The sequence below is a fragment of the Protopterus annectens genome, chromosome 12.part0 (assembly GCF_019279795.1).
Source record: "Protopterus annectens isolate FY-2018-M chromosome 12.part0, PAN1.0, whole genome shotgun sequence".
In the NCBI taxonomy this organism is placed as follows: Eukaryota; Metazoa; Chordata; order Ceratodontiformes; family Protopteridae; genus Protopterus; species Protopterus annectens.
Window position 1 is genome coordinate 278563895 of NC_056746.1, and position 72089 is coordinate 278635983.

The 72089-nt window shown below is 40.0% G+C and overlaps 1 protein-coding gene across 1 annotated transcript; it reads right to left on the bottom strand.

The window, feature by feature from the left end:
• Window positions 1–13166: 13166 nt before the first annotated feature.
• PAM16 (presequence translocase associated motor 16) lies at window positions 13167–45684 on the bottom strand. Its single transcript, XM_044089340.1, has 4 exons — window positions 45552–45684; window positions 42120–42256; window positions 14861–14926; window positions 13167–13811 (listed from the first exon to the last, which is right to left on the bottom strand). The coding sequence occupies exons 1-4, from the start codon at window positions 45658–45660 to the stop codon at window positions 13719–13721; spliced, it is 405 nt and encodes a 134-aa protein (XP_043945275.1). The 5' UTR covers window positions 45661–45684; the 3' UTR covers window positions 13167–13718.
• Window positions 45685–72089: the final 26405 nt, after the last annotated feature.

Sequence of the window (72089 nt, forward strand, 5' to 3'; positions counted from 1 at the left end):
ATAAGTCTCCCCTAAGAAGCCTACACAATACGGAGTATAGTGGCAGGGATTTTAGTTGGTCTATGTAGGACATATGCTGGAAGCCCTTGATCTCCTTTGTCAGATACCTCCGAGGTGTCTCCAATTGCTGCAGGTGCATCAAAAGGTACATGCCGAATGGGGCGTTACACTCAATTATGGGCTGGATAAGTGCCAAGTATAGGAGGGTTATAACCTCATTTACTCAAGGCGATACCTTTACTAATCAAGTGTACTATGTGAAAAGCTTTCCTTACTACAGTAGACACGTGGTGGTTGAAATTAAGGTCGTAATCAACCTATGATCCCAAATCCCTTACCACTTCATGGGTACTTAGGGTATTGTTTTTGATTTGATAGTGTGAAGGGACATTGTGCTGAAGGGAATGATAATGCATTTCTTTGCATTCAGTTTGAGACTGTGACTAGTACACCAATCACTGGTCTGTGTGAGACCCTCCTGGAGTATACTGACATCATTTGGGGATACAATGATTACATCTAGTTTGTAGTCATCTGCAAACTTGGTTAGCTCAACCCCTTAGTTTTGACCCGAACTTCTGAGAAGTATATACCAAAATGTAGGGGGGCCAGCACTGATCCCTGTGTCACCCTGCTGGTAACAGGTCTTCTGGTTGATGTGGAGTCACCCACTTTGATAATGTGTGTCCAGTATGTGAACCAGTTGGCAACTTATCTTACAACAAAGGGGTTTACATTCAGTTTACTAAGTTTATCGATAATGCCTGAATGTGGGATTGTGTTGAAAGCCTTTGCCAGGTTGAGTTATACTGTGTGCAAAGATTTGCCCTCATCAATGACCATAGCCACACTTTCAAAGAAATCCTTCAGATTTAACAGGCAGGATCTGCCCTTCACGAAGCCAAATTAGGTAGGGTCCAGGGTTTGGAGGTCACCTATGTCTTTATTTATGAGGTCCATAATGACAGGTTCCATGGCCTTATAGATGAGGCTGGTCAGGCTTATGAGTCTATAATTCCCCAGGTCTGTTACTAGGCCACTTTTGTGGAGGGGAATAACTGTAGCTATTCTCCATTCTGCAGGAACAAAGCCTGTGGTTAGGCTCTGACTCAAAAGGGTACTTAGTGGTGATGCTAGTTCATGTTTTAGCCTGTTTAGTAGACAGCCTGGGATATCATCTGATTCCACAGAGGCTGTTTTTTTTGCCTTGGACAGGGCTTTGAGGACCTGCTCTTCTGATAAGTAAGGTGGTGGGGAAGTTTGGGGGAGGGCTTGTTGGAAGTAAGGAGGGGATAAGGGAGTGAAATTTTCTCCAAACCTATCCACTAGCAGGATTGCTATGTGGGGTCAGTGTGTGTGATACCATTGGCCACTAGTTCTGCACATGCTTGGGTCACATCCTTTAGGTTACTTACATAGCCGTAAAAGGCCTTATGGTTATCCTTGGCAGTGCTTGCTGGGGTTCTCTCAAAAGAGCTCTTGGAGGATTTGACAAGTTGTCTTACTTACCTGTTGAGGCTGAGGATGGTACTTTTCCACTGTTAGGGCCTTGCATTTGTTTTCTTGAACAGCAACTTTTTGCATTTACTATAGAATTTGTTGATGCTGGATGTCCACCATGGCAGCTTGGTTTTGCTTGGGACTACAGCTTTGAATCTTTCTGGTACAGCTGAGTTTATACACTTATGCAAGTGGTTGTACAAGGCTTTAGCGTAAGCTTTGGCATAGTTACCTCTTTTAGCTTGAGGTGGGGCATGGAATGCATTTATACCTTCACCTAAGAGGGTACAGTTTGCCTTGGTGAAGTTTTTTATTCTGATTTCACCTTTTGTGTGTTCTGGTGTTAGTGTCATTTCGAAGGTGACTGATTTGTGGTCAGTTTCAATTTATGAGGGTCCAACAATTGCAGCAGTGCACCTGTTTGACATGTTGGTGAGGACCAGATCTAGAATGTTTGCTTTTTTTGTCAGGGTATGGACAATTTGCTCCAGGGCATTTGAAATCACAAAGTCCAGGAACATTTGCGCTACTGAGTTTGGCCTACAGTAGGTTTCCCAGTTGATGGTGGGATAATTGAAATCCCCAATAACCAGTGTTCGGTAAAACTTGGATTGTCTTCAGTTTGGTGTAAGTAGGCTTCATGGGTGTTATGACCCATGGAGGGGGATCTATAACTGGCTAAGACTTGAATGGGGGTCTTACACCACCTTAAGCTGGACCTGGAGTAACTCCATGGAGTTGTCCAGTCTAACGAGACAGGAGGTGAATTTTATGAAGTAGCATCATTTGAAGAAGAGGGTTTGTGGGGGGGTTCATGTTTTTGGAAGCCTGTATTACAGTTTTACAGTATTACAGACTTTATTCTAGATGTACGAGTGGAAACAGTTTTCCTATTGCTATTCCTGTTGCTGATGAGAAGACAGAGATTCTTCCAGCCCAGAAAAGTAGGGGATTCATTTTTTACAAATTTTAGGAAGGTAATATTGGGAATTGTGTAATTAGTCTAAACAAATGCCAAGGTATTTGAAAGAGGCAGTTGTTTCAAAGAACTTGGCGGTGAGAAGAACATTTGCCATGTGGTTGGGACTTGTTTCTCAAGTTCCAAAAAGCATGCCCTTAGTTTTTGAGGCATTTAGTAACATTGTTATTGTTGATCCATTTGGTAAACTGTAATAGATCTTCCTGAAGCTGGCTCTGGATGTAGGTGGAAAAGGTTTGGATCTGAATAGGACAATATCAGACACATACAATGACTGGTAGGTGGTGGTCAATATAGAGTTTATTTATAAAGACTCATAAGAGCAGAGAGTCAAGAATAGATCCTTGAGAAGTGTGTTTGAGTGGGGGAGGGCAACTGGGAACAGGGAGGAACCTAATTTAATTCAGATGCAGTGGTCATAGACAAGGTTCTGAAAGCAATGAGAGCTGTATTCACCAACTTGGATGACTAGTTTATGATTTAACAGTGGTGAGTGCCCAGCATGTCAAAGGCTTAGCAAGGGCAATGAATAAAGCACCCTCAAATGTTATGTTTCGCCTTGTTAGTTGATATTTCATCAGTGGCTATCCAGAGTGCTGTTATAATACTCTGGGTGGTTCAAAAGTTATGCTGTTTAAAGGTTAGAAAATTATACTGTTGGATCTAACTGCAAAGCTATACTCAGAATAGCTTCACAAAAACTCAAAACTCTGAATTCTAATTTCTCTACCCCTACTTTGGGCCTCCCTATAACATGCTGCTGAATTTGTCATCTTCTGAACTTACTCCTTTCAACCATTGATAGTTGTGCCATCCAAAACTGGATATAATACTTAAATTACCAATGAGCTACATAGACGCATCAGAGTTCTTTTTGTTACAGGCCACACCTCTCCTCTACTCTCAGATTACAACTCCTAAATTACTTGCTACACTATATGACCAGATTTAGGTCATAATGTAAGCTTACCAGAGTTTCTAATCTGTCTGATCACCGTTAATAGTACTGAAAGTATTTCATAGGCTTCCTTATAGTTTGTCTGACTGACTACCAAAGGAGGATTTATTTTTGCCAGCATACTTCATGTTCTCTAGAATCTGCACTGGCTTTCTCTAAAGTAACCTGTTCAACCTGCAACCTTCAAAACAAAACCTGTTTTGGATCCTTGCTGCTATAAGAATGAAATGGCAGCACAAGGAGTCGCCAACACTTTCCAATCCATCAGAAAACAAGAGCAAAACATGTCAAGGTTTCTTTTGAAAGTCAGACATTTTTATTTGTGCTACTAAACCCAAGGAATTCTCTCGGTCACTGACAATGGACTGCTGAGGAGTTGAACAAGCTTTAAATAATGCTCCATAATGCCTGCTCCGGAGTTAAAAACAAGTGTAAATTATACTTCATTAGGCAAACATCAAATTATTATTTCTTAAACATACTGTGAATTTTATAATAAACAAAATGGGAACACTTACTCTTAAAGCATGCTAGAAAAATGGGTAAAAGGGAAAGCAAAGTGAGCAAAACATGGCTGCAGTGACTCATTACAAAATGTATTACTTGAGCATCACTGTTTCTTTCTAAAATGTACTCAGCAAATCATCTGCCTTCACATACTTTATTTTGCTAGTCCATCAGATTGCCAGATTTATCCATACTTTATAATAGCAACATATGGGAAAGGGACAAACAGATATAACTAAACCTCTGTCACCCTACTAATAACATACACACCATCAAAAAGGGAGTAGAATTATAACATCCTGTACCTTTTCTGACACTGTCAACTATCTAACTATACAAGGATGTTAACTCCAACTAGGCAATAAAGAATAATACTTTAATAAGATAACTAAATCCCTGTTTAGTTGGTAGGATGTGAGCAATACAGACTTTAATTTATACCATTATAAAATTAGATTAATATCAGATTTGAACCAATCCTCATTAACCAAAACAGAAAAAATAAAATTATTTAATGAACTATAAATGCACAGACTACAAGAAGAATAGTTTACCAGCACCCACATTTTTTCTCAATGAGTCAAAAAAAAATCATTAACATGCAATCTGTTCAGTTTAAATATTTGTTTTACTACTATATATTATTTTGCATCAAATGGAATGCAATTTAGTGTCTACTGACCTTAACTTTATTACTTTTCACATGGTTTACCTATATAAACATTTTGGTAACTGGAACAGACAAAAAAAAAACATTGATCGACACTGCTTAAAACTCCTTCATATCTTTAAAACAATAATCAGTTGGTGTGTCAATAAGCACCTCTCATTTCTTAAGTTTTGCTTTTCCCTTGTCCACCCTAAGCAGTTTTGTTGGGAGGGTGGCCTAATGGTTAAGGTGTTTGCCTTACAAACACAAGGTGCACGGTTTGAGTCTCACAAGGGATAATTATCTAGGCTTAAAATGGCTCCCAAGGGCAGTTAGCCTAGTACTAATCTATGAACCTATTTACAACCTCTCATTTAACTCCTGTAATAACAAAAGCAATGAGTGATATCATTTATAATAATTTAACACGTCTTCTCTAAGATGTCCTAAATTCACATTCAAATGGCTCTGAATAAATGTCATTTGCCTTCAGTTTCAAATTTAGCAACGTTTTTTATCCAGAGATCACAGACATGTATACTAAGAGAAAGACTGATGAAGAAATCGGATCTGAGGTGCTTAGGTACTGGATTTTAATATATCCCACATGACCTTGCCTCACCTGTGTCCTAAGTGCTAGAGGAACTGGCTGGAAAAGGATAGGAGTGAAGCACCAAGTACAGCTTACCCTTCCCAGGAAGAAGGGGTCAACTAAATTCACACTGCAAAAGGCCCAGTACTGAGCTCTGATGCACAGAGACTCAATGCTGTAAGCTCTGCACTTCATTTAAGAATAATAAAAGTATGCAAAAGCAAGTAGTTGTAGATGAGCATTGCACCTCATCCTGCTAACATGTGGAGCTAGCAGGGCAGGGGGTGGTGGCTTTTAGGAGTACAAAAAAACCTTCTAACCTTCTTTGCGAAATCTACCTCTCCCATAGGACATCATCGCATAAGGGATAACTGCAGTGTTAAGAAGCACAACTTGAGGGTCATGGGGAGACATGGAACAAAATGACTGCTAAACTCATAAAAAGCATTTCCTACTGAATGGGTGCCTGTGTGCTAGTAGTTCTAACTTTTTAGTGCTAGGATTTTCCAACACCATCTTCATGCTGTCTTAAATTCCATTACTCCACCTGCCCTCCCTGCCTCATATGGCCATTTACCTTCTGTATCCAGCAGCCTGTGAAGAAACTTTTCTTTTGATTTAACCCATTTAAATTGCAGCATGCTGCCCTATGCAGTACTATAGGCTTCTAACAAATCTGAATAGTGCTAGTGACATAAGAGTTAAGGTGTTTACATTACAAACACAAGGTACAGGGTTCGATTCCAACGTGAGATAATTGGCTAGGCTTAAAATGGCCCACAGGGGAAGTCAGCCTAGTACTAATCTATGATCCTATGAACAGCCAATGTCAAGCCACCACGTAAACTCTCCTTACATTTACCTCAACTCACAGTCCCAGCAGTACAAACCAGTCTCCAAAACTTTAATGAAATATTGGCAAGTCATTTGTAGCATTAAACTAGGTTTAAAATTGAGGTATGTGAAAAAATATTGATTTTATTTTATTTTACATCTGTTGACCGGGCTAGTCTAACTGGATACATGTCCATTTTCAGTAGAGGCCTGGGAAGAAAAGCTCCAAGACACATACACAAATATGATATAGTAAGTTGCAACAGTCCAAGTGTGTAACAGCTGTTGTTAATAAAAATACAATACTCATAGTGAGCATAACACAGTAAAAGGTAATGTGCAGTAATACATGGCAGTAAATTAATTTCTGCACTTCTGAAGTAAATTACCACGTTGCTTTATGTTTTTCACATTGCACTTAAGATAAATATAATTATTTTCCATTCTCAATTACTCCAGTTATTTTTCCACCACCTGTCAGACTATCCTCTTTGCCTCCATCTTTGTGACAGTGTGTGTAGCTACATTTCCTGGTAACTGCAAACTGGTGCTTCTGGAACACAGAGGGACAGACATGGATCCAGTTTATAAACATACAGGGTTGATGCCCCTTACCACTTACTTTGATTCACGTGCTCCTCTCCTCCTTCCACAGCTTCTGTTATTTCCCTGTGATGGCTCAGATTTAGTAGAACATATTACCAAGACATCAGTCCTTCCATTGTCTCATTCTGCTCGCATCCAATTTGTTAACATCCGATATTCAGCCTTGATTATCTCCATATTTACATACACAGTAATGCAAAGCATCACATAAGGCCACTACCAAAAGTCTTTCCTGCCTTCACAAATTGAACTACAAGTCCTTCTACCTTTGTACTTTATACGACTTGTATCAAAGTCCGATATTTCACCTTGTGTTTAGCAACTCTTTGTGACAGTTATCAACAGGCTTCCTGTACAAGTACCTGGCACAGGCTGAGCTTGAGAAACAAAGCAAAAGTAATATTAGCCCCTTTGAGGCAAATAACTGTCAATACTCGAAAAGAATACCAGTACCAATATCAGTCTTCTCTCCAAGTCTTACTGTAGTGAAGACAATCACTAGTAGACTTCCAGTAGTTTTATATCCTTTATTACTCCCTTTTCAACATGTCAGATGAGCGCTGTGTTATTATTAATTACATGAGTGGTTTCTCTCCCTCTATTAGTAAACAAAAAGTGGGTGAGTTTTGTGGGATAGTCTTCTCTGTGGCCGTGACAATGGAGATATGTCAGCCCCTTGGGCAATTACCATTTTTACAATGTTTCCTGCCCTCAGCAGTACATTAACACTTTTTAACATTTCAATATGATCATTTTTGGAAATTTTATGTTAAATACCAATATCATGTGTCCTTTTCGTGTTTGAACTTGGTTACAAAAAAAAAAAAAAAAATTAATGTTTTAAAACATTTTAAATATTTTATTTAATCATATGTTTTCATGAAAGTCAGCACTTTCGCCTTTGTGAGCTTCATTAGATCAGCATACTATGGTTCATATATAAAGTTATAGGCAGCAAAGTCCATCATTTAAAAATTGTTATAAACAAAAAAAAAAAAAAATAAAAGGAAATGAAATATAAAATTAAAAGCTTGTGCAGAAGAGCTTTCATTATCATGATTACAGTTTAAGGTGGGTTTTGGGGCTGGGTTCTGTAGGTGCCACTTTTTTTTTTTTTTGGCCTGTAGGAATAGAACAAGCACATTTAGTTTAACCATTGGTTATATCTATGCCTGGGTTTGGTCTGATTCCGTAACCCTCTTTCAAATTGCTTTGCTTCATTTATGGTTTATTTGGAAACACAAGGAAGACAGTGTTTTTTTTTTTTTTTTTTTTTTTAATTTTTTTTTCATTATTTAAAAAAAGATTTAATAATGGTGGGTTTTGGGGTCAGGATTGGCATGCCATGTAGTCTTGCTGCAAAGTGACTGACAATCACGTCTTGTAAGGCTGCAGTGGTGTACAAGTATGAATGTGGATTCAAAACTACAATCCTGTAGTGCTGGATTCCATGTTTTTTCTTTTTTCGCTATGTTGCAATCTCTCGGGGACCACTAAAGGAAAAGTAATTAAATAAAGGGGGGAGCAAAGATGGGGAGAATTCACTTCTCTGGGGGTGGCCATAAGTGTCCTTTCATACTGCGCTGCTTAACATTAATATTGTTTCGGTCTGTGGTCACTTTTTTCCATTTGTGTTATAGAATAGGGTTGAAGCAGGACAGCTGGTGGTTTTGTGCCCTGTGGCACCGCTTCTACAGCTATGTGCAAGCCTCCAAACCTAATCTTTGGTCAATGGGCCTGATTGGAAGCTGTGGATAAGGCAAGAGGTGGGAAATTGCTATCTGGCGAGTCTCACCACAAAATGTTGCATCTCATCCACCCTTATATTTCCCCATTCCCTTCTAGTTACTAGAGTGAAGTTGGAAATATTAAACTATACCAAAAAAAAATGTGGATCCCTGTTTACTTTTCATAAATATCTCTCCAAGTCCCCAGGATGTAAGGTTCTCACCTAGTCAGTGTGAGGGTGCCTTGTCCTATGCTGCTGTGGTCCCAGGGTGGATAAACAAACCACCTTATCAGGCTAGTGGCTCAGGGTGTCTTTTTAGTAAAGCATTTCACTAGGTTTTTAAAGTTTGGCATTATCGGTGAGTGGAATCTAATTTGACCATGTTCTGTGCTTAAATTTATAATATATGGATTAATTAATCCCCTGCTTTCACCCAATCCGGATATGTTCCTGTTGTTCTTATCAAGCATTAATGCTATCATTTTAGCTTAACCATTACCCATTATTGAATAATCATTATGGAACAGAGGGCCAGAATTAGAATTTGGGTCAGTGCTGGCTTGCTGTAAAGCTTACGGTCTTGCAGCTGTGTGCCCGCTCTCTGTTTTGACTTGGTTTTCTAGCCACCTCTTTCAAAAAGCGTCCTATTCTTTTTTCCTCTTTTGTTCAATCACTCAAAGCACAAGTTTACTACTTGTGATACACCATTTCCCACTGCAATGCTTTATTTCTGGAAGCTTACCAACAGCTTTAGCTGGAAGCATACCTTAGTGTATCCCACAAAATGTTGTAGGAAGTGCACAACTGACAACTTTGAGGAAAGTAACATTATTCTTTTTTCTGTTGACACAAACTGCCTTTATCTTTCCTTTAGTTCTTTTAAACACTTGTATGACTTCTCTCATACAAAATATCATCCTATCCATTTATTCTGAGGACAAAACAACTTGAAATACTCACATCCATGCCTTGATTTTCACTACAGCAACACAGTCTTTGTATTGAAGGACAACTGGCAGAGAATCCGATTTATGCAATACAAGACCACAGGTAATGAAAATTCACAGTAACAAAGTCCCATTTTTTACAATTCTCATACAGTCAAAAGTTAAAAGCTTCAGGATTTTTTCTCCATAAGATGTTAATGAATACAGCTAATTATTCAATTAAGTGATTTGAGACTACTTGACTTACAAATAGTACTTAAATGCAAGTCGCTTAATGGTGGAATTTCAAGCATCCTAGAAGGCAGATTATGTGAAACCGGATTTTTTTTTTTTTTTTTTTTTTTAACAATAAAGTTGTTTAGAATTTCTGTAACTTGCCATGTGGTTGTTGCTGCACTCAGAAAAATTCATTTCCGTAATTTGCAACTTTCAGGCCCATGCATTTCCAGATTTTTTTTTTTTGCTTGCATTTACCCATTTTTCTCCCAGCAGCCTCCCTCCACCATTCACATTTCTTTTTGCCCCAGAGTACATCTACTAAGTCACCATTTAATGCTGTTTAGGGTCTGCCTACTTCTCACAGGCTATGTAATGCTAATACAACTTCTAATTTGATTGGTCCCTGCCCATACAATAGCTAAATGAGAAGATGTAGCCAGTAGGGACCTTCTTGACTTGAGCTCACAAAGTATGCAACAGGTACAGCTGTGTGGGACTCTCACTATACAGAGGAACATCTGCTGTTAAACTTTATGTATGTAACATCATGCACACAAATGTTGATGCAGTCAAATAACATCACAAAAAAACACGATTATCTAGATGGTGACAAACTGCACTATCATGTTAACAAAAGCAGTTAAATGCAACTGTAGAATGAGGCATGTTGATCCCCACCTAGATATTTCACAGTGTTTCCTATTGTTCCTGATGACTTATGACAATATTAGGCAGTCCACAATGATGGTGCCATAAACATATACTATTTTTTTTATCCCTTCTACCAGTTTGTTTGATTTAATAATTTGGGTGAGACAGGCATTCACTCTCTCACCAGCTCCAACGCACAAAATTTAACCAGTACAATGGAATTTTCTTGTTCATATATTAAGTACATACATGGCACCATATACACAAATGCTACTGTATCTAAACTCCTCATATTGTAGCTTCCTGCATTAACTCAGGAGTTCTAAAAAGTGATGCACAGATTTACCTCCTTTGTTCTTGTAGTAGAAAAATCCAGTATGTAAGCTAACAAAGGCCCTATCAAGCTCTCCACTTCACCTCTACAGGATCTCGTTCAATTTATCAAATAATTTTCTCCAAGCATTGTTTGATAAAATACACTCAACCCAAATGGCTCATATCTGAAAAACGAATTAAAAAATAAATAAATAACAGATTTTCTGCTGGAGATGTGGTAGAGCTCATTCAAAACCCCCTGCACTTCCCACTTCAACATAACAAACCTTAAGCCACTGTAGTGGCATAGATGGATAAAGCCCTGACTACAACCCAGGCAACCTGTGTTTGATTAGCGGCTCAGGCTACAGAAAGAGTGGCAGGGAGGGATGGGCATTGCCATCCTGGGGTAGGTGGGCAAACCTATCGGTGCCTACTCTGCCAATCCTTGGTGAGCTGGAGAAGACTGATAGGCGTGTCTAAGAGGGTAAAAAGGGTGGAGACTTGGCTGAGCTGCTACAGACGTGTGGCGATACCACACGTCTCCACTGCATGATCACCCCCAGTATTAACCATTAGGTCTGCGGGGGGGGGAGGGGGTCAGGTAGATCATAAGTCAAAACTCCCCCTAACCCGGACAGATGCACAGATGTGCAGAGCCCTCAGATGCGTAGTTCTGTGACTGGCCCCAACAACACTAGATTAAGAAAGGGGAGGGATAAAGCAGCTGGCAGAAGCACAACGAAGGGCAATTGTGTGTGGGGGGGTGTAGGGGAGGTGCAAAAAAAACCCATAACGAAATGCTTGCTGCATCTTGTGGAAAAGGATGCTGCGACCTTGAAAAAAAATGCACATTCTACAAGTCAAGCTTCAGGGATTGTTTAATAAGCCTGTTTTTACAGAATCAAGTCATTCCTTCCCTAACATTATTCCAGCCCTATTCTAGTCAGGTCATTTTGCTCCAGGTAACCATAGATAGGAAACTTTCAGTCCTATTATGTTGCTAAAGGAATATTCAGAACTAATTTTACACTGTCCAGATCTCTGTCAGGATTAACTTGTTACACCAGCAAATATACGTCTAGCTTTAAGAAAGAAAATTCCCATCAGCCATGAAGTAAGGGTGTGTTATTACTGGTCCTGTAGCACAGAAATATCTCATCAATTATGTCTCTGCTTTTATGGGGTACACTTGGACTTGTGTTCAAGACTCGAGTCTACATATGATTCCATTAGTGTGTAAACAGAAGACTACTATTCTTATTCATGAGGTACAGCAACATGGAAATAATAGCAATATAGTAATAATATATTATTATGAGTAATAATAATAATATATAACAAAAATGGAAGTGAAGGATAGATGGTCTTTCTCTATGATGGCTGTAAATGGTGCCTCCCCCACAAAAACTTACTTCGAACTCTGGTAGCATTACTGGTCTTAGAATTGCATATTATTTAATTTTATTATATTTTATTTCTCTTTTGTTGACCAGTTTAGCCTCACTATGCCAATGGCTCTTTTTCAAAGGAGACCCAGGATGGTACTCATACCGACTGGTGGTAATTTGACTAGGACAGACAAATTTACCTACACTACTCTTGTAGTGGGATCTTTTACATCCACTGGGGCCACTTACAATTCAGGCGGACAGGGTCTTCAGTTTAGCATATCATCCAACAAATGGCACACACAAAAATGCAGAATCATCCTTATGCTACAATACAGCATCAGTAACGCAAAATAAATCCATGCACCAGTGATGGGAACAGAACCTGCAACCTTCTGATCTTCTGGCATCAAAGATTAGTATGCTACCTGTTGAGACACACATGATTTGAAAGATAATTCAAGCAAAGGCGGGTGTGATATTATTGAAGAATCCTTGCCCAGAAGCCCTACTAGGGCTGCACTGAAGTAAGAAGTGTAGAAAAGTAACATTTATTTTATGTACAGATTTTTGGCACCATCTATTTTCATTACTAACTTTAGCATTACTCACAGCACATACACACTGCAACACAAGTAATGAAAAAAGAAAGTAAAAAAATGCAAGCAGTTGTCACAGCAATATTAAAAGAAGATTCTATCACTGGCATCCCATAAAAAATGTAATGCCAAAGTAAAAGAAAAAATATATATGCTATATGTATCAAAATACTTTACTGTGAATGACTGAAGATATTACTGAGTAATTTGCCTGCACAGAAGGACTACCACCCTTCTAAAAAGGACATTACAGCAAGGACAGCATGGTTCTGTGGTAGCAAGTCTACAGCAAATAATGTATTTTCTCAAACCAGCTAAATGTGAGCAACTGGGGGAAAACTCCATTCATGTTGCCCTGAAAGTAGGACTTGAAAACCACTGTACTTTATCATTCATATTACTGCAACATCATCTTTCTTACATTTCAACTAAAAACACATTTCTTATTGTTATCACAGATGGACAGGTTCCACTGGGCCCCTCCCACTACTTGCTTCTAATCAGCACAGTTACCACAGTACAATTCTGACCAGGGGTAAAAGCATGTCTACTGTACAACAGCAGCAGCTCCTGGACCCCAACTCCGTAAGTGTCATACATCACTGCTTCCATTACGAAGTTCATCTACAAATCACAAACCATGAAAGCAATCAGTTTCTCCCATCCCCAGGAGAAAACAAGAAAAAGAAATTCTGAACACAAATATATTTTATTGTACATCAATCCTGTCAGAGAATAGGCAGATAACAGGGAATCGGCAGCACTGCAGCAATGTCACAGAGTTCTACTTGAAGCAGAAATGACAATAGCATATAGTCTCTGTGCTGTCATCCATCTCCTCTGCATAGTTACTTTTCAGCCCAAGTCAGTCAAAGATGAAAGCTTAATCCTTTTGCTGATGGGTGAATCTTCCCGAGTTTCTGCATATTGCAGCAATACCATGGAAATGTCTGCACAGTCAAAAACTGCAATATTTTAACTTTTAAATCCCCAACAGCAGCAGCAGCATCAGGTTCAGTACATCAGTGTCAGAGTTCATTTAAAAGGTGTGTGTGCTCAGCTTGCTGAAATATTAATCTTCCCAGTCTTTCAGCAGTCTGAAGCATTGTCCTTCTGGTTCTCAGTTACACTACTTTTCATATGGAAAATGCATTTGTTAAAGTCTGTGGTGCAAATCGGACAAGAAACAGCCCCTGTGTTTTCTCCAAACACGAGTAGAATGGTACAGTGTTTACAAATGCCTCATGTCTCTTGCTGTCCATGCTCCTTGTGTTTTTTCTCTTCCTCTGATTGGATTTTCAATTCTTCATCTAGCCTTTCTTTTGCTCTTACAACCTGCCAAAAGAACAAAAAGAAAATTACGCAGCACAGTATTAAACAATATAACTTGCCCACTAGTGTAACAGAATAGTCTCTTGACATTAGCAGACCATGTCAAGACAAAACAATTACCTGGAAGGACACCCTGAGATGACTGAAAGGGAAACGCATACCCTTCTTTCTGTTCTAGGTAGAAGACATATGCATGTGTGTACATACGTACATATGCTTTATTCAACTAATCACCACAAGAAAATTAAAATGCAGGAGCAGTTCATTTGTTTTGTTCACTGCTAAGCACTCAAGAACTTTGCCTTTCAATAGCTCATCTTTTTTCCGCTGTCTACTGTTCATTAATCTTCTCCAAGGACTGGTCCACCTTCACCCTGATGGTGAGAGTTGACTGCATAAGCGATCATGCATGCAACCACTGAGATTTTCTCTTGAATGACCTTAATCCTGCCCCAGTGGCTGGCAATGCACCTGCAGTTCTGCAAGTCCGGCGTGCTCCCACACACACCTCCTGAAACTGCAAAAGGACCATTTTAAATGGCCTTATCCTTAATGTTTTCATCCAAAATGACCCAGGACTTCTTAAAAAGAAAACCAGCTTCTATAAAAGCTGCACATTAAATACCTTAAATAAAAACCATGTGACTAAAAATGCATGAGACAGTAAACAGTATACAAATTACACTGTATGACATAACCACAATTTACAATGTACTTCCTGGGAACAATCAGATGACCAAGAAACTGTTAATCTCAGCTCACTGAGGTCACAGTCAGGGCTTCATCCCTCTGCTCACCATTCTGGCTCTGTGGCACAATGTGTTTAACATTTGCAAATCTGAAAATACTCATAAAGGATTCCAAGGAAACTAATGGAATACAAGCAGCAATTAAAATGCATGACCATTTTCACTTTTGCAGAAAGTGAGTGTCTTGTACAGCCTCCTTCCTATACAATAAGGCATACCAAGGTTGCAGTCCGAACAGATAGGACAATAGCCTAATGTTTTAAATGAAGGGTCGAAAAGGCACAAAAGGAGAAAGGGACTTACCTTTGATTGTAAGTAGAAGGAGCCGCCGACTTCTTTGTCATTCACCTTGAACAAATGTTCATAATTCTGAGAAAGAAAAAAAAAAAAACAGGTTATCAAACAGCAGCACTTCTTACAAGTATGTTAGTATAATAAGAACAATACATGGACAGAGGCAAAGAAACTCTGTCCACATACAACCATTAACATATATGAGGTGGTAGATGGATTAATATCATCACGGGAAACTAAAAATGAAGGCATCTGCATATTCAGTACTTCTGTTATGGGACAAGACCAGCTTATTAAAATGTATATTAATTTCAGTTTATTAATGATGCTATAATATGATCGTTAAAAAGCAAATATAACTTGTATGCAGGGCTGGGAAAAACACAGCTTTATAAGCCACAGTACTACTGTTAATTTTAAATTGCATTATTTTAGTATGTAATAAGAGAGAATAGTACGTGTTGCATGAAGTTATTACAAAAAGGAATTTGTGCGTTGTTGCTAGGGCAGGTTTGAAACATCCAAGGTCAGAAACAAGACCCCTTGGAAGCAGGTGAATCATGTATAGAAAGGTGTTCATGTGAAGTCTGAGGCAGAAATCACGAGGGATGAGGACATCTGCAAAGTTTTCTATAGGACACAGTCATTGTAACATAATGAAAGTGCATGGCTAGGTTTGATAAGAAAAATGTATAAAAATGCGGTTTGTCTCTGTTCAGAGAGACTATTTTGACATCCGCTATGAAGACAGTCTCCCAGCACTGTAAAAATAAAATCTGTTTGCACATCCTGAAGTGTTGTTCCTGACTAAAGGCATATAAGGTAAATTCTTAATCTTATTTATTTATGACTATAACAATTTGGTGCCATGACTCGGATCTGAACTTTGGTATTGCTGCAGGGCAGTTCTGGAATAAGGCCCATTACAGATTTCCTGTGAATTCCACATTGCTTTGTATGGAGTAGTCAGAGACTCAGATGTGCAGCTATTCAGGGTGTGCAAACATACTAGCCTTGGCAGGGAAATTGTTTTGTAAGGGAAAAGGGTTGATTTGCGTTTTTTTTTTCTCTCTCTTTTAGACAATTTTAGCAAAATGTAGTATAAGTGCATGACTGTGTTTGTAGTACAAGTGCATGACTGTGTTTTTGTTTGAGTGAGTGGTTGTAGGATATATAAGTAATAGTGGGAGGACCCCACAGCAAATGAGTATAGTAAATGTATGTGCACATGTAACCGACAAATTAACACAAGGAGGCTCCCCTTGTGTCGAAGGTGGTATCCTCAGGCTTGAAAGGTAAGAATTGAGAGATGTTTTTTATTCTGTCAATGTATGAATGTATGAGAGAAAGAAAAGAAAAAGTTAAAAGCTAAAAATAAAGTTAAAACAAGTTCATGAGCCCACCGCATGACTGGGACATAGACTGTAAAGTTAAAACAAGTTAATGATTCCACCGAATGATTGGACGTAGACTGTAAAGTTAAAATAAGTTCATGAGCCCACTGCATGATTGGCACGTAGACTATACAACAAGTTCATGAGCCCATAGCATGATTGGGACATAGACTATATATTATTAAAACAAATTCATGAACCTACCGCATGACAGGATGTAGAGGTATGCATTGCTAAAATAAATTCACGAGCCCAAAAGCACGTTGGGACTTAACAGTGTGATTGTGTGAAAGTACCCTCAGAGGGTCCAAAAGAGTGGTCAGTTCTAGACACAGTACCTATCCACCCTGTTATCCCGACCGCAATGCTGGAGCTGTAACTTTCGAGCTCGCGCCAGGACGAAAGCAAGAAGGTGCTGTGGGAAAAGGCTGATCGAAACCACTCCTCTGTTGCTGCACGGTGAAAGACTTTCTACCCTTCCCTCCCTGTATGGTGTGTGGATTACTACAGTTATTTTCTGTCTTCGGAACTGCTAAAATCCAGGAGTTGTAAGGTAAGCCTAACATTTTTATTATTACTGATTTATAAAATAATAGAAATGGGAGCAAAGATAAGCAAGCAAGATCAAATCCCTGAAAAGGGAACACCTGCATATTTTATGTATTTTAACTATGGGAAAGAAAGTTGTAAATATCTGCATGACAGGTTTCAACTTACTAAGAATTGTGCTGGTGTGGTATTTCCATTAAAATGGAACTTATGATAAGACTAAATTGCTGACATTGAAAGTTATTTTGGAAGAAAAGAAAAGCGAAGTAAGTGGGGAACAAATGACAGCACTTTATTCTTGGTACAGTGAAGCACTTAAAAGGGAAAAGGACTCAGCACTAAGAGGGTTGCAGGATGTTAATAAGAGATTGTTGCAACAAGTAAAAGAGTTTAAAAAGGCAGTACAGACCTTAGCAGGTTTGGAACAAACTAAAAATGGCCAAAAAGCAAAAACGTCTAAAGAGGATAATAATTCTCCAGTAGCTACTGCACCCCACCCCCATATGTACTGGTACGGGTGGCTCCTGTACAAGATTCTGCTGTTTCTCAGACCTCTGCATTTTTTGAGCACAAAGTCAGCATGGTACTGTTGCACCTCAACTTAGTTCTGGTGTTAGCTCTCATCTTTAGAACAGCATCTGCAGTTAAAAAGTTGTTCTTCCTTCCTTCTTCCTATCATTCTCAACAAGCACCTTTTCAACAGGAGCACTAGCGTTTGACACTCCTGTGGCTCATCACAAGCGCTCACATGATATGGTAGGACAAGAGGCTATTGCCTCTGCAGAACATTTTTTGGCACCTTTAAAAAAAAAATGGGGGGGGGGCTAATGCTCATTTGCATACTGTGTCTAAATGTTTTCTAACTGAAAAGAGAAAAAAAAAAACATCCATAAAGGTTTGAGGAGGAATCGGAAAAAAAAAAAAAAACTATTATAACCCTACTTTGACAGTTTTAAACTAAATACTTCGGAAAGTTACTCCAATAAAATACGAACACAGTTACTTGAAAAGGCTAAAACAAATTTTATTCCCACAGGAAATGCACGAATAAAAGGATAAAAGGATAGCACTGGTAAATTACAAAAGTGTGTCAGGCATGTAGGCAAAATAAAATGAAAGCCCCATGCAGATTATTTGAGTCATCTTAACGCAGTGTTTGCTAAACATTTAGAAATGCCAGATCGAAATGAACAACCTAAACCAGCTATTGCAGCTGCCTTCATGCAGGGTCTGCAAACCCTGTACAAAAAAAATCAAGTGAAACAAGTGTTTATAGACTGGCAAGAAAAAGACCTAAAGTCCATATTAAGTGCTGCAAATCACCATACCGACTATGGCAGGGTAATAAAACAAAAATAAATCTCAATCCCTTTGCTGCCACTGAATCAAAAAGGACCCTATGTTAAAGTAGAAATAAATGTAAAGCCAATTCTATTCTTGGTGGAACTGAAAACACTAGATCTGTATTAAAAGTTACTTCAGACAGTTAAATACCAGTATAGAAACAAAGTAAAGGCAGTTGGTGCAACAAATTCTACTGTAACATATCCTGTTTTAAAATCTATACCCATTTCTTTAGGTCTGATTGACAAGAAAGGCATTATTTTCTTTGAGTACAACTGCGCCAGTGAATCTTCTGTGTGAGCTGGGTGGTACCGATTGCTGTACACCAGAGCGGGTGTATCTAGATGTTCCAGAGAATCAGTGGGGGAAGTGTTACAATTCTTAGCAAAAGCTGGGAGGAGCCTTTTTGAAGGCATACAGACAACTAAAAACTACTGCAGCAGGTACCTGCTAATTTATGGGTTAAACATGCTAATGAATTCAGTATATTAAAATCTGCAAAACCAGTAAAAATAAAATTAAATCCATCAAAACCACTCCCCAGAGTTTCACAACATCCACTAAAGCCAGAAGCAGAGCAGGAAATCAAACTTGTAATTTAGTCTCTTAATACAGCATGAAATAATATTACCAGCTAAACGCCCTTGTAATTCTCCTATTTTCCCAGTGAAAAAGCCAGGAGAGGATACCTCTAGATTTGTACAAGACTTTAGGGCTGTACGTAATACAGTACTACCTATTTTTCTTGTTGTTCCAAATCCCAGCAACAATACTGAGTTGCATACTACCTACAGCTAGTTTCTTTTCTGTAATAGATTTATGTTCAGCATTCTTTTCTATACCTACTAACCCTGACTGTCAGTTTCCGTTTGCTTTTACTTGTCAGGGACAGCAATATACCTGGACACTGTTGCCACAAGGATATACTGAATCTTCTTCATTATGTTCTCAAATTCTAAAAAAAGATTTGGAAAATCTGACATTTCTGGGTGGGTCTGTGTTAGTACAATATGTAGATATTTAGTGATAGCATCAAACTCCTTTCAGCAATGTTAACAGGATATCTTGCATCTTCTGACTATCCTTGCAGGAAAAGAACAGAAAGTGTCAACAACAAAAAAATACAGCTCTAGTTATCCTTCAGGTACGTTATCTTGGTCATTTAATATCTCAGAGTAGGATCTTACAGTAGTTATACCTCACTCTGAATCATCTTTATTACTTAAAATTAAACTCATCCCTTCTTGACTGCACTTCTAACTAGATAGGAGCTTACACTTCTTTCTGATCCATCTATTTCTCTAATCCACTGTCCTGTTCTAAATCCTGCATCTCTGTTGCCTACTGCTGAGGATGGTAAAGAGGATGGTAAAGAGCATGATTGTGTGTGTAACTACTTGCTTTCTCCTAGGGAGGACAAAGGACAATCCTACACCCATTGCTGACATGTATCTGTTTTGTGGATGCTTCCTGTAAAAGAAATCAAACAGGAAAGTTGATCTTGGGAATAGCAGTCTGCACAGAGGAAACAATATTGATGCAACAAAGATTAGAGGATGTTCACTCTACTCAAATAGCTGAGCTAGTGGCTTTGCAAAAAGCCTGCAAGTTAGCCAAAGCCAAAAGGTGGCCAATATTTGTACAGACAGCTGTTATGCTTTCGGGGTGGTACATGACTTTGGGCAACTTTGGGGAGAGAGAGTGAGAGAGTGAGAGAGTGAGAGTGAGAGTGAGAGTGAGTGAGAGTGTGAGAGAGAGTGTGAGAGAGAGTGTGAGAGAGAGAGTGTGAGAGAGAGAGTGAGAAAGAGAGAGTGAGAAAGAGAGCGAGTGAGAGAGAGACAGTGAGAGAAACAGCGAGACAGAGAGAGAAAGAGAGTGAGTGTGAGTGAGAGAAAGAGAGACAGTGTGAGAGAGAGAGAGAGAGAGAGAGAGAGAGAGTGAGAGTGTGTGAGAGAGAGAGAGTGTGAGAGAGAGAGAGAGAGAGAGAGTGTGTGAGAGAGAGAGAGTGTGAGAGAGAGAGAGAGAGAGAGAGAGAGAGAGAGTGTGAGAGAGAGAGAGTGTTCATAGGTTCATACTAGGCTATCTGCCCAAGGGCATTTATAAGCCTAGCCCAGAGTTTTGTGGCTTTCGCCACCCCTTTAGTTTGAAGGATACTATGTCCATTATTTTGCTGTGCCTCTGTCAAGCAGTGACACTGAGGTAATCCCTGGGGTATATCTGCGATCTCCCATCCATTGGTCAAGATTTCTCTTGAACAAAGCCAGCGAGGTGCTCTGCCTCACATGTACCGGGATTTTGTTCCACAGCATAGGGAGTCTCTGGGTGATGAATCTGTCCCTCCAGCACGTCCTATTAATAACCGTGTCAAGGTTTAAGTCTCCCGCCCTTGTAGTTCTGAGGGATCTAGATTTTTTGAGGTGAAGCATGTTCATCAATTCCGGGTTGGACATGGCCTTGTATGTTAGGCATAGGTCACCTCTGAGCAGACGGTAAGCGACTGAATAGAGCTGGAGTTCCTTCAGTCGGGCAGCATAAGACATATTTTTGAGACCCTTTATCCTTTTGGTGAGGAACTTTTGGGGCCTTTCCAGTTGCTGCAGGTGTCGGGTCAGATACATTCCGAATGGGGCATTGTACTCAATCATTGGTCTGATGAGTGATGAGTACAGGGGGACGATGACCTCCCTTGATCTAGATGCGAATCCCTTCATGATCAGGTGGGCAATGTAGAAGGTCTTCCTAACTACTTTGGCAACATGAGTGTCAAACGAAAGGTTACTGTCGACCTGGGTCCCCAAATCCCTGATAACTTCTTCTGTGCTTAGTGGATTGCCACCTATATGGTAGCTAGGGGTAACCTTGTTTTTCCCGAAGGTTATGACTATGCATTTTTTGGCGTTTAACTTTAGGCCATGACTCTGGCACCAGTTATCCATTTCTATAAGACCCTTCTGAAGGATATCTGTGTCAGATGTGTTCTCGACTATGGCGCCCAGTTTGTAGTCATCTGCAAACTTTGTCAGCCATAACCCTCCTGTGTTTGCTTGTACTTCTGAAAAGTAGATGCCGAACAAGAGTGGGCCCAGGACTGAGCCCTGTGGGACACCACTTGTGACAGGCTTAGAGTCTGACATGGCGCCAGCAACTCTGACCCTGTGGGTTCTGTCACTTAGCCAGTTTGCAACCCATCTGTGATGTATGGGTTTACATTTAAGCTGATGAGTTTTTCAATGATACCTGAGTGGGGTATTGTGTCGAAAGCCTTTGCCAGGTCGAGGTAGGCTGTGTGGACTGCCTTTCCCTCATCAATGGCCTTGGTGACTGTTTCGAAAAAGTCAACCAAGTTTAAAAGGCATGATCTGCCTTTGACAAAGCCAAACTGGGTTGGATCCAAAGTCTGCAAGTCCCCTATGTCTTTATTTATGAGTTCCATTATGATCCTCTCCATAGCTTTGCAGATCAGGCTTGTCAAGCTGATGGGACGGTAATTTCCAGGGTCAGTGGAGGCACCGCCTTTGTGAAGTGGGACCACAGTTGCCGTACGCCACTCCTTGGGTATGTATCCTGAGGTGAGGCTAAGATTAAACAGCTGCCCTAACTGCGGGTTTAATTCCTCATTGAGTTCGTGGAGCACACAACTGGGGACACCATCTGGTCCCATGGATGCTGTGTTTTTCGCCTTGGAGAGAGCAGTTCTCACCTGAGCATTAGAGATGTTTGGGGGGCTACAATCCTCTGGTAAACATATCTCTCCTTTTGGGGGGGAGGGGGGGAGAAGTTTGCACTGAACCTGTCAGCCAGTATGTTGGCAATGTCTGTAGGTTCAGTAATTTTTACATCATTTTGAACTAATTCTGAGCATATCTGGGAGTTTCCTCCCAGGTTTCTAAGATAGCTAAAGAAGGCCTTATGATTATCTTTTGAGTCCTTAGTGACTTTTCTCTCAAAATTTGCCTTGGATGATTTTATGAGAGATCTTAGTTCTTTTACTTATAATGATCAAAGGTGTCTTCCCTTTTAAGGATTTTGCTCTATCTTGTAGTAGCTTCCTCCTTTTGTTGTAGAGCTTGTTTATGGCTGGGGTCCACCAGACTGGACGCTTGCCTTTGGTACAAAGAGTCTTTGTTTTATTTGGGATTGCCTGATCCATGCAGTCCTGTAGGTGCTGGTAGAAGGCATTTGTAAGTGATTCAGCAGCTTGAGTAATGGTTTCCACAGGCTCGGGGGCCTTAAAAGAGACCACACTAGTCTTTAGAAGTGTGAAGTCGGCTTTTGAGAAGTTCTTCACTGTGGTCTGTTTTGTCTCAGGTGGGGCGGATGTGGACTTCCAGAGATTAGTTTATGGTCTGATCTCACCAGTGAGGGGTATACTTCTGGTGTTGAACATTGTGACCCCATGTTCGTGATGATGAGATCTAGTATGTTTTCTCCTCTTGTGGGGATGGTGACTATTTGTTCCATGGCATTTGAGTTTATGAACTCTAGGAACCTTTGGGCTAGAGTGTTGGGGCTTGAGTAGTGATCCCAGTCTATATTCGGGTAGTTGAAGTCACCTAGTATGATGGTGTTTGGAGTTACATTTATCCCCTCCAGTGTTTTCAGGAAAGCTATGTGAGGTTCCTGAGTTTGAGAGGGTGGCCTGTAACATGCTACAAATTGCAGAGCAGTCTTGCCTATGGTTAATTGCACCTGGATGGTCTCCGATGCATCGTGCGTTGCCACCAACCTTGAGGTGTGGGTGTCCTTGATGAATATGGACACCCCCCCTCCTTTCTTGGTGTTGTCTGGATTTTGGGGCCGGAACACATGATATGAGGTAAAACCTGATAGTGCCGGGGTGCTCTCAGGAGCCTTGAACCAGGTTTCAGTCACAGCACAGACATCGATGTTCTCCATACTGAGAAGGGCCTCGAGTGCGTGCATCTTGAGGTTGAGACTTCTGGCATTGAGCAGCATTACCCTTAGTTTTTTTCCTTTTTTGTGTTCTAGGGTGGTAGGTTTAGAATTTGAGCCTTGCCTAAAAAAGGCACTATGGGGATGGCAAGAGCCTTTGCCAATATCCGGAAGCCCAGGGGTGACGGGTGCAAGCCGTCCCTTGCGAAGCAGCGTGGCTTGTCCAGTATGTCATCCCAGGCAGACAGACATTGGATCCCCTTTAAATGACACCAGAGTTTAAGCCAATTATTAAAGCTGATCATCTTGTCTCTGTATTGTGGCATCATTCTTGGTGAAGGTAGGATACTGCTCAAGGTCAGGGTCATACCTGCCTGGGCTATATAATCAGAGAGCTCCTCTATGTCTCTTTTCATGTAGTCCAAGGAGGTACGTCTCGGGTCGTTCACACCAGCGTGGACAATGACTGAGTCGTACTTGTACCTGCTGTTGAGAGACCTGAGTGCTTGCGTTATGTGGCGGATTCTAGCACCCGACAGGCAGCTTACTGTGACCTTCTCCTTACTCAATCTGGTGAGCGGGACGTCAGTGTGTCTGACTATGGAGTCACCAATGACGAGTGTGTCTGGCATTGTGTCTGGCCTTAAGGGCTGTGACTGTTTGGCACACTGACTATGTGGTCTATGTGTTGCATGTGTTGTGTCCTGAGGTGGCAGTTGTTTGGGTGTCTGCTTTGGTGGCCTCTGCTGTTTTGGTAGATTTTTGATCAGAGCCTCCGAGTATGTCTTTGTGTGTTTATGTGTATGATTTGAAGTTGATAGTGCTATGTGAGACTGGGTTTGTGGTGAGTGTGGTTACCTTCTCCTCCTGTCTGGTCTTGCCAGTCCTATGTTGAGAGAGCTCAGCCTCCAGTTTGGCTATATAGTTGCATCTCTCGCATGTATTTGTGTTTTGGAGAGAGAGAGTTTAACCTCTTCAGGAAATCAAATTAAGAATTCAGGGTACATAAAATCATTGTTAGATGCACTTTTGTTACCTAAAAAGCTGTCTGTAATCAAATGTTGTGCCCATCAAAAGGGAATAGATGCTGTAATAAAGGGCAATAACTTAGCAGACCAAGCTGCTAAATAGGCAGTAGTAAATTGTTGTAAACATCATTACATGTTGACAGCAACAAACTACAACAGTAATAAGGCGTTTGATTTTACAAAGTTGTCAGCCTTTCAAGCTAAAGCATCATGGGGAGAAGTTCTGAGGTGGCTCAAGGATGGATGTATAAATCCTCTGATGGCATATGGCGACATCAGGACAGCCGACTGGTGGCGCCTGCCTCTTTGCTACCTTACCTAGTAAGGGCTTATCATCTACCGGCCAATACAGGTAAGACAGATTTATTTAATCAAATTACCCGAAGTTGGTATGCCCCTCCTGTCTCCTCTTTGATACTTCAGTATGTATGAAATTGTAGTGTATATAATTAAAATATAATGTAAGTAAGCATGCTAGCAATAAGGCTGCATGTTTACCTCCACCTTGGGGACCTTTTGTTAACATACAGCTGGACTTAATCCACATGCCTAAGACTAATCATTTACAATTTATTTTGGTGGTAGTGTATATGCTCTCAGCAAGGGTGGAAGCTTACCCATGTCGCAAAGCTAATGCAGTCAGTTATTAGATGGGGCATACCCAGCATTGTTAACAGTGACAAGGAAACTCATTTTAATAATACTCTATTTAAAGAGTTATGTCAAGCTTTTAATACCAAGTTGAGTCCTCACTGTCCCAACCATCCCCAGTCATCTGGATTAGTGAAAAGGGTAAACAGGACCCTTAAAATAGAATTTCAAAGATTTGTGCTAAAGCCCACTTAAAAGTGGCCCGAAGCCCTTCCCTTAGCATTAATGAGTATGAGAGCCTCATTAAATGCCACCTTGAAATTGAGTCCATATGAGATATTAATGAAAAGACCCATGGCCCTTCCAGCTACCCCTCCAGTAAAAAAATGCTGACTTTACTTTGTCAGATAATGCTCTGATTTGCTATTATAGAAGACTCGTCAAAATTTTGCAGCAATATCATCAAACAGTAAAAGCAGCGTTACCAAAGCCTCCTGACCAACCCTGTCATCAACTACAACCAGCTGATTGGGTCTACATAAAAAACATTTCCAGAGGAAAAACTGCCTCAGTCTGAGGTGGAAGGGGCCTTTTCAGGTCCTGCTAATGACTGCAGTTCGCTGTGCAGGACTACCAACGTGGATCCATTTATCTCATTGCAAGAAGACTTGTCATGTGGGGATCCCAGACGAATCATCACAGCCAACAGTTGGAGATTGAGGTGCGACAGATAAATCATCTGCCCAGTGAGAAGCTCAACTTCAGTAGCAGTCCATAATAAATCCAGTGACAACAGGTAATTTTGCTTTGTTTCGGCTGCTGTTCCCTTCAATAAACTGGTCAAGAAAAAAAGTTTCTTGCTAGTCCTTTGGCAATATGCCAAAAATCTAAACAAAACAAACTGCTAAATATGTTTGCACGTACCTCATTCTTCTAAGGCAGGGATTCCTATGATTCCTATCCCTGCATCACAGGTGTCATTTAAAAAGGACCTTAATGACATCAGCTTAACCTGGCGTAATGTAACTGATTTTTCAAAGGTTGTGTTTCTTCAACTTGCAACCTCACATCATGGAGACGCATTACGTCAGAAATGGGACTGTACCAGTAGAAAAAACAAATGTAAAAACACCAGGCATGAAAGTTTGTTAAACTCTTTGCACTTAAAAAGCTATAACTGGGGGCATGGCATGGGCATGATAAGTGACTGTTACATCTGTGGTAATTGTGCCTACCCCTGGTTGCCTACAGACTGGTCTGAATGTTGCATTGTAGGCTATATTACTCCTGCTATTCAACATTTCCAACACCCACCAGCAGGTAGACTAAGTAATAAGCGAGCAATCCACTGGACTGAGCAAGTATTTTCAATTTTTAATCCTGGGTATGGAGTGCAAAGGACAATGCTTGAAATCACCATACTTGCCCAAATTCTACAGAAGGTGGCCAACAAAACGTCACATCGCATCAGGATGGCAAATCGAAAAATGAGTGAAATGCGAACTGGGGTGTTACAAAATGAAATGGCACTTGATATAATGCTTCCTGCAAAAGGGGGGGGGGTCATGTGCCCTCATAAGGAGTCATTGCTGTTCATATATTAGTGACTATCATGATAAACAGGAAAAACTGTCAAACTTCATGGAACAAAGGGCAGTATTTTTGGTAACCTGGGAACTAGCATAATTCAGGGTATTTATCATTGTACTTTTTATTATATTCGTGATCATTTTGGTATTTTCTATTCTAAAGGCAGTGATTACAAGATGTTTAAACCTCACCTGCACATGAAATTCCACTGCATGCACAAATCAATGACAGTTCTATTTTGACCAAAAAAATGATGATGTCTACTATGACGCTGAGGCATATTTTATCAAGTTAAAAAAATAAAAAAAAAAAACTATATGTATGGTATGACACTAATAGTGTCAGAGGGAGAAAATTGTTATGGGACAAGACCAGCTTATTAAAATGTATATTAATTTCAGTTTATTAATGATGCTATAATACGATTGTTAAAAAGCAAATATAATTTGTATGCAGGGCTGGGAAAAATACAGCTTCACAAGCTACAGTATTATTGCTCATTTTAAACTGCATTCTTTTAGTGTGTAATAAGAGAGAATAGTATGTGTTGCAGTGAGGCATGTAGTTATTACAAAAATAAATCTGTTAGCCTGACTCCTCCAGGCTAGGAGTGCATTGTTGCTAGGGTAGGTTTGAAACATCCAAGGTGAGAAACAAGACCCCTTGGAAGCAGGTGAATCATGTATAGAAAAGTGTTCACGTGAAGTCTGAAGCAAAAATCACAAGGGATGAGGACATTTGCAAAGTTTTCTACACGACACAGACACTGTAACGTAATGAAAGTACATGACTAGGTTTGATAAGAAAAATGTATAAAAAATGTGGTTTGTCTCTGTTCAGACAGACTATTTTGACATCTGCTTTGAAGACCGTCGCCCAGCGCCATAAAAATAAAATCTGTTTGCACATCCTGAAGTGTTGTTCCTGACTAAAGGCATATAAGGTAAATTATTAATCTTATTTACTTATGACTATAACACCTCAAAGGGTGCACTTACAGCTGGCAATACAAAAGTAGTATTCTTCTTTCGGCTGCTCCCATTCGGGGTCGCCACAGCAGATCAACTGTTTCCATTTCTTCCTGTCCTCTGCATCTTGCTCTGTCACACCAACCACCTGCATGTCCTCTCTCACCACGTCCATAAACCTTATCTTAGGCCTTCCTCTTTTCCTGTTACCTGGCAGCTTCATCCTTAGCATCTTTTTCCCAATATACTCAGTATTCCTCCTCAGCACATGTCCAAACCAACGTAATCTTTCCTCTCTGGCTGACCCTCTAATATATTTATTCCTAATCCAGTCCATCCTTGTCACACCAAGTGCAAATCTTAACATCTTCAACTCTGTCACGTCAAGCTCTGACTTCTGCCTTTTTGTCAATGCCACTGTCTCCAACCCGGATAGCATAGCTGGTCTCACTACCCTCTTGTAGACCTTCCCTTTCACTCTTACTGATACTCTTCTGTCACAAATCACTTCTGACTCTTCTCCACCCACTCCATCCTGCCTGTACTCTTCTTCACCTCTCTTCCACACTCACCATTACTCTGAACTGTTGATCCCAAGTACTTAAACTCATTCACCTTCGCCACCTCTACTCCCTGCATCCTCACCATTCCTCTGTCCTCCCTCTCATTCACACACACATATTCTGTCTTAGTCCTGCTGACCTTCATTCCTCTTCTCTCTAGAGCATATCTCCACCTCTCCAGGGTCTCCTCCACCTGTTCCCTACTCTCACTATACATCACAATGTCATCTGCAAACATCATAGTCCACGGGGACTCCTGTCTGATCTCGTCTGGCAACCTGTCCATCATCATTGCAAATAAGAAAGGGCTCAGAGTTGATCCTTGATGTAATCCCACCTCCACCTTAAACGCATCCATCACTCCCACTGCAGACCTCACCGTTGTCACACTACCCTTTCACATATCCTGTACCACTCTTACATACTTCTCTGACACTCCCGACTTCCTGATACAATACCACAACTCCTCTCTAGGCACCCTGTCATATGCTTTCTCTATATCCACAAAGACACAATGCAACTCCTTCTGACCTTCTCTGTACTTCTCCATCAACACTATCAGAGCAAACATTGCATCTGTAGTGCTCTTTCCTGGCAGGAAACCATACTGCTGATCACTAATCATCACCTCCCTTCTTAACCTAGCTTCCACTACTCTTTCCCATAACTTCATGCTGTGACTGATCAGTTTAATCCCTCTGTAGTTACTACAGCTCTGCACATCACCCTTATTCTTAAAAATCGGTACCAAAACACTTTTTCTCCATTCCTCAGGCATCCTCTCACTTTCCAAGATTTCATTAAACAATCTAGTTAAAAACTCCACTGCCATTTCACCTAAACACCTCCATGCTTCCACAGGCGTGTCATCTGGACAAACAGCCTTTCCGTTCTTCATCCTCTTCATAGCTATCCTTACTTACTCCTTGCTACATGATTCACCATCCGCACATCATCCAACCTTCTCTCCCTCTCATTCTCTTCATTCATCAACCCCTCAAAGTACTCTTTCCATCTGCTCAACACACTCTCCTCGCTTGTGAGTACGTTTCCCTCATTATCCTTTATCACCTTACCTGCTGCGCATCTTTACTAGCTCGGTCCCTCTGTCTAGCCAATCGGTACAGGTCCTTTTCTCCCTCCTTAGTGTCCAACCTTTTATACAACTCTTCATATTAGTATACCATGCAAAAACCTAAAAAGAAAAGGTCAAGCAAATTCACTGGCTCTGTGACATTGAAAGATGGAGCCTAAACTATGCCTAGGATGTCCAGAGGCTGAACTGTGGTACAAGAACTGGAAGAGCTGACCAGGAAAGTATGAGAGTGAGCAGCCAAGGTTAACTTACTCATCATTGGGGGTGGGGGGGAATTCAATGATTCAGTACACTGGAATTCAAAAGCAGAGCCTCATTAAGCTATTTAAGAGTTTGCCTGATCTCATTTCCCCATAGAATATTTCAAATTTGCAAACCAAGCATTTAGACTGTACTTAAACAAACTAAATTAATCCAAACATCTAATAAACACAGATAAGGTGTTCCATACTCTATTAGCCCTTGCCTGAAAAAAGTAGACTTTAATCTTGAGTTAAGTGAAGCAAGCTTGACCAGCCTATTATTTCTTGTCAGAAGTTTATGGCTAATAAATTCTAATCCTAACACAGCTGCCAGATGGTCATCATGCAAACAGTTGTGAATTAAATCAACCCTCAAAAAGCCTATAGGGTTTAGAATAGAGGGATAAGTTCTTAAGCCTGGTCACATGAGGTCATTAACGCATATCCTTGAATTTGTCTCGTCATTGTTTTCCTGTATGCTTTCCAGGGAGTTCAATTGTCTAATGGTATAAGAACAAAACTATCCACCATAATCAATTACTGGACAAACGCTTGTAATATATATCTGCAATAAAACATTTCTGTCCATCCTAGAAAAATTGTAAATGTAATTCTTGTTGCAGCAGTAACACCTGGGGAAGGGCCAGTACTACACGCCAATGCAAGACTCAGACCCTTAGCAAAGAATACATTCATTCCATCTCAGTACTGAAGGTGTACAGAAATGCCCATGTGCAAAGCTCAGCATAACCATTGGCCTGTTCCTACCAGCCAAGGGGGGGGGGGTCTGCTGGGCTCCCTGTTAGAGTTTTACACTCCCGGCTCCTTATATCTTACTCTCCTAACTCCCTTCCTAAGATAGAAGGACCAGCAACTCTGCAAAGGTATCTCATTTCCACTGTTTGTGTTCTTGATTTTATCCTTTTGGTCACTACTCACGAGGATGGGGACATGCACCGACAAGGTAAAAATATCTTTGTCCAATGAGGTCAACTGTGTTTTCATAGCCACAGTCCGGTACAATATCTGAAGTATTGGTACCACTGCAACCCTTACAATGATTAACCTCCTGACCACTCTACCTTCACTAGGAAACAAGATTGAAAGATACTTTAACTCCTCAGTTTAACTTCTCCTACCTTACCTATACAAAACAATCCTGTCTCTTCCAGTAGTGAAACATAACCTCTGTTTTGCAGGTGCTGATTTTTATCTCAAACATTAAATACTCAGCAGCTAACTGCTCCAGTGGATACTAGAGATCTTGGTCATGTGAAGCCAACAAGACATCATCAGCTGCAGGTAAAGATGCAACCCACATGTTCCCAAACTGGATACTCTCCAAACCTTTGCTGCTTATCGATATCCCATCCATGGATCCCCATGAACAGGAAAAAAAAAACATGACACACCCTTGGCAGAGTATTAAACCCATCTTAAATGTATTTAATGTAACACTGTGAGTAAGGTCTTAAGTCTAGATCTACAAATCGGGGACAAAATGACAAAGGAAGTTCCTTGGGACTAGAATTGCCGATTCACCTCTGACAAGACATTTCAGGGTACGCAATCATATGACTTCCCCAGGTCCACTAAGTAAATGAAGACCACTACTGACAAATTTCCATAACCCGTCCAATATCTGTGCAAGGATAGTGGCTCCATGATTTGACAGCCAAGACAGAATCAGTATCAACTTTTCTTGAAGAGACTCATCCATCTGACAAAGCCTCCTTTCCAGGAGGCGGCTTTCATAGGGAGACTGAGAAGTGCAATCACCCTACAACTGAAACATATATGCCCATCTATCTTTCTGTAAATGAGGACCATCACCACAGCTTACCAGTGAAGAAATAATGTCTTCGCCTTTCACACAACAGTGAAATTACTTCAGTTAGAGCCCCTCATTAATATGCAGCACTAACAGCATTATACTTCCAGCGGGATCTTACCTGCTCAGGTAGTCCTACCACACAGGAACTGTTTAATTATCAAAATGACTTCATCTACAGAAACAGACCCTACCCCATTAATTGCACTGTATCCTAAAAGAAGGGCAAGCCCATCAGGTTCAGGAGCTCCTCAAACCGTTCCTTCTGCCTCCACCCAATGCCCCGAGTTGAGGTCAACAATTCTTCACCCTTGCCTAGAACAGCCTGGGTAGTGCTTCCCTACTCTTCCTTTATTCTCCAGATGGTTTGCCAGAGCTGATTTAAAATCACTCAAAATAAATTTCTCCACTGGCCTACCAAAATTCTTCCATATACAGAAGTTCAAATTCTGAGACTGCCAGAGCTGCTCCCATCCTGCAGCAACTGTCATTCAATTCCACATAGCCCCTGCATAGAACAAAAGGAAAAGAACCCAACATGAATGTGTCCTTTACCACTGGTGTCCACCAACATATACTAGGGTTATTGCTATGGCAAACATTAACCACTTGCTGGACAAATTTCTTTTCCACTGGCTTGAACAGGGTTTATTCAGACCTCCCCTTGGTACAGGAGTGTGTTCTGGAGATAAGAGTTAAATTCATTCTGCAAAGAGATCTGTTAGGCATCCTTCGTGACATCTTTGGTTTTCCTGGGTCTGTCCTTTCAGCCCAACCTAACTCGCGACCCAAGTAGTGATCAGTTGGTAGTTTATAATCTCTCCAAACCCTATATACAACCTCAAAACTGATGACAGGACCTCTATGTCTATCATCAATCAACAGCCCAAGGCATTCTGATAGCCACAACCCCCCCCCCCGCAAAAGGAAGGGCATGCCAAAAGTGGCCTCTCCCATCTATCCTACCCAGCCAGCTCTTACAGTCATCCAAGCCACTAATTGAACTTAGGTTGCCTATTTGGTAAACTGGGCTTTCTCGCTCTATCCACAAAGTTGGCTTTAGCTTATAATTTTTGAACTTCTGCCCAAGCTCTGATTCATTCTAGAGGACATCTCTCTCCATTTCTCAACAGCCAGTTTTTGATTACCAGAATCCATTAAGTCATAACATGTCTCACTCCTAACAACTTCACTGTCTTTTAAATGAGTTGTTCAGAGTCAAATAGCAAGCAAGTGGAGGTTGTGGGACTTAAACCCTGAACTGTAGGAAGCAGCTTGTTAACTACTCTTACACTTCTATACTAACTGCCATACAATGCATTTTAGAATGCGTAGCTTACAGGGTCTTGCATGACCTTATTTTCAGGAATTTTTTAGGATTAGAGTTATCTGAAAATGAAAATTCACTCAAGGCTAGTAATACCACTTTCGTTCTTCCTACTGTAAAGCGCACCATGAGTAGATGGATTATACACCTATTTATTGACAGCTGCTGTAATAAGCTCTCTCTGTGCATCAGATGTTTAAATTCTTTGACTATCTTCTTAAACTCATTACATCTTACAACAACATTGCCAGATTTGCTACTGGTGATCGCTTTAGAACTCATCACTGCCAGAATCTAAAACAACTAGGATGGCTTGAACTGCAAAATCAGCTTCATTTTAACTAACTAACCATTGTTCATAAGATCCTCAACCAGTCCAACAACACTCCTATACTCTCAAACCTCATTACCCCATATAAAAATCTTAATTCCTTACGCTCAGCTAACAAACCTCTACTTAGTATAAATAAGTCTAATAACATGGCAGGAAACTCTCTTTTTTCTTACACAACTGGGAAATACTGGAATCTTCTACCTAGTGATCTTATATCACTTCCTTCCCTACCTCATTTCAAACAAAAACTCAAAATACACCTTAGAACACACTGGTTGTGCCCTTGCACTAACCCTGACTAACATATAACTTCAGTGACTAAGTCTCTCCTAACTCCTCCTCAATTATAATTTAATGCTCTTTCTGCAAACTTTAGAAAAATAGCAAACCCACTTTAGTGATGTCCTACTTCACATGGATATCTCATTCAACATGTTATCAATACTCTTATACAACCATTCTCATGAAATTGTAAACCTTAAGTTTAATCTACCTCACGTGAATATGTTATCCCATATTATTGTAAATATTTGTCTTGTAATAAACTGTAAAATGCTTGTATCTACTATATTAACTTGATTGTAACCTGACAAACACTTTTTGTATTTGTAACCTTATACATTTTGTTATAATGTATCTGTCTTTGGAGCTTTTCTCCCTGGGCCTCTACTGAAAATGGACATATATCCAGTTAGACTAGCCCGGTCAACAAATGTAAAATAAAATAAATAAATAATAAATAAAATGTTTAAAAATGGTTAGATTTCTGAGTTGGCTCAGAGGTTCCTCTCTGCAAAATAAATGCACTGGAGTCTGTGTTTCATATTGGCCATCATGCCTGAATTTAACAACCTCCAGAAATTATGAAACTGGGAAAGTACTTGTCCAAAACTCACCCCCACCCCAATATGCCTGCAGTAAAGCATTTATGCAGCTGAGCAACTCAAGAACAGCTTGGCTCTGCCAGCCATGTTCTTCAACATGGCTAAAAGCTCTCCTTCACCCATTGCTTTCAATGGGTGAGATCATGTTAAAAATTAAGTGCCAGGGAGTTTAGCGCACAGGTAGGTACTGGTGGTGTGTGGGAAGTGTGCATACACATGGCTGCATTTGTGAGTTTGTGCACAGGGTTGAGTTGCCTCAGGTGAGTGTGTGTATGTCTGCGCACAAGAATGAGTGGGGGAGCTGTCATACCTCCACACACCCCTAGACTAACAAGCAAATCCTATAATACTGGCGGTAGAGAACACCAAACACCAGGAATACTGTTTATATTGTGTCCTAAAGGCACTTAAAATATAACAGAACAAAGGTTTGCCGCAGCTGCGGCACAGATTCAAAACTAGACACCCAATTACAATAATTCAAACCGGTACCCTTGGCAGTAATGCAGAGTTTACTTTAGCAGCATGTTAATTCCTCTGCACCACTACTAGACAGCAGGGATACTTCTAACAGTACCTTAAATATTTTGAAATAAAATTTAAAAAGGTGAGTGGGTTTCGAACATTTGACACAGAAATTAGCTTGCTGAACAGGAGCCTTAATCCTCTATGCTAACTGATGAATTAGTGCAACAGTTTTAGTATGAAGCTCAAAACTGCAACTGTCTAGGAGTTATGAGTGATAGGGCACACATAAGCAAAAGCAGAACATTCTGAAAAAAGATACACCTGCAAAGGATGGGGGTGTATCCTTGTGAGAGGAGACGGAGACAAAACCTGAAAAAGCACTACATGACACCAGGGAGAATTTTTAAATGACTACTTGGACTCACTTAAAAAGTTACTACAACGACATGTCTGGCATCATGATGCAGTTTCGGTACAATACGAAGAATGAAACTAATGCCTGGCATTACTGATTGACTGTAAGGATCTGTGATTTAGAAGGACAGGGGTAAAGAGGATACATCAGGAGCATTCTGTCAACTCAGGGACAATTAAGAAGAATGTTGACATGTTGTATGTGGGTTTGTACAATGTGTCTGGAGAATGATTTGCACTTGTGGTACTTATGAAAGATTCAGAGACGTGTAGATTAGCCAACAATGAGGTCTTTCCTCATTGCAGCTTACATGTCTCTGAACTGCATATTCCCACATCCTGGAAACAATACCTTTTATCCACAACTTTCACCGCTAGCAGTGCAGTTCTTTCTTAATTCCCAGAATAGTGGGGAAAAAATGACTCTGTATGAAAGTGACAGTTTTCACTGTTTTTAGATGTTGTGACTAAATGATACTAATTTTTTTTAAATTAAATTCAAGATGAAGCTGCACTTCTGCTTTGAAGCTAGCAGTGCAACGTAAAGACATTTTACTTTTTTATTTGTTAACCAGGAAGGTGAACTTCTCCAAAGGTCCTTTTCAGCTACAACCAAGGTTGAAAGAGCTGCTGCATAACAGCATGATAAGTCCACATATTTGCACAAATAAGCTACAGCCATAAATTGCAGCAAGAATAGGCCAAAGAAGCTCTGCTGATATTCTCCACAAAACTGCATACATAAATCAAATATATTACGGTTAGCTGATACTGCGGTGGTGGTGCTGTGGTAGCTTTGTCGCCTCACAGTTAGACATTGTCCGTTCGATTCTCAGTTAGAGTGTCTTCTGTTTGGCGACATGCGTGAATGGGCGTTCCTTCGTTGAAGGTTGCGCGTTAGGCCCGGCAAGCCAGCACGTAAAACTCTACTGCCAATCATTAGCTGACCGGAGTTCCACTGTGGCGACCCCTAACCAGGAAAAGCCGTAAGAGACAAACAAATTACGGTTAGCTGATTTAACAAACTTACACGTACAGTAACAGTAAGGTATGCAGCTTATTTTCCCATTGTTGTAGACAGTTAAAGTGATGATCTATGTAACTAAAAGGATACGTAGAACAATATAACATAATAAACAGAAATATGAATTCAGTATGCCCCTCCTAATATAAATGATAATCGTGTATGTAAACATCTGCAGAGAAGTCTAACTAAAAGCTTATTCATAGTTGATGATGTTTTCAAAATTTCATAGGTAAAATTTCCAGTATCGTTCTCTGAAAATGTCATGAGACTATGTGATACCATTTTGGAGGCACACTCCTTTACATACGGGGAAGAGAAGCAGTCACAATCATCAGTACTGCCTTCTTAAAAATTGTCAGGACTAAAGGATTAAAAGCATTTTAAGAGGTTATACAAGATATTAAGGATTACTGTATCAGTTGGTTTCGGATAGCAATGCATTAGTTTGAAAGTAATTTACTTTGGCACAGCCAATCAAAAAAGGTGGATACAACTCCAGTATTGTAGATTCCAATTCTTAGATTAAACACAAGAATACCATAATTCTAATTAATCTTTAGTGAGGGCAGTACCATAAGTGAACAGTTACATGGAATGAATGTTATTATGATACCTTGTATGTTACTCCTGCCAGATTATGAATCATCTGTTTGAAGTTAATTTTGGTTTAATATAATAAAAACTGTCAACTATTTTTGGATTTTAAGAATGGTCCTTATTCCAGTCACTGTATGAATCTTTGAAATTTCTCCTAAGATTCATATTTTGCATTTTATTTGTAATACATTAGCAAGGAAGTTTTCATGCTCCATAAGGGATGTGAATATTAATCTCGGAGTTGTCTACAGCTATTTCTGCATGCAGAATATTAATTTCAGAGTACCCTATAGGTATTTTGCACGCAGAATATTAATTTTCAGAGATACCTGCTACTATTTTTGCATACAAAAACACTAATTCTGAGCTGTTTTCTAAGCTGTCCGAGGAGCGGCTTCACCAGATGCCATATCTCACCTTAATCAAGCACTATCTACAGAAAGTTCACTCGTATCAAACATCCTCAGAGAAAATTGCTGTACAATTGCCATATTTTCCAGTGTAGTAGTACATGCAAAAGGAAAGAATAGTTGTGTAAAATCTTACCATAACCATAGATGTCCTTCTCTTCCATGTTGCAGTATTCTAGTTGTGAGATTTCCTGCCCTCTGGTGACTCGTACGTCGGCTCCTATATAAAAGCTTCAGCTTGGCTGTTGCAACGTGCGTGGCACATCAGATGCAAGGCCATAAACCAGGGGCCTTAAATGTGACATCTGCATGCACAATCCTCAGAACTTGAAGGCCAGCAGGTAGAGTAGAAGGCCAGTAGGAGGAATGTAAGTGGGGTCAGGTATGGGACCCTGGTGTCCTTCAGTAGCATAGCTAGGTCCAGGTTTTAGTTGGGGATAAAGGAGAATGAAGAGGGGGTAATGGTGGGTGGGAAAGAATACTGCAACATGGAAGAGAAGGACATCTATGGTCATGGTAAGATTTTACACAACTATTCTATGCCCTTCTATTCCTATGTGGCAGTACTCTAGTTGTGGGAGAGTACCTCAGCTTTGATGGATGACAGGGTGGTGGATGCTGAGGACAATTCTACAAAACCCTGTATGATTGCCCTGGCAAATCCTGTCCATGCTCTGGAGACTTGGTCAAGTTTGTAATGTTTGGTGAAAGTGTAGATAGTGGACCATATGGCTGCTTCCATAATGGATGCCGTGTCCAGACCTTTTATGAAAGCCTTGGAGGCGGTCACTGCCCTTGTGGAATGGGCCTTTACCCCCACTGGGTTTTTTTTTTACCATGGTGGAAGTAGCAGAGACAAACTGCTTTTCTGATCCAGTATGCGATGGTTTGTTTGGAGACTGCCTTGCTCAGGGCTCTGAGGTGGAAGGAAACAGAGTTGCTTAGATTTCCTAATGGATCTGGTTTTGTCCAGGTAAAATCTTAATTGCCTGTGCACATCCAGGGAGTGAAGTATCCTCTCCCCTTCATTAGTGGAAGAGGGAAAGAAAGTGGGTAGGTGGATAGATTGGTTTAGAGACAAGTCATTGACCCCAACTTGGGCATAAAGGAGGAATTAGTTCTCAGGGTGATTCTGTCCTTGTAGAAGGTGGTGTAGGGAGGGGCAGGCCATTAAGGCTTGCAACTCTGAAACCCTTCTGGCTGAAGTGATAGCCAACAGAAAGACCGTTTTCCATGTACATATCTGTAGGGAAGATGTCCCAGCAGGTTCGAAAGGATGTTGGGTAAGGTTTTCTACGATGTAGTTAAGGTCCCAGGGCGGAGGGATAGGCTTCTTTGGCGGTCTCGTGTGCAACACCCCTTTAAGGAAAAGTTTTACGCCAAGCCTGGCTAGCAAGGGGGGATCAAGAGGCAAGCAGGCTGATATAGCAGAAAGGTGTATGTTCACTGAAGTATATGGAAGTCCACTTTTTATCAATTGACACACATAAGCAAGAACAAGAGTCATCAGCAATGCAAGGGTCCCTGTCCTTGTCTAGACACCACTTAGTAAATCTTTCCCATTTAGCCAGGTAAGATTTTCTTATTATAGGTTTCCTGGCCTCCCTCAGGACTGAAAGCATGTCCTCTGAGTAGTGGTGTCTGAAAGGGATCAAAAGTTCCCACAGAGTCAGGGATAACATCTGCAAGTGTGGGTGGAGGAGAGTTCCCTTTTCTTGTGTCAGGAGGTCCACCTTGTAGAGTAACTTGTAGTGACTGCCCTTGGCTAGATTGTGAAGTAGGGGGAACAGTGCTGCCTTGACCTGTAGGGAGTCACTAACAAGATTTTCGGTTTGTCCTTCTTGATTTTCAGGAGGACTTATCTGAATCATTGGGAAGGGGAGGAAGGCATAAAGAAACTTCCCCTCCCAAGAGATGTTGAAAGCGTCTGCTCTCCATGCTAGAGGGTTGTTGGTCTTTGAGCAGAAGGTATGCAAATGCCTGTTCTGGGGGAGGTAAACGGGTCTATTTGTGAAGCACCCCACTTCTAGGAAGACAGTCCTGTCCAGCATCCATTCGTGCTATGGAGAGAATGTTCTGCTTAGGAGATCTGCTTGCTTGTTGTCCTGCAAGGGGATGTAGCTTGCCTGCAGGGACAAGATGTGGGGAGAGGGTAGGTCCCAAATCAGCAGGTAAGTCTGCATAGCTGATGAGCCTTTGTTCCTCCCTGTTTGTTGAGGTACCACATAACAGTGGTGTTGTCGGTCACTATCAGAAGCACCCCTGGGGTGTAAAGATCATTAGAGCTAGGAAGACTGCTGTCATGTCCCTGACATTGATGTGTTTGGCCTGTAGAGAAGGGTGCCATTTTTCTGAACCCTGTAGGATGCCAGTGTCGCACCCCAACATGAATCAGAGGCATCTGTATGTATTATTTGGGTTGGGGAAGGATGTAGTAGTGGAACTCCTGGGTTTAGTTGGGCTTGCTGAATCCACCAGCTGAGTTCTGTCTTTAGACAGGGAAAAAGGGGAATAAAATGTTCTAAGTGATGCAGGTGCTGGGACCAAATGTTTTTGAGGTACCACTGTAGCTTGTGCATGTGCATTCTGGCCATTGGTAGCATAGGGATGGTTGCTGCCATTAAGCCCAGGAGACGAAGGAATTGACTTGCCGTCACCTTCTGGGACTGTAGGATTTCCTTGAAGTGGGAAGTCAGAGACAGTACCTTGTCCTGTGGGAAAAATGCCTTCATTTTGTCCGTTCGGATTCTGCAACCTAGAAAAATCTTGTCCTGGTCTGGGTTCAATGAAGACTTTGGGAGGTTGATGATGAAGCCTAGATTTTGCAGAAGGGACATGGTGAAGTGCAGATGCTTTGAGAGGGTATCTTTTGACTCTGCCAGTATTAGGATGACATCCAGATAGGGGTAAATCTGGATTCCCCGAGTTCTGCAGAAGGCAATGGCTGGGGCTAGGCACTTTGTAAACACTCGTGGAGCAGTGATAAACCAAAGGGCAAAGCAGTAAATTGGAAATGAGTGGAAGGCCCAGAGAAATGCAAGAATCTTCTGTGGGAAGTCCTGATGGGTATGTGTAGGTAGGCCTCTTTTAGGTCCAAGGTGGCCATAAAGGCCTTGGCTGGAATAAGAGGTAGCAGGGTGGGAAGTGACAGTATTTTGAAGGCAGGTACCTGAAGGTGAAGATTTAGAAAAGAGAGGTCTAAGATGGGTCTCCAGGGGCCATCTTTTTTGGGGACCAGGAAAAGACAGGAGTAGAATCCCTTTAATTCCTGTCCTGAGGGGACAGGTTCTATGATATCTAGCTTTAGCAGGTCTGACAAAACCTGTGGAAGGAGATGTAGTTGGTTTGTGGAGGAAAATGGAATGCCTTTCCTGGGTGTTTTTTCTTTCCAGGATAGGAAATATCCTTTTTAGATAAGCCAGAAGGGGAGCCAGTGGGAAAGGCATGCAGAAAGTGGTAGTCACCCATTATTGGGCCCTCCTCTGTCCTGAAAAGGATTGTCTGGGCTGAGGATTTAGTGCATTAGGTCTGGACGTGGTAGGTCTTCTTGTCCCTCTTCTAGATCTGGAAGAGGAAGCACCCATCTGTGGAGGGTTATGCCTTACAAAAGTGGTTTTAGCAGGATAGTCTCTATAATACTTGGGAATAGGGGACACCAGCAGATGTTTAATGTCCTGCAATTCTTTGCTTTTTTCTTGCAGATTCTTGAAGAGGTCTGCAGATTGTTTTCCAAAAAGGAAATTGTGATCCAGGGGGGCGTCCAAGATCTTGGACTTGAAGTCTTCTGGGAGGTTCTGAAGTCTTAGCCAGGAGTATCTTCTGAGGACAGAAGCAGATGCTGCAGAGCGGGCAGATGCTTATGTAGCATCACAGCTGCATCTAATGGAGTGCCTGGCTACTTGCTGAGCCAAGGACAGTTTGGAGGAGATGTCAGCCTTAATGGGGCTGTCAGGAACAGAAGCCAGCATGGTGGAGGCTTGAGACACCAAGTCCAGAGCATACTTAGTCATGTGGATCTGAAAATTAATGGCTCTGAAAGCCAGTGTGGAGGATGTGCATACCTTCTTGCCAATCCTATCCATAGATTTGCTATCTTTAGCCATGAGTAGGAGAGAGGCGGAAGGAAACAGTCTGGATTGCTTATCAGGGGCAGTGGCAATCACAGCTGGGTCTGCCAAAGGTGGTTTACAAAGACTTTTTGCTCCTCCGGTACCTTGTAGAAGCGGTCGTGCGCTTGGGGGCAGGTGGCTGAGAGTCTGAGGCCTTAGAAGCTGAATTAAAGGCATCCAAGTAAGCAGGCAGAACCGGAGGAACAGCAGAAGTGGAGGGGGATTCTACTTGAAGCAGCTCAAAGTACCGCTTTAGGGTGTCAGTCATTTGAGAAGTATCCCATTTGAAATAATCTTTCATCTTAGTGATGGTCTCACCAATGGTAATATCCTCAGGGGGAGAATCCCCGTCAACAGATTCCTCATCAGGAGAATAATACTCCTGGGGAGATGCAATCTGGGAGGTATATGAAATAGAGTCCTCTGAGGAAGAAAAGGAAGAATCATGCTCTTCCTCCCTAACCGGAGAGGTCATGGGTGGGAGGGAAGAGGCTGAGGCAAGCCTAGGGCTGAGTAGAGACAGAGTAGTGGAGGTTGAAGGCCCTAAGGGACATAAAGGCCTGCATGAGAGAGGAAGTGATGGACTGCCAATCTGTTAGGCCTTCTGCAGAGGAGGAGGTATGCTCAGTTTTCTGCTTCTTTTTGGCTGTGGTGGAAGTTGGAACCGGCCTGGAGTCAGGTTTTGAGGCAACCATTTCTGAAGTCTGGATCCCAGTCGGAGGTACCACAGAATCTGGTTCCTCCTCGACATCGATGGTAGTCGGCGTCTGGGTAATCTCCGAAGATGTACTGGTTGTCAGCTGAGCAATGGCTTCCCCAAAGGACATCGTTGAAGTCAACAGATCCGCCAAGTGCTCCTCAACTCCTAGATTGGCAGTTGGCAGGGCATCCGGTAATAAGTGGTAGGGGAGGAAGACCTAGGAATCTTGGCCTTCTTATGCAGAGGTTCAGATGTGGCCTCCGATGCAGGATCCATTCTTAGGGCTAACCACTTAAGGTGCTGGTTTTCTAGGTAGAGGTTTAAAGCAGCCAGATGGCTGCAGAGGGTCTTCAGCACACGATTGACACATGGAGCAGGCGGAATGGTCGTACTCCCGGTCTAAGCAAAAAACACACCTATCATGGGCGCCTTTATGGGATATCTAGTGCCCGCATTGGCATTTTCCCTTTTTACCTGACATCAGCTAAACTGCTACAACAGCCAAGCCTAAGCAATAACAATCGGCTATAAAGGAAAAACAGAAACCCAATGGATTACTTAGCTTGTAGATGTGACGTCGGAGAAGGAGTGATCACACGATGCGTAGGTCATCTACGGCTGAAAAGTTCTGGGGATTGCGCATGCAGACGTCACATTTAAGGCCCCTGGTTTATGGCCTTTCATCTGACGTCCCACACACGCTGCAACAGCCAATTTGAAGCTTTTGTATAGGAGCCGAAGTACGAGTCGCCTGAGGGCAGGAAATCCCACAACTAGAATACTGCAACATAGGAATAGAAAGACATATGGTATTACCAGACCAAATAAAAGTAGTAAATTTGTGAGAAACCTGAAAAAAATTGAGGGAATCAAACCATTATAAATTTGCAAAAGGAAGACGAATGTTACCTTTTGGATCTCCTCTGCCTGCAGTCTAGGTACATTTAAAATTTGCTGGGCCTCTTGCAAACTAATTCCTGAGATACTAGAAGCAGCTGCAGACTTCTCTCCTGCTTGACCCCGGGCTTCTGCCGCTGTGCGACTAGCTGGAGAGCAGAATGATGCAAGTTAGTAAGACACAGCAAATTCAGGAAAAAAGCTATTTCACCTTTCATCGCCTGCACAGTGTGTAGACATGGGTCAACATTTACTTAGTTTTGGTAAAAACACAAGATTAGTTTCAGACAGCAGAAGACACCTGACCATCAGTACTACTGTTCAACACATTTAAATCAGTATATAGGAGTTTGCCAAGAAAATTAGAGCTAGTGCTCACTGCAGTATGTAGTTTGCATAGCTCACCTATACAATTCAGTTCACTTTTCATAGAAACTCAGTATGATACAATAGCCAAGTGATCAAAGTGTGAAAATATTAATATCTAATGAATATGCAAATGTCCTGAAAACAGTAAGAACTAAACATGTGAATGGTAGAAACACCAAACACTGTAAGAAACTTTCCACCAGGTGTTCTCAGTGGAATAACTATACATAAATACTCCCCAGATTTGAAACAATATGAATCTCATACTGGTATTAACAGTTATAAAAAATAAATAAAACCGAAGCAGCCTGCCCGAATAAATCTCTTAAACTTAGTAAATCAAGTAGAAAACTTCAATCTAGGATATGTCGAATTTACAGCTAAACTGCAAATTCAACACATACATCCTGGATTGGATTTTTTACTTAATTTATTAAGTTTAAGAGATTTATTCGAGCAGACTGCTTCGGTTCTATTTGTTTTTTATAACAGTTAACACTAGTATGAGGTTCATATTGTTTCAAATCTGGGGAGTATTTTTGTACAGTTATTCCACTGAGAACACATGGGGGAAAGTTTCTTCCAGTGTTTGTTTTTTTGGGCCAAGTGTGACACTTGGCTTACTGAAACCTTGCGGGACTCTGCGGACTTTGTCTTATTGACAGGAGAAAACAGTGACACACCTGCAAATTTGTCAGCAAAAGAACAAAATTACAAAGAAATGTCACCTGAAAATAGCTCTAAATCACAGATACTCTTTTGTGATAACTCACCAAAAACCCAGGATACCAGTGACTTGAAAGAACTTCTCTTCACAAGTTATTCACAGCAACTCAAGGTCAGCAAGAAGGCTGCAGCACCCTCTAGTGATCAGAGAGAGCATGAGAAAAAGGGGAATAAAATTGTGGCCTGCAACTCAACCATGGCCTCCATAAAACAAAATATACCTGTAGCTCTTGACTTGAGGTAGAAGGGCATGCAGTAGTTACATAGAGAGGCATCAGCACTAGACATACAGTACTTCTGTGTAAAAAGGGAAGTAGAAGCTGAGCATATCTGGACAGTCAGGGGATATGTATAGTCTAGATAAAAATAAATTCAAAGTTCTGGTGAAGTCTCGTTTCTAAGCAAGCAAAGGTGATTAAATGGTATTAAATCTCACAGTTCAAAGATTTTATAAGTATTTAATTGGTATTGTAGACAAAAAAAATGTTTACATTACTGTATTAAAAAGACAAGACATTTTCACTACACCAGATATCACTCTGTTAGCAGCTAACTTGTACGTGCATATGCGCCAGTGAGCTGAAACTGTGAATGCACTCAAGGTGCTGAGATGTTATTACAAGAAGGAACATTTGACTACCAGATACTCATGCCTTCCCTCCAACAAGGAAAGTAAGTCTTGATGCCAAGACAGAACCCTGTGCAGCAAAATGTAGACCACTGACAGGAAGAATTGGGGCCAAATCCAGCATACATGATGTCATTCCACAGTTTGTTCCTCTACATAATTAGTGCCCAGGGAAGGGAGGTCTCCCTAGATAAACAAGTGACCATCATCCCAGCATTCATAGGACGACAACTTCATAGGACACCTAGCCAAGAATTTCACCCATGTTCCCACAAAGTCAGCACCTGTTTTCCCTGTCCTGCACGGACACAGGTGGGATCCCAGGGGTATATTTTCTGTTTCCCATCCAGTTGTAGCATTAAATCTCCAGAGTATTTGTAAGGTTCAGAACATAGTTTTCTGACTTTTGTAGCACTGTACCTGGGCCATACTACTGAGAGCTTACAGGATAAAGGATAGATTTAAATGAGACTTTCTTCCATTAGTAATGAAAGTGTAGGCTGTAGTGGGCAAGAATGAACAAACTCCTAGAAAAGTTTGAAATAAAAGAACTAAAAAAAACATAACAAAACAAAAAAAAACACCACCTATATTATTTCACTTGCTTTATAATAATTGTTTCCTTACAAATGAATGTAATGATTTTTATGTAACTTGGGAGTTTTCTCCACTGGGCTTGGGACCCATTTTCAGTGGAGACCAGGGGAGAAAACTCCAAGTTACATAAAAATCATTACATGAATTTGAAGCTGAAAGCAAGTGAAATATAGGTGTTTTTGTTTTTTTTAGTTCTTTTATTTCAAACTTTTCTAGGAGTTTGTTCATTCTTGCCCACTACAGCATACAATTTCATTACTAACGGAAGAAAGTCTCATTTAAATCTAAGAACTAAAAAACAAACAAAAAAAAAACACCTACATTATTTCACTTGCTTTATAATAATTAATTGTTTCCTTACAAATTCATGTAATGATTTTTATGTAACTTGGAGTTTTCTCCCCTGGCCTCCACTGAAAATGGGTCCCAAGCCCAGTGGACTTTCCCAGTCAATCAATCAATAAAAAAAAAAAAAAATATATATATATATATATATATATATATATATATATATATATATATATATATATATATATATATATATATATAAATAAATAAATAAATAAATAATGTGACACATGCATTACACAATGGCTTCCAATACTATGGGATAAGCTTCCACTTACAATTAGCTTATTTCAAGACTACAGAATTAGCATCACCTTACAACAAGCCAGTTAGAATCTTTCAAAAAAATAAATTTGTATCTATATCTATAAAAAGACGACGAAAATATCAACATGTCATAACAGCAAGCAAGCTTCTTGAAGGCCAGCATGCTGCTTGACAGTTAAACACAAGGCACTAAAAACTGCAAAGTGACTCCATGCAGCTGCACACAATATAAGAGTCATTTATTTTTCATACATTGGAATGCTAAAAATGCAATCATTCATCCATGCCTTTTGTTAAAGTCACTTTCTTCTAGACAGGATTACACAGAAAGCCAGAGACTACCCAGCTAAACAACAGGCATTAAAAGCAAGGAAACTTCTTGGGACTGGACGTCACGCCATCACAAAATGCATAAAAATACACACATTCTTCCCATTTTTTAAATGAATGCTTTTAATTTGTTACAACATAGCACATCTTTATAGTTAAAAGTTTATAATAGACATTACCTGCGAGTTCTTGTCGGAGTGCACGTGTGAAGGCTCTGCCAACCACCTGTGCACCCATTATAATGACCTGTGCCAAGTATTTAGCCTGCAAAAACAGCAAAGCACACATAATTATTCAGCAGAAGCCTCAGGCATAAAGACATTAGAAACCGTAACTAAAATCATGTAAAGAGGACTACACTATTGTGGTATGAAAAATAAAAAAGTGACGTCTGTGGCTACAAACAATAACTGCCAGGTCACATGACAACTTTCCTGCATGAAGCCATGCCAATCAGGACAAGAAAGAACAAGTCTGGGGATACATACAGGATATGATGACAGAAATAAGCAATGCATGACATTAAATGGAAACAGCAGCATGTGGCATGCAAGACATTATGATACAGAATTCTAAACATTAAAGAGTTGTTAAAAATGAAGGATACAGAAGGACAGGGGAATAAACACAAACTTACTGAGCCGGCCAAGTACACATCAGAAGATGGGTGAGAAATATGACATGGACACACTAAGCTTCAGTCAAAGAGAAAGGACAGAGAGGAGTCATAAGAAGTTGGATTGAATAATCATGTTTCAAGTTAGACTGGAGAAAACACTGCTCATGAGAAGGGTGGCAGCAAACTACACAGCGGGGCTTAAGCAAATGGTCGACTGTACAACATCAGAGGGGTTTATAGCTGCATGCAGCAGAGCAAGGAAAGGATAAGATAAGGGTACAGGACAGATGGCTGTCACACACACACACACACACACACACACACACACACACACACACACACACACACACACACACACACACACACACACACACACACACACACACACACACACACACACACACACACCTATTCTCCCACAGACCACATCTTCATATGCTCACATACTTGAGCTTAATAGCAAAGGACATGACAGTGAATAAACAATGGTCAGGAAAGACGAAAGTGATATGGAAAGCTCAACAGAGAAGATAGCCCGAGTCTAACATACACCAGTACTGGTCAAAGGCAGTATATAATGTCTGGCATGGCTATATACTGCAGTAATAAGGTCTATTCTGTGAGCTGCATGTACCAACATCAACTAGAAAGGATTAGTGTAATGTTATTTATGTGCCAGCAAGGACTTCTGATATGGACTGGAATGTCTGCCATGTGCCAGTGAAGTCTTGGTTAAATTTCTAAAATGCACCAAGATAAACCAGAAGAAATGCATAATGATTGGTAAATTTCAAAATAGTCAAAACAGGCAGTCAATCTATGGTACATACTAATCAACTACAGTTAGGGTAGACGGGACATATGTTTAGAAGGAAACAAAATGATTTCATATTGTAATTTCCTAACCAGAGAACACAAAGTGATAACAAGGGTAGTTCCATTTGTTTACTGGACAATAAAGTTTCTTATCTACTCCAAAACAACCATGGCAGTACCAAATACTCTAACATGAGCACACTAATCCCATCAAGATATTCTCCTACTCAGTAAAAAGTGCGATAACCAAAGAGCAGCAAAACAAATAAATGAAAGGTTTAACACTTGACAGCTAATCATGGGCAATAAGAAGTTATGTTCTTACCATAACGTTCCATGTGAATTGTTCATCTCGCCTTTGTTCTTACACACAGGTTCGGAGCTGATCCTCGGCTCCGAGTCGGCCGCATCACTAGCTCCGCATCTTCGAGAAAGCTTGAGGCACAGTAATATCCCATGATCCTCAGGTGCTAACCCTCAGATCTAGTTTGCTATACCAGAAGAATCCCTTTAGAACTGTGTCTTGAACACTTATAAACAGATACTACACACTGTCTGGAACCCTGCCCTCAAACAGAGGAGAAAAGATGCCATTACTAATGTACAATAATAAGCTGAATGCTAACAATATCTAGAAAAGACTGAAAAGGAATTCAGTCTAACCCGTTCTCCCAGACCGCAGGACAGGGGATGGAGGGGGGGAATGCAAGAACAAAGGCGAGATGAACAATTCACATGGAACGTTATGGTAAGACATAACTTCTTAATGTGAAATTGTTCAATCTCGTCTATTGTTCTTACACATGGGTAGCGTCCCTAGCTCCTTTTTCCTGGGTGGCTCAAGGGAGAACATTCCTGAGTACAGTGGAACCAAACGTCGCCCTGTCCCTGGAGCTTTTGTCTAATTTATAGTGGGCGATAAAGGTATGTGGTTATGCCCAAGTTGCCGCTGCACCAATGGTATCTAAAGGCAAATGAGCGGTATGGGCTGAAGAGGTAGCGATTGCCCTTGTAGAATGAGCTCTGGGTTTGAAAGGGAGTTGCTGTTTCGATTCAGCATATACAAAATTTATGCAATCTGAGAGCCATTTGGATAAGGTAACCTTCGTTACTGCCTGTCCTTTCCTTTGGTCAGCATATGAGACAAATAGTTGGTCTGACTTTCTGTACTCTTTTGTCCTATGCAAGTAAAATCTCAGTTGCCTGTGAACGTCCAATTTGTGCAATGTGATTTCTAACTTATTGGAATGTTTTTTAAAGAAGGTAGGTAGTTCGATAGACTGCTTGGTGTTTTGAATCGAACAAACCTTCGGAAGGAAGGACGGATTGGTGCGCAAGGTTACTCTATCTGGATGAAAAATCATGTACGGGGGTCGGATAGATAGAGCCTGCAACTCTGAAACTCTCCTGGCGGAAGTGATGGCAACCAGAAAAAGTGTTTTCCACGACAGAAATTTTAATGGAGTTGTGGCTGCTGGTTCAAATGGGGGCAACATGAGTTGTGACAGCAGGAGATTAAGATTCCAAGGGGCTACTGGATTACGAAAGGGGGGACGGAGGTGAAAGGTACCTTTCATGAAGGCTTTACAAAGCTTGTGGGACATAAGAGAACCATCTTCGCAGCCAATATGAAAATTGGATATGGCCGCCAGTTGAACCCTTATCGTGGACGTTGATGCTCCTTCTTGAAAAAGTGTGGTAAGAAAATCTAATATCTTGTGTACTGGAGCCCCGAATGGATCTATACCTTGTTTGGAGGCCCAGTGCGCAAAACAATTCCATTTGCTGTTGTACAATTTCCTTGTAGATGGTTTGTGAGAAGATACAATAATTTGTTGTACTACAGGGGATAGTAACTCCGACCTGGCTAAGATGGGAAGCGGAGCAGCCAAGCTGTCAGTTTGAGGGACTTGAGGAAGGTGCGAGGAACTCCCGACGAATGTGTCAACAGGTCTGGCTCCGGGTCCAGCATCCATGGTTCCTTCACTTGATGAGATTGAAGGAAGGGAAACCAGATTTGTTGAGGCCAGAATGGGGCTATCAGTATTATGGTCCTGTCCAGACGTTTGGCTTTCTGCAAGAATCTGGGAATTAGTGGAACAGGAGGAAAAGTGTAAACCGGGGGCCAATCATGTACCAGTGCATCCCTGGGGACACCCCCCGGAGGGGGTAACATGGCAAAGTAGTTTCTGCATTTGGCATTCAATGGGGATGCAAACAGGTCGCAACAAGGCTGGCCCCATCTGCGGAAGATCTCTTCCGCCACTTGAGGTTTGAGGGACCACTCGTGAGGGAACAGGATGGCTCTGCTCAACCTGTCCGCGATTACGTTTGAAGTCCCCAGGATGTGCGTTGCTATCAGAAAGCGTCCAGTGGACTTTGCCCATTGCCAAATTCTGAGTGCCTCTCTGCATAATGGGTAAGATCTGGTTCCCCCTTGCTTGTTTATGTACCAGACCACTGACATGTTGTCTGTCTGAACTATCACTGTTCCCTGAGGTAAGGACTTGTAAAAGTTTGTCCCTGAAAAAATCCCCCCCACCCTATCAGGGAAGCGTCCGTGGTTAGAGTTGCTACCGGACTGGGTAACACAAATGGTCGTCGTAGTGTTAGATCTTGACTGTGTATCCACCACAAGAGATCTTTCTTGCAAAAATTTGTGATCAAGATTTCGTGAGACAGTGGAAGTTGTCGATACGACCACTAGGCGAATAACATCCTTTGAAAAATCGTCATATGCATCCTGCCTAAGGGAACTACAATAAGGGAGGCTGCCATCAAGCCTAGTACTCTTAACATTTGTCGTGCAGGGACTCTCTTGCTCTGGACAAGGACCGAAATTTGATGTCTGAGGTCTGACACTCTTGGTGGGGGGAGAGTAACTTGAGCCAGGGAGGTGTCTAGCTGTGCTCCTATAAATAAGATACGCTGTGACGGCGATAAGACAGACTTTCCAAAATTCACCATTATGCCTAGCGAAGAGCAGAGACTGATGGTGTAATCCCTGGCTTGTAGAAGACGATACTCGTGGTGTAATCCCTGGCTTGTAGAAGACGATACTCGGTGGTGGCGGATAGGAGCCAGTCGTCCAGATAAGGAAACACCCAGAATCCCCTTAGTCTCAAATGAGATGCTACTACTGCCATGCATTTGGTGAACATCCTGGGGGCTGAGGTGAGACCAAAGGGCAAAGCGCGAAACTGGAAATGACTGGCTCCCAGCCAGAAGTGCAGATGATCTCTGGACGCCTTGGCCATCTTGATATGGTAGTACGTGTCTTTGAGATCTATAGAGCACATGGAGTCGCCCTTCTGCAGAAAGGGAAGGATTGACTGTAGCGTGACCATCCGGAACTTTTCCTTTTTCACGAAGGTATTTAATTTGCTGAGGTCCAAAATTGGCCTCCAGTCCCCTGTTTTCTTTGGAACTAAAAAGAACCTTGAGTAAGTTCTGGATCCTATTTGGTCCGCCGGGACTGGTTGGATGACTGTTTTTGAGCAACCTTTCTATCTCTACGGTTGCCTGGTCTCGCAGACTGGGTGGAACGTCTGGGAGCTTTTTGGAGTTGGGTGGCATTTTGATGAAGGGAATGTTGTAGCCTCTGGTAACTATGCTTTTTACCCAGGAATCTGATGTAAGATTTAGCCAGGCCTCTGGGTATAAAGCCAAGCGACCCCCGACTGCCTCCAGAGTAGGACAGTCGGGCCTGCACTCAGGAGTGCTGGAAGGGCTTCCCAGAGAAAGTCTCTCTGTCGCCCTGATTTTGCAGACCCCCTCTGCCGGCTGGGCAGCGTCTTCCATTTCTTCCCCCTCCTCTGCCTCTGGAGGGGGCATCACTTTGGGTGTGCTGAAAAGATCCCAGAGTCTTTTGGAACCACATTTTTCCTCCTCTTTGCCCTTTAGGGTAGGGTCTAGATGGGATGGAAAAACGGACCCCTACGGCAGACAGGGTCTTCCCTTCTTGTTCACACCTCGTGAGAGTCTCCTTTACTTTGGGCCCAAACAAGGAGGCACCATCAAAGGGGGCATTGGCAAAGGAAGACTTAAAGGCTTCCGCAAAGGAGCATAAGCACAACCAGGATTGCCTCCTCAGGGCGATCGCTAAAGCTGCCGCTCTACTCGACCCTTCGGCTGCGTATGAAGTCAGCCTCGTGGACGAGTTCACTATGGAGTTTAGGGTGTTAAGTTGCGCTGTCACTTTCTCGGAGACAGCAGCATCTGTGTTTCCCTGGAGAGTATCTCCCAGTTCCTTAATGAGATCTCTCTGTAAACGCGTGAAATGCGTAAGGTAGTTGAGCGATCGGATGGAAAAAGTCGCCGAACTAAATATGTGCTTCCCATATCTGTCCATCGTCCTAGAATCCTTATTAGGAGGATGGACAGAGGAAGATGCTTCAGACAACTCTTTCTTAGTGGCTGCCGCCACCACCATAGTATCCACGGGAACCCCTTTTGTAAGATAAGATTTGTCCTGGGGGGCCATCATGTATTTATTTGGCTTACGAGGAACTGGTTCCACTGTATCGGGCATTTCCCAAGCCCTCCGGGCTATTAGATCCATGAGATCGTCAAATGGCGGAGTCACCCAGGAGGTAGAAGGTTGAGTCCCAAATGCCTTCAGCAAGACCGATTCATCCACAGAAGGGGTAAGGGTTTGCATCCACAGAAGGGGTAAGGGTTTGCCAGTCTCCCCTTTGTTTCAGGATTTCCAAAATGTCTGCAAACGAGACATCCTCAGAGGGGTACCGTGGGGACCCTTCTGTTTCATCTAAATCGGTGTCAGATGTGAGAGATTCCTGGGGGGAATCTATGTGCCTCCTCTTGCACAATCGTTTCCTCAGAACATCCTCAGCGGGAGCTTCTGGGGATGCATCGGAGGAACCAGAGTCGCCCTGTGGGGACTTCTGAGGCATTGGGTCTCGACGCTTGGTAGGGGCCGAAGGCACAGAAGCAGAACGCGGACCTTTTTGGGAAGGAGAAGAAGATACTGATGAAGTACGTGTCTGATGAGACCAGACCTTCCTCATGATGTCAAAGGCACCGGTGCTCCGACCTGAAGATCCGACCCGAACAAGGTGGTCGTTTCTCCGGAATCGCAACCACGGGCTCCGACACCAAGGACGGATCCGAACTGATCTGAGCGGAGGCACCGAGGGGAAGAGTCGGAACCGATATCTCGGTTCGACTGCCCCCCCCCGGAACCTAGGAAAGATCTTCGGCTCCGAGACTCTCCGGCTGGTTCCGAAGGAGTCGGGGTCAATGGAGCCGATAGCACTACTGGAGGCTTTGGCACTGAGGGCTCTACAATCATCGGTTCTTCGATTCCTAGCTCCGATGACTCGACGGGTCACGGAGGAGGAAATGTTGAGGGAACAGTGTTGAGGGAACAGGAATAGTCTCGAGTTTCGAAACCAGCTGGGACGAAACCTCAATTAGTTTGGACAAAGCCGAGTTCTCTATAAGCTTCTGTACCACTCGGTCCACATCGGAGTCGGAAAAGGGCCCCGAAGAACAGGTCGAAGGGATCGAAGCAGTCACCGAGCGATGGATAGAAGATGGTGGTACCTCTGACACCAGCTCCAAGACCTGAGCCTCAGTCAGAGATAAACGCTCGACACCTGGCACCGAGGTCGTAGGAGCCGGCTTCCGAATCTGAAAAGAGGTGCTCGGAGCCGATGACTTGGGCTCTGACACTCTTGAAGACTTCGACCCCTTCGAAGACTTGGATACCTGTTCAGCCTTGTCCAGGGCCTCTTGAAAATCGGGTTTAAGCAACCCTCGGTCAACCAACTTCCTGCGTCTTTCCAGCATGACCCTCCCACTAAAGGAATGATGGAACAGTCTTCCTGCAAGTGGAGAGGGCCAAGACAGACGCAGGATGAGTGGTTCTCAGTAATGGACATCTTCTGTCCGCACTGACACCTTTTAAAGCCAGATTTGGCTTTCTCTGACATTTTGAAAAAGTCCAAAAAACACAGCACACTTAAAAAATACACTATATAACTCTAAGTGTAACAATTTTAAAAGTTTGGAATAATTATAATAATCAACAGTTTAATTCTAACCTACTATATATATAAAAATCCAAAACACACAGCACACTATGATATATATATATATATATATATATATATATATATATATATATATATATATATATATATATATATATATATTGAAGAAAGAGAGAGAGTTAAGGCAAAAATTATTTAAAGTACTGTCAATCCTGACAGAAAAAACCCGTAGGCCTTAACTAGAAAAAATTAAACTAACTAATCTAGTCAAAATACCGTCACAAATAACACCCCTATACTATATTATTTATTTAAACACTAAGAAATAACTGTAAGTCTATAAAAAAGAGAAATATATATTAAGAATATAGAAAAAATATACTGGCCCGAGCCTCTCATATGCGATCTGCTGCTAGCGGCAAACTAGATCTGAGGGTTAGCACCCGAGGATCATGGGATATTACTGTGCCTCGAGCTTTCTCGAAGATGCGGAGCTAGTGATGCGGCCGACTCGGAGCCGAGGATCGGCTCCGAACCCGTGTGTAAGAACAAACGGCAAGATTGAACAATTTCACATTGTACACATTTAGTCTACAAGACCCAAATGATGAGTTAAAACAGTTCCGAATGTTCCATTTAAATAAAAAGTCCAATATCAACACTACACAAAGGCATTCACTTTACTGGAATCAACAATACAATTAATTTGCAGATTTGTAGCCACGGCTGTTACAAACTTACAATGGTAAAAGATATGCTAAGCAAAAGTTATAAAAAAGGTAGCAGATTCATCAAATTATGTGCAGTAGCCTGGTAGCAGATGGGCCTTTCTTTGATAACACTGGCAGGCCTACAATTTAGTAATTCAGATTTTCTGTTACTGTATACAAGTTAGCTCCCAGACTGAAAGTCAAGTTTAAACTATCTTACCATAGATGAGTGTGTCAAACAGGCAGCTGGTCAGGATTCAAGTGATCATACCCAATTTATCAAGTCCAGACTACTCAAAAACCTGAAAGTAAAAAATACTATCTGTTCAAAAAAGGCAAACTGCAAACACAGAACTCCTCAAAGCACTACGGGGAAATCAAACATTTTGCCTCTGTTATGTGTTTCATGGTCACAAAAAGGACAAAAATAAACTCTAACAGTATTTTTGCAAGGGGACAAGCCTTCTGTGCCCACAACACCCTTGCATCTGTAAATACACTACCTCTAGGATTGCCAAAAAATACTCTGGTGCAGAGTAGATCAACAACACAGCTAGCAGGACTCCACACCGAAAAAATATTAAGTGGTTGATGTACTTTGGATTGAAGCATTAGCCTGTGGATTCTGTGATTATTTTAATAAAAGGATTTAATAAATGTGGCTTCTAGTGGTCCCTTTGTGGTGCTGATCTACTGTGCATGGAGTGTTTTTTTTCTCATCAGCCCGGTTGGTGCACTGGTGTTGACAAGTTTGGCAATGCTAGGATTGCAAAATGGAGGGAAAGAAGGGAGAACTCCCTACCACCACTGAACTTCAGTCCTGCTACATTGAAGTATACAGTCAGTGTAGCACTGACTTGATAAAACGACTGAATGGGTGCGGACTGCACACACAATGTGAGACAATAAGCACAGTAGTGGCACAAGTTTATAAACACACAGGTTTATTAATCCGCAGTTGAAGAAAATTACAAATTCACGCATATTCCAAGGCCACAGAAAACATGACCATTCCTGCCTTACCAGTATTCTCTATTAGGAAGCACATCCTTCCTGCAGGATGGCCATACCGGTCAATCCTAAAATAAATTTGTGGATCCCCACCCAGTCTTCTAATTTATAGTTAAAGGAAGCCAGTGAGTTGCATTCCTCAGCATGTGTGGGAAGTTTATTCCAAAGGTTTGGGAGGTTTGAGTTATAAACCTATCCATCCAATGCGTTTTACTTACCTGTTGAAGATTTACATCTCTGGTTCTAGTACTGGTGGAAATACTTGACTTGTGGAGAAACAAAGCCCAGGACAATTAGGTCTGTAATTGTGTGGCAGTAAGTGAAATGGTGATCTCCCTTAAAAGTTTATTAGACATTGACTAAAATGATAGAGCTTCTAGCCTCTGTTGGAAGTTCAGGGACTTCCAATTATCTTTTTGGTTAGGAACCTTGTGGACTAATTGTTTGTTGCATTTAGTGAGATAAATCTCAAAGAGTTTTTTAAAAATCGATACACGGCCTGATCAACACTAAATATAATGGAGGGATTACTTCTTTAGACCTTGATGATAAACCTTTGGCAATTGGGTGGGCTAAATAACAGGACTGCCTAATAACCATTGTTACACCATAATCAAAAGGTAGGGAGTTATCAACTGAAGTAACTCAGTCCCTAGCCCCATTTTCGTTTTGTAGAAGTGCGTTGTCTAGACAGTAGGATGAGAGGATGGGTTGTTGACCAAAAGTGATGATACTACATGTTTCGGCATTTAGTTTGAGCCTATTTTTGGGATACCAGGAGTTTACTAAGGCAGTTCATTCTAGAGGGTTTGGATGTCAAAGAATGGCTTAGCATTAACTCCCAGTTTGCAACTGTCTGCAAACTTTCTTGCCCAGACATCTTGCACAGTACTTATGCCTACAAAATAGTACCATTACACCAAGCTTTACAGTCCATCTCAGCAGTCCAAACAGTCTCTCCACTCGCATGCTGCTCCTCTAGTAAACAAAGCTGTAGGCCCTGCCAGGACATCATTTCAGCTTCAGGCGACATAAAAAAAAAAAATTCAACCCTGACTGAGCTATTGAACTCCACTAATCATGGACCTTCGAGCAAAGCACCTGTTTTACAACACACAAACCCCAATTGAAGAACCTACTTCCTGTTTTTTGCTGAAAAGGCAACATCTTCTTACACAACACAAGGCAAGCAATTAGTGTCTCATTATCCAATGCAGCTGATTACCTGAATGAATTATTGCGAGAACTCTTAGCAAGCACAAGTCCCTTTAGCCATTTTTAAAAGCACATTTTAGCCATTTACTTACAAAACACACACTGTTAAATGTATAAATCAACCTTTTCCATTCCCAAGATTATATATATATATATATATATATATATATATATATATATATATATATACACATACATACATACATACATACATGTACTCACACACATACACAATACTGATTTTATTCACAATGATCGCACATTGGTCGAACCCAAAACTATTTAATGATCAAACGATTTTAATACGAGATCATTCCCAACACCGTTTCAACACCTAAAACTTTCATAAATATAAAAAAATACAACATAAAACACACAGCAGAAAATAATGAAACATGTATGCTATATTTCAAACTCCACTATCATAATCTGTATAAAAAAAAAAAAAAAATTCACCAACTTCACGACTTCAAAACATCCACAAATGTCCACCAAGTCAATCATTCAAATAATCAACAAAAATATATCTTCAGGTCATGGCTGGGTATCTAAATGTTCAAATTGAAAAAATGGCAACAGAGTGTAGAAAACTCTCAAACCTTTAATGAAAGCAACAAAAATAGTATTACAAAGCGCTTTTCATCTAGCTCAATGACAGGCAATTCCAATTGCAATAAAGTGATATTGAAATGCTAAATCACATGACTTATACACATAATTAGTATGTAATTGTACCACTTATTTCATTAATCAACTTAAAAATACCAGTGTCACAAAATACAAACTGTTAAAAGTATATAAATATATAAAATAATTCTCCCTCAACAAAACCAAATTCTTCCTACAGTCAGAATATTTTGAATAACTAATTCACTCACATTATACAAAGTAACCATCACATTAAAACAAGTAACTAACTTGTATAAATGAAAATATTCATAAAAATACTACTAAATTGCAATATCCAACTATGCCGTTTTAAACCATCACCATAATTTTTAAAAACTGTTAAGACTGTATCATATAAAAACAGGAATAATAATTTGATAAACTTAATTTGCACCACATAACTACAGTTAAAGTAAAACATTTTATCTCCACATACTTTTTAACCACAAGTATGGTAAAATAGTACAAGCTTCATTTAAACCTGGATGTTGATGGGCATTCAAATGGAGTTGCCATAACTCCAATTGTGCCAAAAATAGTGAAGCAGGTCCACTATTATCATCTTGTTTTATTTGATCAATAATCAAAAACTTAAACCTGTGATGTGGTGCTGTAGAAATGTGTCTAGCCAGTGCGTTCTCTGTCCTTCCCTTCCTGATAGCGTACAAGTGTTCATAAATTCTCTCTTTTTACGGTCGGTTTTCCTGACATAGAAAGCAGAGCAGAGAATGCACTGTGCAAGATATACCACCATTTTACTACTACAATTGTACCTACCCTTAATTAAATACCTGTAGTTATTAACAATAAAATACTGGCCTGTTGCTACAGGTTCTACAGTGGTCATAACTTTCACATTTAAACATTCCTGGTGTTCTAGTAGTCCTAAACTAATGGGGTCTCTACTAAATTTTTCAAGTTTCTACCCTTCTTAAATGTGAAAGTTGGTTTAAAACCTATTTTCTGAACAATATCAAATTCATTTTTCAAAATGTTCCAATTTTTATAAATAATTTTCTTAATAGCTACTGCATCTACACTGAAAGTCAATGTAAAACTAGTGTTGTAGGGTTCAAGTATTTTTTGAGTTATTGTACGGTTGACTCTACTTAAATCTTCACCATCGTACGTTGATACCACATTTTCAGTATTTACATTACTGTTTCTTTCCATTTTATTTAAAATGGGTTACTAGAACCCTATTTGACGTTTAGTGGATACCTCTGACACCAGTTCATTAATAAGCTCTATAGGGTAACCTCTTTGTACAAAAAAAAAGCGCTTTGTAATACTATTTTTGTTGTTTTCATTAAAGGTTTGAGAGTTTTCTACACTCGGTTGCCGTTTTTTCAGTTTATATAGCTTGGATTACAGCAATGTGTGATTTTATCTAAATGTTTAAACAAAATGACTACACCCATATTAAATTTATTTTACATGTGTTCAATATATGTTTTATACACACACACAGATATGCATAGGTTGAATAAACTGAAATGGTTGACCACTCTGAGTGCTTGTTGCTTATTTCTGTCTTACATGTGGTTAAGTGCCAACGTAACAGGTCATTTCTTTTTTTCTCAGTTTTTTTTATTTTTCAAATATAGTTGAATAAATTCCATAATATTTGTACACAAGATCTTAAATAACTACATGCACTATTCACATCAGCCTGACACTATAACAGCGCGCAATATATACAATTACTTATAGGTATAACAATCCCGTTATCAGAGTGTATCTGTTCAGTTATTGTAAAGTATCAATAAGAGTTTCCATGGATTGTTAATAAATGGCTTAGGATGAATCCTTAATTCTTTAATTTTAATTTCCAACAATGCTATGGCCTTCAGTAGGCTGTAGAAGTCTTTCAAAGTTGATATTGTATTTGTATTTCATCATCTTGTTTTACACTTCCTTGAGATTGCAAGTATCGTCCATACTAGATACATATTTGACTCATTCAAATGAAGACCTTTGTACACATTTAATAATACTAGAGCTTTAGACAAGTTAAACAATTCATTAAATAAAGCTTATAAAAAGTTTTTAATTCCATTCTAAAATGGCTTAATTTTAACATAGTCAAACAAAGTGTGATTACAATCTGCATTGTGCATTTGCTCACACCTCCAACATATTCCCTTTGTGGAAGAATTCATTTTAGTAATTCTATCTGTAGTTAAGAATGCTCTTTGCAAGCATTTCCAATTAAAAACTTTCCAGTATTGTGTAAAGGATGCATGTTTTATTGATAATAAAATATTTGATTTAATTTCTTCAGTTAGCTGTAATGAGTGTCCTTTTGTTATACAATTCCAATATAAGGATTTGCGTGTTGTGTTATAATTTATCAATATCTTGTAAAATTTTGAAATACTATTTCCCATGTCATAATCATTACATATGATTTCATATAGGTATCTCATAAGTTTGAGTATTTTTTTAATTGAGAATTACTAATTATTCTGCATAAATCTTGCGAATACGTCAGAATGCTCGTTAGCCAAACTTGTTCTGGAATTTTGTATGTTGTTTCTATGGTTTGTATATCCAGGACTTTTAGTTCTTTGATACATTAAAACCAACAAACAAATCCTTTCTTTTCCCAGGAATTAATTACTTCTCTGTATATTTTATGTGGCTAGCTCTTTGTAACTACGAATTGTGTTAAAAGATCAAACCAGATTTTTTGATAATTTTCCTAAATGAGTCAATGTAATACTTAATCATACGGGTTTTAGTAGGCTTAATTATGTTATATACTAATACATATGTGCCATGGCAAATTGTTTTTAGCTGTTATTTGAAATTTTTTTGTAAATCAAATTCATTTATTGATATTACAGTTCGTAATTCTTTCCAATTTGCAGAATATCTGACTGTTTTAGATATTGATGCTTTTATAATATATTTCTATATCACGAAAATTTAATCCTCCCCGTTTCCATGGTCTGATATGATGTATTAAAGCTATTCTGTTTCGTTTGGGAAACCATAAAAATTGCATTAGGCATCAGTTTATTTTTGAGTATATTCCTTTCTGGTAACAGTTGTATTGCCAAAGCCATATATAGAATCTTGGGTAGTAAAACCATTTTTATTAACTGTAGTCGGTCTTAAAATGTTATTATTTGGTTCCACTTTTCCACAGAGATTTTTAATTGTATTGATAATATTATTGTAGTTTTTTTAGACTAATTCATTATTATCCCTGCATAACTCAATTCCTAGATATTTTAAGGTAGATTCTTGTTTCCTATAATGTGATTCACCTTCGCCTGCAATTCTTTTTTTATTTAAAAATAACAATTTTGATTTATTGAAATGGAGTCCTGAAGTCCTGTAAAATGTTTCAGTTAAAATATCTAATTCTTCTAATGCCTCTTTTGTATTAAATAATGTTAATATGTCATCAGCAAAAAGCATTACTTTAGAATTGTATTGTTCATAAACATCTACTCCTTTGATTTTTGCATTGTTACATACTGAATCTGCCAATATTTCAACAGCCAAAGCAAACAGAATCGGTGACATGGGACATCCTTGTTTAGTACCCTTTGTTATATGTATAGATTCAGAGGTGAAAAGGACCTAGCTTAACAAACGCTAAATTATTTGTATATATATTCTTTAATAGAGGAATAAAAGGAGGACATTCAAACACCACCAGAAGTTTGAATAAGTAGTCCCAATTTAGGAAATCAAAGGCTTTCTCTATATCCAAGCCAGTTATGAGTGTTAACCACAAAAGGAGGGGGAGTATCCATATTCATCAAAGATACCCACACCTCCAGGTTAGTGGCAATGCACGAAGCATCGGAGACCATCCAGGTGCAACTAACCATAGGCAAAACTGCCCTACAGTTTGTAGCATGCTACAGACCATCCTCTCAAACTCAGGAACCCCACTCAGCCTTCCTGAAGACACTGGAGAGTATGAATGTCTCTCCAAATACCATCATATTGGGAGACTTCAACTACCCAAACATAGACTGGGAACATTACTCAAGCCCCAACACCCTAGCCCAAAGGTTCCTAAAATTCATAAACTCAAATGCGATGGAACAACTAGTCACCACTCCCACAAGAGGAGATAATATACTAGACCTGATCATCACAGACATGGGGACAAAATGCTCCACACTGGAAGTATACCCCTCATTGGTGAGATCACACCATAAATTAATCTCACTGGAAATCCACATCCCGCCCCCACCCCCTGCACAAAAGACCACAGTGAAGAACTTCTCAAAAGCTGACTTTACACTTCTTAAGACTGAAGTGGTATCCTTCAAGGCCCCTGGGCCAATGGAAACCACAACCCACACTACTGAATCCTTTATAAATGCCTTCTACGGGCACCTTCAAGAATGCATGGATCATGCAATCCCTAATAAAACCAAGACCCATTCCCCCAAAGGCAGGCGCCCTGTCTGGTGGACCCCAGCCACTAACAAACTTTACAACAGGAGGAGGAAGCTACTACATGACAGAGGAAAATCCCTAAAAGGGAAGGCATCTCTGATCAGTACTAGCAAAAAACTACAATCACTCATAAAATCATCCAAGGCCAACTTTGAGAGAAAAATCGCAAAATACACAAAAGACAATCACAAAGCCTTCTTTAGCTATGTTAGAAACCTGGGTGGAAACTCCCAGATATACTCAGAGTTAGTCCAAAATGACACAAAATACACTGAACCCACAGACATTGCCAACATTCTGGCAGACAGGTTCAGTGCAAATTTCTCCGCCCCCTCCCCCCCAAAAGGAGAAATATCTATCCCAGCAGAGTGTAGCCTCCCTAACATCTCAGATGCCCAGGTGAGAGCCGCCCTCACCAAAGCTAAAAACACAGCATCAATGGGACCGGACGGTGTCCCGGGCTGCGTGTTACATAAACTCCAAGAGGAACTAAACCCGCACATAAGGCTGCTGTTTAATCTTAGCCTTACTACAGGATACGTACCCAAAGAGTGGAGTACAGCAACAGTGGTCCCACTCCACAAAGGCGGTGCTTCTACGGACCCTGGAAATTACCGCCCCATAAGCTTGACGAGCCTGGTCTGCAAAGCTATGGAAAGGATCATTATGGAACTCAAACAAAGACATTGGATCCTACCCAATTTGGCTTTGTCAAGGGCAGATCCTGCCTTTTGAACTTGGTCGACATTTTTGAAAGTCACTAAGGCCATTGATGAGGGTAGGGCAGTTCACACAGCCTACCTTGACCTTGCAAAAGCCTTCGACACAATACTCCACTCAGGCATCATAGACAAACTCACCAGCTTAAATGTAAACCCATATGTCACAAGATGGGTTGCAAACTGGCTCAAGGACAGAACCCACAAGGTCAGAATTGCTGGAGCCATGTTAGACTCTAAGCCAGCCACAAGTGGTGTCCCACAGGGCTCAGTCTTGGGACCCCTCTTGTTCGGCATTTATTTTTCCGAGGTGCAAGCAAACATAGGAGGATTGTGGCTGACAAAGTTCGCAGATGACTGCAAACTGGGAGCCATAACTGATACTCCAGCAGACACAAGAATCCTTTAGAGAGGCCTCATATTAACGGATAATTGGTACCAGAGCCATGGCCTTAAACTGAATGCCAAAAAATGTATAGTCATACCCTTTGGGAAAAACAAGGTACCCACAAATTACCACATAGGTGGTAATCCATTAAGTACGGAAGAGGTAATCAGGGGCCTAGGAACCCAAGTTGACAGTAACCTCTCATTTGACACTCACATTGCCAAGGTGGTTAGGAAGACCTTCTATATTGCCCACCTTATCATGAAGGGATTCACATCTAGATCGAGAGGTCATTGTGCCCCTGTACTCTTCAGGCCCATGATCGAGTACTATGCCCCATTTGGGATGTATCTTACCCGACACCTGCAGCAGTTGGAAAGACCCCAAAAGTTCCTCACCAAGAGGATAAAGGGTCTCAAACATATGTCATATGCTGCCCGGCTGAAGAAACTCCAGCTCTATTCAGTCGCTTACCGCCTACTCAGAGGTGATCTATGCCTGACGTACAAGGTCATGTCCAATCCGGAATTAATGGACATGCTCCACCTCAGAAAATCCAAATCCATCAGAGCCACGAGAGCAAGAGATTTGAACCTCAACACAGAAATAAATAGGACGTGCTGGAGGGACAGATTCATAACCCAGAGGCTCCCTACACTCTGGAACAGAATCCCAGTCCATGTTAGGCACAGCCCCTCACTAACTCTCTTCAAGAGAAATCTTGACAAGTGGATGGGAGATCGTAGGTTTACCCCGGGGGTCATCTCTGTGTCACTACTAGACAGAGGCACAGTAAACTAAACCCTAAATGGGCATAGTATTCTCATCCCAAGGGGTGGCGAAAGCCACACACACTCTGGCTAGGCTTATAAATGCCCTAGGGCAGATAGCCTAGTACGAACCTATGAACATAATCTATAAGAGAAATGATCCTTTTAATACTGCCATGTGTCTTAGGATGTAAATCCAGTATGATCATTATTTATTGTTTTGAATAGTGGTATTATTCTGTTAGTTAATACTGTTATTAAATATCTTATAGCCATTATTTAATAATGATATAGGGCTATACGACATATAGAGGTTTGGGGATTTGTTTTCCTTTATGACTGGTCTGATTAAGGAAGGTCTCCAAGAGAGTGGTATTACAGCTTGTGACTGAATTTCTAATAGAGTTTTATGGAAGAGGGATAGTATCTTTGAAGGAAAACGTTTATATATTACTATAATTATGCCACCTATACCTGGAGCTTTATTATTTTTCCCTCTTTTATTGTATCTATAATTTGTTTGTAGGATATGGGTGCTTGCAGCTCTAGCTTTATAAAAAAAATGCCAGAAAAAAATAATCAGAATATTTTTCACCTAGAGTTAATTGATTGATATGTTTATTTTCTTTTTGGAAATGTTTCATATAGTGATTTCTATACGCATCAAGAATCTCACCTATATCCAAGACATTTTCCCTTTCTTTTCATGGAAGATACTTTTAATGTTATTAGCTTTTGAATAAATTTTGATTCTTGTGGATAAATTATGTAGATATTTGGGAGAAGTGGCCAAGGTATTAATTTTTATAGTTTTTTAAAGCTAAACTAGTTTTGTGTGTTAGAATTCTGTGGTATTTATTGTTTAATATGTCTACTTTGTTTTTCATCTCCAAATGACTTTGATTTTTTTCAGCGTTTACTGACAAAAATTTGGATTGTAGAGCTAATAATTCAGAATCCCATTCGCTGATTTTTTTTATACCAAGTTAGGGTTTTACCGTATATGTAAGCTTTTAACGAGTCCCATATTATTTTATTTATGTCTGTGGTGTAATTAATGTCTAAGAAGAACTGTAATTCAGATAATAACCAGGGTTTGAACTCTTTTAATTTTAGTTATATATGCTGGAATTCTGGAGTTAAAGATTAATGGTTTGTACCCATTTTGAAGTTTTAGTATCAAAGAATTGTGGTCTGAAAAGGGGCAGGGAGTGATTGAGAAATTAATGATTTTAGAGTGTAAGTTATGGGCAGCAAATATTTTATCTATTCTAGTTTGGGTACCAAATCTGTGATCTTGTCGGGAAAACAAAGATTTATCTTCTTTGAATTTGAAATTATCTACAAGATGAATGATTCTATCCACTTGTTTAAAGTTTTTGATACAGTAGATGCACGCAGCTGCCTTTTATTTGTAGTTTCAGAAATATCAAATATACAGTTAAAATCTGCTCCTAATATTAAGTTGCCTTTATAATTACTGGAAATTAAATCCAAGTGTTTTTTAACAGTTCCTGATCCAATACCTAGGAACCAGTATAGATTGGCTAGGGTCCATATTCTATATTCTGTTATTATATTTAACTATTATTAATGCCATAAGGCCTTCTTTATCTTCATACTTATAAATGATTTCTGGGTTAATCCCATTTGTTTTCCAAAAAATTGTTACCCCTTCTGTCTTTGTCTTACAAGTGGATTGTGCCAATATCATTTATTCCTTAGGATTACATTTGTAATTGTCATTTGTTTTGAAATGAGTTTCTTGAAGGAAGACAATTTGTGCTTTGTTCAGTTTTTAAATATTTTAGTAGATTTGATCTCTTGCTAGGATTGTTTAAGCTATTGGTATTTAAAGATAATAAAGTTAAATCCGTCTTAGTTTATTTAGACTATGTATTTTTTGTTTTATTGTGACTATTAAACATTTTCCTCTCATAACTATAAAGTATATGTTTGAGCTTTTAAAGGAAATGATCAGTTTTACACTTTGAGTGTTTACCAATAAAGTAGTGTTTTGGTCAGGCATACTAAAAAATGTTTTTGTGAAATAAATTTAAATTAATAAAATGTTAACAAAACTAAAATCTGCACTAGCCATGGAATGAAAATCATTCCTAATCTGATGGATAAACCTAAGTCCATCAGATGATAACTCATACCTTGACAATCCAGAACATCTGAGCTCCACAAATTGAATGGAGAATATATGTAATAGGAATAAACAATATTTATATTATTTTGAACAGATATAGTACTATTGTAGATTAGACAGAATTCTAATACAATATAAATGTCTACTTATTGTATAAGCAATTTATATTTACATGAATCATAAAAGTAGGATGAATCATATATAAAACCTCTGTAAAAGATTATAGCACACAGTTATTTAACATATTCACCCTTATTGATGAAGTCTTTCAAAACTTATTACTTAATATAAATAGATGGTAATAATATGTATACCTATTGTTTATAATACAACGTATTTTACTGGATATATCCAAAGTTGTATTTCATTGCCAGCATTTAAGTAATCATTTTGTTTGTTGCTAACTTACTTAAAGCATCACATTTGTGTTATGTAAACACTGATGAAAGTATCAGTGCATCTCTCTTCCCCCATTTCCTACACAAAATGATTTTCATATCCGTCATTTCTTATTATAAAATGAGTGAAATTATAGGTTACAGAAACATTCACTTATTGTGATTATGATTACAAGTTCCCTTTCCATATTCATAAATTGCCATTTTATGGCAAAATGGCAACATTCTATTTTGTATAATCAGCAAATGTTAAACTGCGTGATTATTGTCAATTTAATACTATTTGTTCAGAATGTGATTGTTACATTCTGTGACATTCCTAGTTCAGGATTCTACTGTTTCCCTTGAAGGACTCTGTCAGTTTGATGTCATGTATAAAACATTAGTTACCTTGGTAACAGCTTAAGTATTATGTATGGTCAAGATTAGTTACAAAACCACAATTCAAGTTAAAGCAATTATATGACTTAAGCACATTTTACTTATAAGAGAAAATCATCATGCTTCCCCTTGATGTTCAGTATAGTGTATGTCATTTATGACAAATTTAAACAGTAGTAGTATTATACTCAAGCCCATGTTATTAAACTGAGCATCTACTGTCAATTTAATACTATTTGTTTGGAATATGATTGTAACATTCTGTGACATTTCAAGTTCAGGCTTCTATTGTTTCTCTAACAACTTTGTAACAGTTTGATGTCATGTATAAAACATTAGTTACCTTGGTAACCGTTTAAGTATTATATATGGTCAAGATGGGTTACAAAAACTACAATTCAAGTTAAAGCAATTACATGACTTGTTATGCATATTCACTTATATAAGAAAATCATCATGCTTCCCCTTGATGTTCAATGTAGTGCATGTCATTTATGACAAGTTAAGACAGTAGTGTTATTATACACAAGCCCAGATTATTAAATCCTGTCTTTAATATCTAAATTCAGCAGACTGCTTCATCTTATATGACGATTATATATTTTATGTCTAGATTTACTAAAATCATACATTACATAACTATCGTGTTTTTTTTTTTTTTTTTGCTGTTGCTTAGTTATTTGAAAGACCACAAGCTGTAATGTTTATTCTTATCATTAGCTCCTTCCAAGCATGTTTATACAGTCCATAAATTATGAGACCCTTCTAGTTTCTTATTTGTTATAAGTATATTTCCATCCTTACATACACATACATCAGTACTTCAAGTACGGGCAACAATGCCCATCCAGTTTTGCCAGAATACCATTTACTAGTTCATGTGGTGCGTTTCCAGGCGGTTCTTAAAATATCCAAACCAATATTTGCCCTGTTCCACTTTACCAGCCTGTTCCAAGCAGTGGCCACTCTGCCAGTAAACCACTCAACACACCTTCCATTCCAAAAGATATTTCCATGAAAGAAATCTGATGACACTCTTGTACTTCCTGGCAACCTCAAACACCCCTAGAATTGGGGGTCTATATTGAATCGGCGAACGCTTAAAAAGGCAAATGCTGATTCATCGACTCTATGTAAGCGAAAGCTTACAATCCCGAACACCCAGAACAGTGATTTTTTTTCTCAGGGGAAAAAAATTGCTGGGCCAGTTTCGGGAGTTTGCCATTTCCTCCACTGTGGTGTGATCTTGGAGCTGGTATATTTAAGTAGGGGGGGTGTGGGGGGCACAGTCCCCACACATTATATACCGTTTTAAGATTTTTAAATTTTTTTTATTTTTTGTGGAACAGCAATTTTTTTCCCTGGGGAAAAAAAATTGCTGTTCCCAGTGATCGGGATTGTAAGGTTTCGCTTATATAGGGTCGATGAATCAGCGTTCGCTTTTTTTAAGTATTCTCTGATTCAATATAGACTCAGAATCAGCTATCCCCAACACGTTCGAGCAAGCTCACCTCCCAGACCACTGCAAAGGGTACTGCACAAGACCAAGTGCTCTTGGTCTTTCACAATAACTCAGACTTCCACTCTTATGTAAATCCTTAATGTGTTTGGACCAAAATACATTTTAAATATAAAACTGCGCTTATTATTTTAATTTTTTTTTTTTTTAAATCAAGAATCAACTTAATGAGCTAAACGAAGTGTTGGGAGACCATCAATATGTGCAGATGTGGTTTAAAACAGCCCTTTTTATTACATATATTTTTTTTTAAACCAAAAACATCACTGCCGAGAATCATCTCGGAGGCTCCTCAGAGCTGTTGAGCATTATCGTCACTCTGTCTCCATTACCACAGCAACCTGAGAGCATCTGTTTCTGTGTACTGCATACCAGAGGCTTGCAATGCACCTGAAGCAAAGCTTCCCTTTGCTGTAACTTCAAGCCTAAATTCCCTCCCTTTCAGTGAGGTAGCAGCCAGGAAAAGAACAGAGAGCAAACAGATAAAAAATAAATAAATAAATAAAAACCTCCCAACAAGCCGCCACAAGAGACAACACACTCCTCCAGCCCTCCCACCTCTCATTCAGCAGATATACAAACAAACCATTCTCTGCCAAAATATCCCAAATCACAGTTCTATTCACCCCCTTCCCCTGGATCCAGGCCAAAAAAATACCAAATGTCTCTTCCTAATACACAAGCATCAGTAAACCTCGATCACAAGCCGCAACCCACATCTTTCCCGGAGACGAAAATGGCAACATGTAACAGCTGTCAGACACAGCTGCATCCACATAAACCATGTCAGGCTTAAACAGAACTCAAAGCTATGATACCTGCCATAATTGATAATTATGTTTAGACAGAATAATAATGACATTTGTACTAGCTGCCAGACACGGCTGCATCCATGCACACCATATCAGGATTGATCACACAGCACTCGAAGCTATAACACCTGCCACAACTGATCTTAACTATATTTAGACAGAATAATGATGACATTTGTACTAAGAACTTCCTATTATTATTTAACCAGGATATACATATTTCTAAATCATACTTTAACTGAAGAAGGGATTAGTCTCCATGACAGCATTTTTTTTTCAAAACACACTACTGTTACTGCTATCACATATGATGTTAATTTCTTACATTTCAGTCTGAACTCTGATGAATGGTACCTTGTTGAATTAATTACTTAAATTATTACAAATAAAATCAATGAAAATTTAACAAGATCAGTATTCACCGAGTTCAAGTAGGGGAATAAAAGCTTCTATGTTTGTATTACATATTGCTTTGTTTGGCTTATATACAATGCAAACAGTAATCCATCTTGACCTACCTTTGTTTGTGAAGAATTATTAGACTCTGAACATTCTGAATAGATCATTACTGCTTCTCAGGTAAGAATCTTTTTTTTTTTTTTTTTTTTTTTTTAAATAAAAACAGATGACAAGTGATGTACCATATCAGTTGATACTTTGAGAGATGTAGTTGTAAAAGTTATATGTTAAGTTGTCAATCTCGCCTTCATTCTTGCTGGAAGAAGGCGAGATGAAGACAACTAACATGGAACGTTATGGTAGGTACATAACTTCTAATTTTTTGGGACAGCTATCTTGGAATCGGTTTTCTGTTTCTTCTTTCTAGCATCAGTCCAAGGATTTGTTTATTTTATTCTTTTAAGAGTAAGGGCCAACTATTCCATTTCTTCTGGGATAGACACTATGTTGTTGTTTTTGATGAATATAGTAGCTTCTTCTAAGTCATTAAAGGTTCTCATCTCATTGGCAAAAATTATTTTCATCTTGGCTGGAAAGGCCAGCTGTGCTCTAATGTTGTTTTGTTTCAACAGTTTTATTATTGGCCAGACTTTTTCCTTTGTTTTAGTATTCTGGAAGAATAATCATTGTCAAACCTTATAAGGCTTTGATTGTAATTTAAGGGTGATTTTCTCCAAGCAGATTTTAATATTAGTTCCTTGCCCAGAAATGAAAGAAATTTTATAGCTATGGATCTAGGTGGAGTTATTTAAGTTAGAAGCAGATTTCCTCAGTGCTCTATGCACACTTTCAATTCCAAATGAAAGTCCCTCTTTCAAATCTAAAAATTCAGGAATCCAGGTTAAGAATGAAATAATGCTTTCTCCTCCAGTGTTTTCAGGCAGACCAAATATCCTTATGTTGTTTCTCCTTTCTCTGTTTTCTAAGTCATCTATTTTGTTAAGCAGCCATGTATTCTGTTTAAACAGAAATTATTTTTGGAATTCTGAGTCTCCCTTCAATGTCATTTAGGGAAGTCTCTATATTTGTTATTTTTGTATGGTGTGGCTGTAATAGTTCCTTAAGAGTATCAGTCTGTTTTTGAGAATTTAATTTAAGGTTTTCTAAGTCATGTTTAAAGCCATCCATCTTCAAAGATGGTTACTGTAAGGGACGTGTTATCAATTGCAGCTCTTTTTTCAAAGCAGCATCTGGATGAGAATTCCTCGAGTTGTTCACATTCAGTGACTCAATACATTACTTGACAGGAAAATTTTTGTACATCTCCACCAATTGATATTTATGTAGTTTAGTAGTTTATCTATAGATTGCTGATGTTTTAAACTTGAAAATAATAAAATTGTCCTATATTATTATACTAGTTTATGGAGCTCTCAAAATTCACTGCTCTCAGTTGGCCATCTAGGCTCCGCCCCCCGTAACAGAATTTCTGATCACATAAGATGGTGAGTTACCTTAAATGTAATACTCCTGTATGGTTGCAAAAGACATTGCACTGGAATGTGAACTATACCTAGAGTGGGCTTTGCATGGCGAGTGTAATAGCACAAAAACAGTACAGACAGTTAAATCTGACTATGCAGACAGCAGAACCATGCAGTAAGGAGGGTTTAACCTTACTAACACTGCTGAGTGATCTCAGACTTGGCATAATAACACTGCAGTGGTATGGGGGTAAAAGAGGGTCTTGTTGCCTCCCTGCAAAAGTACTGCTTAATGCATACATGATGGCCTGGGTGTTGAGGTCTTTTGGCCAGCACATTTGTTCTTGATCTTGTGTTAGAATGGTGCAACTGCTATATTTCATTGCTCCTGGGTTGCCATACCAATAAGGGTGGGTACTGGCATGGAACATTTGGGCCTTGCCAGTACCAACCCTCATAATGTACCTGTAAAGTCTAGAAAGGCTAAACGGATCAGGCCAGAGATTTTCATAGATATTCCAAGGCCATTTAATCTTAAAACTATTTACACTATGCCAGTACCCTGCCTCAGGCTGCACCTTATTTTTTTCAGGAGGACCAAGCCAGCCAATCCCAGAGTAAATTTATGACTACTGTATTGTTTTAGTTCTATAACACAGCTAAAGGATTTATAATTACTTTTTGGCTTCAAAGGCCAACCTGTGTTCATGGGCTTATTCTGTGATCCCAATAGTGGTTTCTAGTATTTTTTGTTAAAGCTTTTGCTATATTCATTGAGAAGAAGGATTTTGTATCCGCTATATTATTTAAGGAGATTAATTTACGGTAGTGGTCCATCAGCATGGTTTATTCTGAATTTCCTATGGCACTTAGTTCCAATAGGGACTGCTAGCTCAATGCATCTTTCTAAGTGGGTGTAGAATTCCTTAGTAAAGCCTGTATCAAAGGTCAGGAGTGGTGCAGTCAAAACCCAGTTTTGATATTTCATCATACAGCAGGTTGACGTTGGCATGCATGTAGTCTTTGAATAGAGTGGGGTTTGCTGTCAAGGCTTTTGGGAATTTAAACTAAACTAATGTCCATACATCTCAACTGTCCAGATTTTTGCAGAATGTTCAGATTTTATCCTGATATTTTTGGTCCGTTTCTCATAAAACTTGTGGTTTTCTGAAAAAATCCCTGAGGAATGAAGTTACTAAACATGACAAACATTTGAGTTTTCACACTTGTTTCACACTTATCCTTCAGAAAATGTATCCCAACACAAATCCACAGGTTCATAACCCAGAGACTGCACATGCTCTGCAACAGACTTTCCGTACATGTCAAGCAGAGCACCTCACTGGCCAATCTTGATGAGTGGATGGGAAATAGAAAGTTCACCCCGGGGATCACTCCAGTGGCTCTATTCGATAGAGGCACTGGGAACTAATGTCGGGCAGCATGAAGCCAGGGCAATTCTGTGGACTAGGCTTGTAAGGGCTCCAGGGCCATTAGCCTAGTACACACCTGTGAACCTATGAACTTCCTAAGTCTATAAGAGTAGTCCCTATCGTTGGGCTTTTATGTCCCACTCCCCCATTATTTTAGGCTTTGTCCAGATTTCCTGAACTAAGAGGTTGATAGGTATGCTAAGGTCATAAGTTTCTCTTTAGACTTGACTGGGGAAGGAGATACTAGACAAGTGGTTTAAGAAACAGCCAGATTTGAAAGAATCAAGTCAAGAATGCTGTCTCATCTAATATTTTTTTAAATTGTATAATACATGGTAATTTATTCAAACATACATGTAAAATATATGTAGAATTATCTAAATGAACAATGACCATAGTTATCAAAACAAAACTGCAAATGTAACCTATTGTGCACAATTACTCATGCCCCAAGGACTGCACATTCAACCAACATGTACCATACCACATACACTCAGAAAACACACTACAGCATGCACACACGTACATACAATAAGCATCATGCCGTATACCTTGTAATTTAGTTATTTGTCGGCTTGGAGCCCTTGTTTTGGAACCTTGTAATTTAGTTATTTGTCGGCTTGGAGCCCTTGTTTTGTATCATGCCGTATACATTCAGACAGAAAACACACCACACCACATCATATACACACAGTACCACACTACACAGTCAAAAAACATGCTACAAAGTACCATAACACATACATTCAGAAAACATACAGCACACACAGTGTGCCA

Excerpts from the sequence above, each read along its gene's own strand:
- PAM16 (XM_044089340.1), bottom strand. The coding sequence starts at position 45,660 with ATGTGTGCTTTGCTGTTTTTGCAGGCTAAATACTTGGCACAGGTCATT. Across the intron at positions 42,257-45,551 it reads ACTCCGACAAGAACTCGCAG|CTAGTCGCACAGCGGCAGAA; the intron begins GTAATGTCTATT and ends TCTGCTCTCCAG. Across the intron at positions 13,812-14,860 it reads CCTTCTACTTACAATCAAAG|GTTGTAAGAGCAAAAGAAAG; the intron begins GTAAGTCCCTTT and ends TTCTTTTGGCAG.